At 41.6% G+C, this 71,893-nt stretch overlaps 6 protein-coding genes across 6 annotated transcripts in view; 5 read left to right on the top strand and 1 right to left on the bottom strand.

Annotated features, from left to right (window-relative positions):
• Positions 1–6,899, top strand: part of stim2b (stromal interaction molecule 2b) — a 37,400-nt gene extending 30,501 nt beyond the window's left edge. Inside the window, exons 7-12 of the mRNA XM_030779131.1 lie at positions 174–351; positions 2,173–2,334; positions 3,149–3,249; positions 3,611–3,849; positions 4,300–4,486; positions 6,389–6,899. Of these exons, the coding sequence (XP_030634991.1) occupies positions 174–351; positions 2,173–2,334; positions 3,149–3,249; positions 3,611–3,849; positions 4,300–4,486; positions 6,389–6,899 (1,378 nt within the window). The remainder of the gene's footprint in view (positions 1–173; positions 352–2,172; positions 2,335–3,148; positions 3,250–3,610; positions 3,850–4,299; positions 4,487–6,388) is intronic.
• An 8,606-nt stretch (positions 6,900–15,505) lies between these two features.
• On the top strand, positions 15,506–18,432 carry snrpf (small nuclear ribonucleoprotein polypeptide F). Its single transcript, XM_030780375.1, has 4 exons — positions 15,506–15,621; positions 15,989–16,114; positions 17,938–18,002; positions 18,136–18,432. Exons 1-4 carry the CDS (start codon positions 15,619–15,621, stop codon positions 18,200–18,202), a joined length of 261 nt encoding a protein of 86 aa, XP_030636235.1. The 5' UTR covers positions 15,506–15,618; the 3' UTR covers positions 18,203–18,432.
• Positions 18,433–18,968: 536 nt separating this feature from the next.
• amdhd1 (amidohydrolase domain containing 1) lies at positions 18,969–24,245 on the top strand. Its single transcript, XM_030779609.1, has 9 exons — positions 18,969–19,162; positions 19,357–19,463; positions 20,344–20,408; positions 20,893–21,170; positions 21,320–21,545; positions 21,974–22,098; positions 22,391–22,484; positions 22,794–22,954; positions 23,557–24,245. The coding sequence occupies exons 1-9, from the start codon at positions 19,014–19,016 to the stop codon at positions 23,660–23,662; spliced, it is 1,311 nt and encodes a 436-aa protein (XP_030635469.1). The 5' UTR covers positions 18,969–19,013; the 3' UTR covers positions 23,663–24,245.
• Positions 24,246–24,348: 103 nt separating this feature from the next.
• Positions 24,349–38,527, bottom strand: LOC115817106 (RPA-related protein RADX). The gene is given in 16 exon segments (XM_075353589.1): positions 24,349–24,520; positions 24,630–24,782; positions 24,915–25,220; positions 25,678–25,727; positions 25,990–26,052; positions 26,428–26,504; positions 26,691–26,812; positions 27,083–27,256; positions 27,377–27,484; positions 27,705–27,833; positions 27,990–28,081; positions 28,488–28,596; positions 28,876–29,047; positions 29,162–29,352; positions 29,606–30,175; positions 38,497–38,527. Coding segments are annotated over 16 exon segments (2,472 nt in total). The 3' UTR covers positions 24,349–24,395.
• A 20,106-nt stretch (positions 38,528–58,633) lies between these two features.
• Positions 58,634–66,364, top strand: cd68 (CD68 molecule). The gene is made up of 6 exons (XM_030779816.1): positions 58,634–58,907; positions 60,164–60,672; positions 61,131–61,250; positions 62,601–62,670; positions 63,601–63,771; positions 64,650–66,364. Exons 1-6 carry the CDS (start codon positions 58,862–58,864, stop codon positions 64,787–64,789), a joined length of 1,056 nt encoding a protein of 351 aa, XP_030635676.1. The 5' UTR covers positions 58,634–58,861; the 3' UTR covers positions 64,790–66,364.
• Positions 66,365–67,927: 1,563 nt separating this feature from the next.
• LOC115817284 (uncharacterized) overlaps positions 67,928–71,893 on the top strand; it is a 6,596-nt gene continuing 2,630 nt past the window's right edge. The window contains exons 1-3 of the mRNA XM_030780558.1: positions 67,928–68,253; positions 69,610–69,755; positions 70,865–70,960. Of these exons, the coding sequence (XP_030636418.1) occupies positions 68,247–68,253; positions 69,610–69,755; positions 70,865–70,960 (249 nt within the window). The 5' untranslated portion in view covers positions 67,928–68,246. The remainder of the gene's footprint in view (positions 68,254–69,609; positions 69,756–70,864; positions 70,961–71,893) is intronic.

The following is a 71,893-nucleotide window of genomic DNA, read 5'->3' as shown; positions in this document are numbered from 1 at the left end:
ATTAAAATTGTGATCAATAACTTACCAGTCCTTCAGTTACTACAACCGTACAGAGACATACCTGAGGTTAAAACTAGAACCCATAAACTAACAAACGAGAAACAGAGAGGCTAAAACAGTGAGAGGTGGGTTCTGAGTCGGTTCTGAGTGGGTTCCGTGTCTGGTTGTCTCAGACTGGAGAAAGCTCAGGAGGAGAACCGTACAGTTGCAGTGGAGAAACAGAACCTGGAGCAGAAGATGAGGGACGAGATCACCGGTGCAAAGAGGGAGGCGCATCGGCTGCGGGAGCTGCGGCAGGGAGCGGAATGTGAGCTGAGCAGACTCAAATACGCAGAGGAGGAGCTGGTGCAGGTAGGAGTCAAACTCCCTCTGACCTCTGACATCAAACAGTTGCCCCAGGGAAAGCCCCAGGGGCTCTACATTAAACATCTCACAAAACCCTCTCACACCTGCTCCTCTCCAAACACCTCACAAAACCCTCTCACACCTGCTCCTCTCCAAACACCTCACAAAACCCTCTCACACCTGCTCCTCTCCAAACATCTCACAAAACCCTCTCACACCTGCTCCTCTCCAAACACCTCACAAAACCCTCTCACACCTGCTCCTCTCCAAACACCTAGCAAAACCCTCTCACACCTGCTCCTCTCCAAACACCTCACAAAACCCTCTCACACCTGCTCCTCTCCAAACACCTCACAAAGCCCTCTCACACCTGCTCCTCTCCAAACACCTCACAAAACCCTCTCACACCTGCTCCTCTCCAAACATCTCACAAAGCCCTCTCACATCTGCTCCTCTCCAAACATCTCACAAAACCCTCTCACACCTGCTCCTCTCCAAACATCTCACAAAACCCTATCACGTCTGCTCCTCTCCAAACATCTCACAAAACCCTCTCACACCTGCTCCTCTCCAAACACCTCACAAAGCCCTCTCACACCTGCTCCTCTCCAAACACCTCACAAAACCCTCTCACGTCTGCTCCTCTCCAAACATCTCACAAAACCCTATCACGTCTGCTCCTCTCCAAACACCTCACAAAACCCTATCACACCTGCTCCTCTCCAAACATCTCACAAAACCCTATCACGTCTGCTCCTCTCCAAACATCTCACAAAACCCTCTCACACCTGCTCCTCTCCAAACATCTCACAAAACCTTCTCACACCTGCTCCTCTCCAAACACCTCACAAAACCCTCTCACACCTGCTCCTCTCCAAACATCTCACAAAACCCTATCACACCTGCTCCTCTCCAAACACCTCACAAAATCCTCTCACACCTGCTCCTCTCCAAACACCTCACAAAACCCTCTCACACCTGCTCCTCTCCAAACACCTCACAAAACCCTCTCAGATCTGCTGCTCTGCTGCTCTCCAAACAGGAAGTTTGGATGTTTTGAGACAATAAGGAATCCTAACATGAACATTAGAACAAAAACTGTGATTATCAATGTACGTTGTATAGTCTAGGTAGTGTAATATTTTCTCTATGTTATATGTCTCTATGTTAATACACACTGAAAATATCTGCCGTACAAAGTCTAGCTCTTTTACATTTTTATGCAAAGTAGCTCCACTTCATTTCATATCCCAGTCAGTGTAACACTGTGTATTGTCTAAATGCATTATAGTCCATGTCTTGTCCGTATGCAACACAGAAAAGTCCAGGGCAGTGTAATGGCTTTTACCCGGTCTGTCCTTAAATCCACATATAGCATATTCGTCTCTGTGTGTGAAATTCAACATTGTCCTGCAAACATGGGACAGAACACAGGCTTGGTGTATCTGTGTGGAACTGACCTAACACATCTGCACTTCTGTGTTAATGTACCTATTGTCTGAGTGTCTAGATATAGAAATGTCTAGACATAGATTTTTTCCCTGTGCCTCTAAACACAAATCCAGGGAATGTCTGTACAGGGGAATAGTCTAAATGGTATATTGACACTATGTGACTGGTTTAAATGTCTATAGGCTCAAATGTGTATCGTAGCAGCTCCTAGTTCATGTAGCGCTAGATTGTCTCATATAGGTCCATAAATCAGATGTTATAGCATGATATGCGTAAACATAGATGATGTAGATTTATAAGTTAGCCAATCAAGATTGAACTGACAGCAGTCCCGGGGTTTTTGAGTGTGTTAACGTCTCTGTTCTGGGTATGCAGGTGCGCATGGCGTTAAAGAGGGCAGAGAAGGAGTTACAGTCGGAGCGGTCCGTTCCGGAAACCTTGCAGATGTGGCTGCAGCTCACACACGAGGTTGAAGTGCAATATTACAACATCAAAAAACAGAGCGCTGAGTTACAGCTCACCGTCGCCAAGGAAGAGGTACGGCTGTTTGCGATGTCACTTCCTCCCTTTTCAGGCTGTGATGGCCTTTAAAAAAACAAACAGTAAAAAAAAAAAGATTTTCTGAGATTGCTTTTTATGATTTCTTGTTAATGCAAACATGACCGCTGAAAGATGATTCCAAACCACTCCGTTCTTTATGTGCTCTACATTTAAGCTAATAAATCAAATTAAATCCATTGAAAAACTGAATCATATTTTTAAAATGGCACTTTTGTGGATGTTCTTCACTATCTAGTTTATTTGTTAAATTAGAGGAAAGAAAAGTTGGTGAAGTTGGTAAGTTCTAATAGAGTGTCCTAAGAAAGGTTCAAAACCCTTTAGGTCAAGCAAATTTCTTTCCATAAAAAATAAACAGCATTTATCAAACCATGTTCATCAAACCATATTCCTCTAGAGAGATAATTACACACACACACACACTCACACACACACACACACACACACGCACACTTGTATGGGTCCCTAAAGACACAGGCAAATTACAATTTAATTGCATAATTTATTCTCTTTCTGTTATCTGTACCTGCTATGAGACATCCGGAAGTTTCTCAAAGCAATAAACAGTTATGCAAAAAGAGAGAGTCTAGGGCTGAAAATATTCCTCTAGAGAAATAATTACACACACACACACACACGCACGCACGCACGCGAGCACACACACACTCAGAGTCTAGGGCTGAATGTGTTTTTCTAGAGTGACCCTGTCTTATTGTCAGTTCATCAGAAAGAACATCGCTCATTCTCTAATGAACCTCACCAAGCCTATATCTCTTTGTGTATTTACCAACAGGCAGAAAAGATAAAAAAGAAGAGAAGTTCAGTGTTTGGAACCCTCCATGTGGCTCACAGTTCCTCTCTGGATGAGGTCGACCATAAGATCCTTGAGGCCAAGTGCGTAGATCCACACACACACACACACACACACATTTTCACATTGACTGTCTCTCTCACAGATCCAGGCCTGCTTTGGCCGAATGCAACAGGCCAGTGGCTGTCTGATGTCCCTTCATCTATGTACATGCATTATGCAAAACACAATCATGGTTATCAACCCCTTAATTAGAGAACTCTGTAGTCCTTTCATCCTGCGCTTTGTCTTCAATAGCCTGTCATCTCACACATCATGTATTTCTTCACAATTTGTCAAGCCTGTGTTTGTGCAATGTCTAGTTTATATTTCATGTACGTGTGTGCGTGATGCGTGTGTGTGTGTGTGTGTGTGTGTGTGTGTGTGTGCGTGTGCGTACACCAGGAAGGCCCTGTCAGAGGTCACGGCGTGCCTGCGAGAGAGGTTGCACCGTTGGCAGCAGATTGAGAAGCTGTGTGGTTTTCCGGTGGTCCAGAATTCCGGGCTGTCGACTCTGACGGCGTCCCTCTACTCTGACCACAGCTGGGTGGTTATGCCCAGGGTCTCAGTACCTCCTTATCCCATCGCCGGAGGGGTGGACGACCTGGACGAAGACACGCCCCCAATCATTCCCCAGTTTAACTGTGAGTCTGTGTCTGTGTGTGTGTGTGTGTGTGTGCGTGCGCGTGCGCGTATGTGTGCTGAGACAACAGCGTGTACCTCAGTCACTCTAAAACTCTCTGGGACTATGTTTATGTGTGTGGACATTGGTGTCTGTGTCCAGGGACTGGACTGTAGACCATTCTGTGATGTATAAGTCTATGGGACTTGACCATAGACCATTCTGTGATGTATAAGTCTATGGGACTTGACCATAGACCATCCCGTGGTGTGTATGTTCTCAGGGAGCTACTCGTAATCACTCCACCAACCACACACAGCTGAGCTCAGCCATATCTGCATTGTCTCCTTGTTATGTCTGAATTCACATGAGTTGTGGATGTGTGTGTGTGTGTGTGTGTGTGTGGGTATACACATACTCACCCCCAACTGTGTCTGTGTACACACACTCACCCTCTCTGTTTTGGCTGCAGCTCCACTCATGCGACCTCCTCTGACGCGGAACAGCAGCGTGTGTCGTTCCCGGCGGAGTCTCCTGAGCTGCCAGCAGTCCAGTCTGGTGTCCCCTGACCCTGACCTGCTCTCCATGGCCTCCGCCCCACTGCCCTACCGCACCGAGGGAGAGGACGAGCAGATCTTCTTCACCGTCGATAAGAAAGGGTACCCCATCGCTCTCCTCATTTCCCTGTCACAGTCACCTGATTATTTTGTTACATCTACACGTAACTCTGCATTTTAACGCACAGTTTAGTCAGAAATACTGAAATCATTCAGAATGGCTATTAAAATGATTTTTTCAAAATGATTTCTTTTAAAATCTACAGTTCTGCACAAGAGTTAGGACACCACAAGCCAAACGTATTTATTTATTTATTGTTATAACCACTGAGTATTATTCACTTAATAACAACAACAAACACAACAATGAAACAACAACAACAACAATGATAATAATGACAATGATAATAATAAATTTGGATGCTTTTCATGACATCCAAGCACATGCATATTGCTGTGGAGGGTGTGACACAGAAAATGATGAGAGGAAAAGTGACTTGAGCATAGAGAATGATGAGAGGAAAAGTGACTTGAGCATAGAGAGTGATGAGAGGAAAAGTGACTTGAGCATAGAGAATGATGAGAGAGGAAAAGTGACTTGAGCATAGAGAATGAGAGGAAAAGTGACTTGAGCATAGAGAATGATGAGAGAGGAAAAGTGACTTGAGCACAGAGAATGATGAGAGGAAAAGTGACTTGAGCATAGAGAATGATGAGAGGAAAAGTGACTTGAGCATAGAGAATGATGAGAGAGGAAAAGTGACTTGAGCATAGAGAGTGATGAGAGGAAAAGTGACTTGGGCACAGAGAATGAGAGGGAAAGTGACTTGAGCATAGAGAGTGATGAGAGGAAAAGTGACTTGAGCATAGAGAATGATGAGAGAGGAAAAGTGACTTGAGCATAGAGAATGATGAGAGAGGAAAAGTGACTTGAGCATAGAGAGTGATGAGAGGAAAAGTGACTTGGGCACAGAGAATGAGAGGGAAAGTGACTTGAGCATAGAGAATGATGAGAGGAAAAGTGACTTGAGCACAGAGAATGAGAGGAAAAGTGACTTGAGCATAGAGAATGATGAGAGGAAAAGTGACTTGAGCACAGAGAATGAGAGGAAAAGTGACTTGAGCATAGAGAGTGATGAGAGGAAAAGTGACTTGAGCAAAGAGAATGATGAGAGAGGAAATGACTTGAGCATAGAGAATGATGAGAGGAAAAGTGACTTGAGCACAGAGAATGATGAGAGAGGAAATGACTTGAGCATAGAGAGGTACAACAGAAATCTTGGCTGTAAAAATGCGTTTTGAACTCTGGATTTAAAGGAGTGTGTGGAAGGGAAGCTACAGGTCACTCTGCTAAGCTGACCTGACCTCTGCATGGGTCAGAGTTTAAAATTACATCCTGCAGCAAATTTGAATGCGTAATTGCTATTTGTTTATGTTTTTGTAAGATTCAAAATGATTTAGAAGTGTGAATGTGACACTTACATTTGGCCAGCGTCTCAGTTCTTAGTTACACGTCTGAGTATTTCTCTTCTTGCTGTTGGATTTTTTTTCCTGCTCTTGCTTAGAAAATTCCTTTCAAGTAAACTGTAGATCACTGGAATGTCTTACGCCTCTTCATGGTTTTTCAATAACATCTGAGCCTGTAACAGCCTTTTAAAACATTTCTTTCTTTCAAGACATTTCTTCACTGGCTCTGGGACATTAGCCTCTAGCTACTGGTATCCAAATAACTTTAGACTTTAGGTTTGGGTCAGCACAGATAACCTATATGGCTATTTTCAGCAAGATAATGCTGTTTTTCACTCCACATCATGGAACTGGTTTGTGATATTGTAAACTGTGTGTGTGTGTGTGTGTGTGTGTAAGTGAGTGAGTGTGTGTCTATGTCTGTGTCTGCCTGTGTTTGTGTGCATGTTGTGTGTGTGTGTGTTTGTGTGTGTGTGTGTGAGATTGGTTCATCTCACATATGTAATCTGTGGTGTGTGTTCTCACTCCTCCCCACAGGGATACACAGGACACCTGCTCAGACTCCGACTCCCTCAGCTCCTCCCAGAGCAGGAAGCAGTTCTCAAGCTCTTGTGCTACAGGTGCGGAGACCCCGCAGCGCAAGATCTCCCGCGAGGAGTTTCTCCTCCTTACCCAGGAGGCACAGCTTGTTACCATGGACACCTCCCCAACCGCTGCCCCTGAAGCATCTGCCAAACCTCAAAAGGGGTCACCCGACCTCACCCGTGCCATCCCAGAATCCCAGAGTTTGACCTTTCAGCCTAACCCTAAGGTCTACAATGGCGTCCTGGAGAAGTCCTACAGTCTGGGCCAGCTGCCCGCCAGCGGGCCAGTTCCCGAGCCACGCTACCCCTCCCTCAGCTCACTGGACACAGAGGGCAAGATGAGCAAGGAGGCCAAACTCCAAAGCACTTCCTCCCAGGACTCGTGCGATGGCAGTGAGAAAAAACGGATAAAAAACGGATCCAAGATAAAGAACTTGTTTAAGAAGAGCAAAAAGGAAAAATAAACCAAGACAGAAAGAAAGAAAGAAAGAAAGAGGGTGAAATAGGGCAGGGGAAAAGTCATTTGGCCTAAAAAAAAAAAAAAAAAAATCCCTTTTCTCTCTCCCTTTCTCTCTCCTTCTCTCTCTCTCTCTCTCTCCCTCCCTCTCTCTTTCTCCCTTTATATTTGTGAAATCTTTATTTATACAGAATGTAGCTCCAGCCAGGCGTTAGCCTTGGTTGGGACTCTATGAGGATGCCTTTTATTTTCGTTCACTGGATGGCGATGTTGGAAATGTCAGTATCCATGCACAGGTACTGAGGTTCCAGTGTTAAGTCTATACTCACCGGCACGGATACCTTGGCCTTTCCAACACAGCCATAACTTCACAACAGCCTTCAAAGGCCGTGAAAGGTCAAGGGTTATGTGTTGCCTTTTTTTTTTTTTTTTTGAAGGGCTTGACCGCTTCATTCACCGTCTTTATTTCGGTGATTTCTGGAACAGCTCGTTGTCTTCAACATTGTCAGATGTTTTTGATGATGTCATCTTCAATTTCATACCAAGACGAGGTGCAACATGGTATATGTCTTAACCTGGGGGAAAAAATAACTTTTCAATTTGGTGATTTTCAATTTTTTTATTTACTTTTTGTTTTCAGGAAAAGGAAACTGGTTTGACAAACTGTGATGTGAACATCTTAAGAGAGTTTTAAAAACAGGTATTTCCTGATCTGTTAAACAGGATACAGTGGTAGCTCTATTAATATACACAGTGCATATGAATGAGTGCAAGTCTTATGTCTACACGTTTTCTCTTGACCCGTTACCAAAGGTCAATTTGCAATCTTGACTTTGTTAGACCGTACCTTGACTAATAGGTTTAGTTTTTGTGATCAAACGATTGAATCCTTCAGGAAGACCAAAATATTTTAGTATTTGATTTAATATACTATTTCCGTTTTTCTAACATACAATGTGTGTGTTTGTTTAAAAAAAAAAAACAGTGACAGCAATCCAAGTGTTCTGGGAATACAGAATGTACCTCAAAAATATTTTTTCTTTCTTTCTTTTTAGCAGCTAGCTTTAATAGCCCGTGAAAAGTTGACCACGTTTCCTTTACTACGAGTGCAACATATAATTGTACCTCGTCTTGGTGTGAACAATCTGAGGCAGCAAACTTCATAAAGGACACTGTGTACTGAAAGTGTCGTCCTTTCGAGACGAGCCCCGTAACCAAAACGGCTCCCTGGTTTTCACAGGGTGTCGGTGGGACACAGGCGCTCAGTTTTAGGTCGCTTCCTGTTTACTGTTGCCACAGAGCTCTGTACTTGACTCATTTCCTTCTGAGAAAGAAAAGAAAAGAAAAAAACACATGGTTAACGCTTAAAATGAGGTAACCCTGTCATAAATCTCACATAATGCATTCGTGGGGGTGTTTAAACGTATAACATAATACATTATAGCGATTGTTAGGTGCAATATTTTCTTGTTTTGACATGACAGTACAACTGAATGCAACGAGAATGTAAAGGCGAAACCTCCACGTAATACGTCACAAACACAGGTCACGCTGGATTATGAAAATTTGGATGAATGCAGCTATGAAATGTTATGGTTTTAGGTTAGCATTAATTTGTCACAGCGTATGTTATGTTAGCTTTATGATGGGTTTCTTCTAACAAGTGCTACCACAAAAAGTCTGCTAAAGTTTGTTGCACTACCGCTTTCCTATTCAGGAAGGCAATGCCGCTTGCGGGGAAGAGAATAAATTAATAGATGTAGGAAATAGAGGGGAATATTTACGCAGATGCGTCAGAAAAGCAACGAATTGATATCGGAGCCAGAACAATTTGATGCATTTTAGAACGCTTCTTAGCATATTTATTCTCCGTAGTGTATACAATTTTTTTTTCTTTTACAGTGATGTTCTGTTAGATGTTTTTTTTTAAAAGGAAATTCTGATTTCTATCAGGCGGCAGAGGAGAGACGTTCTCTGATTTTTTTTAACAGAAGAAATGTATATGAATATGCAGATTTTAAACCTTTTACCCGTACCCCCCCTTTCCCCGGACTGAATGCCCTGTTTAAAGGGTTCAGCCAAACACTGTGATTTACAACACCCATCCAACCCCCGATCCATAAAAAAAATCATGCACAACTTCACACTATATTTACACCGTTGTGATGACATATTTGCAATGTTTTTAATTTGTGGGAACGTTGTGGTTTGTGAGATATGAGAGAGACAGTGCTGTCTCCGGTTCTGCGTGGCCTGCGTTCGGTGGCACACATACCAACTATAAATGAAAAACGAATATATATATATATTCGAACTAAACGGAATGCAGTGATTTGACAAGCAGAACTTTATGAATGTTGTGAGATGTTGTGGATTTTTTTGAACATCTGGTGTGTGAATATTTGTATACTGTAGAAAGAATTAATAATAAAAAAACGAGGCAAAGTTGTCTGTTGAATCCTTACTGCTATGTGGTTTCCCTTCAGAAAACAAAGCACTGTTCAGCTCCTCTACAGGCTCTGCTCAAGTACTCTTTCTCCTCTGTAGACTGTTTATTATCTGATTATACAACAGGTTTGAACAGATGAGAACTGTGCTTTTCCAGTCTATCAGTACTTTTACAGTTGTGATATAGAACTGTAGATAACGTAAGAAAACAAAATGAAAAACAAAATAATAAACAAATGCATAATTCAGTGCCATCTCCTTTTGGAGTTCCAAATGGATGTAAATCCTGTAAATGCCACAGTCCATACAGGCTGTTAGGGTGACATTGAGCGTGTTACAAATTCAAAGTGACAATATATAACACCTTATTTTATTCACTGAAATTATTTGAATCACCACTCACAACTGCACTACTCCATAAAACTGCTATACTTCTATGGGTCTGGGCAGAAAATTGTTCTTGTTTGTTTGTTTGTTTTGGTGGAGCATACCGTGTTTTATTTTAGTTTGTGATCATTGTGCATAACATACTCCAACCAGCTCCACATCATAACATACTCCAACCAGCTCCACATCATAACATACTCCAATCAGCTCCACATCATATCATACTCCAACCAGCTCCACATCATAACATACTCCAACCAGCCTCACATCATAACAAACTCCAACCAGCCTCACATCATAACATACTCCAACCAACTCCACATCATAACATACTCCAACCAGCTCCACATCATAACATACTCCAACCAGCTCCACACAGCATAACATACTCTAACCAGCTCCACAGCATAACGTACTCCAACCAGCTCCACATCATAACATACTCCAACCAGCTCCACATCATAACATACTCCAACCAGCTCCACATCATAACATACTCCAACCAGCTCCACATCATAACAAACTCCAACCAGCTCCACATCATAACAAACTCCAACCAGCTCCACATCATAACATACTCCAACCAGCTCCACATCATAACATACTCCAACCAGCTCCACATCATAACATACTCCAACCAGCTCCACATCATAACATACTCCAACCAGCTCCACATCATAACATACTCCAATCAGCTCCACATCATAACATACTCCAACCAGCTCCACATCATAACATACTCCAACCAGCTCCACATCATAACATACTCCAACCAGCCTCACATCATAACAAACTCCAACCAGCCTCACATCATAACATACTCCAACCAACTCCACATCATAACATACTCCAACCAGCCTCACATCATAACAAACTCCAACCAGCCTCACATCATAACATACTCTAACCAGCTCCACAGCATAACATACTCCAACCAGCTCCACATCATAACATACTCCAACCAGCTCCACATCATAACATACTCCAACCAGCTCCACATCATAACAAACTCCAACCAGCTCCACATCATAACATACTCCAACCAGCTCCACATCATAACATACTCCAACCAGCTCCACATCATAACATACTCCAGCCAGCTCCACATCATAACATACTCCAACCAGCTCCACATCATTACATACTCCAACCAGCTCCACATCATAACATACTCCAACCAGCTCCACATCATAACATACTCCAACCAGCTCCACATCATAACAAACTCCAACCAGCCTCACATCATAACATACTCCAACCAGCTCCACATCATAACATACTCCAACCAGCTCCACATCATAACAAACTCCAACCAGCCTCACATCATAACATACTCCAACCAGCTCCACATCATAACATACTCCAACCAGCTCCACATCATAACAAACTCCAACCAGCCTCACATCATAACATACTCCAACCAGCTCCACATCATTACATACTCCAACCAACTCCACATCATAACAAACTCCAACCAGCTCCACATCATAACATACTCCAACCAGCTCCACATCATAACAAACTCCAACCAGCCTCACATCATAACATACTCCAACCAGCTCCACATCATAACATACTCCAACCAGCTCCACATCATAACATACTCCAACCAGCCTCACATCATAACATACTCCAACCAGCTCCACATCATAACATACTCCAACCAGCACCACATCATTACATACTCCAACCAGCTCCACATCATAACATACTCCAACCAGCTCCACATCATAACATACTCCAACCAGCTCCACATCATAACATACTCCAACCAGCTCCACATCATAACATACTCCAACCAGCTCCACATCATAACAAACTCCAACCAGCCTCACATCATAACATACTCCAACCAGCTCCACATCATAACATACTCCAACCAGCTCCACATCATAACATACTCCAACCAGCTCCACATCATAACAAACTCCAACCAGCCTCACATCATAACATACTCCAACCAGCTCCACATCATAACATACTCCAACCAGCTCCACATCATAACATACTCCAACCAGCTCCACATCATAACATACTCCAACCAGCTCCACATCATAACATACTCCAACCAGCTCCACATCATAACAAACTCCAACCAGCCTCACATCATAACATACTCCAACCAGCTCCACATCATAACATACTCCAACCAGCTCCACATCATAACATACTCCAACCAGCCTCACATCATAACATACTCCAACCAGCTCCACATCATAACATACTCCAACCAGCACCACATCATTACATACTCCAACCAGCTCCACATCATAACATACTCCAACCAGCCTCACATCATAACATACTCCAACCAGCTCCACATCATAACATACTCCAACCAGCACCACATCATAACAAACTCCAACCAGCTCCACATCATAACATACTCCAACCAGCTCCACATCATAACATACTCCAACCAACTCCACATCATAACAAACTCCAACCAGCCTCACATCATAACATACTCCAACCAACTCCACATCATAACATACTCCAACCAGCTCCACATCATAACATACTCCAACCAGCTCCACATCATAACAAACTCCAACCAGCTCCACATCATAACATACTCCAACCAGCTCCACATCATAACATACTCCAACCAACTCCACATCATAACAAACTCCAACCAGCCTCACATCATAACATACTCCAACCAGCTCCACATCATAACATACTCCAACCAGCACCACATCATAACATACTCCAACCAGCTCCACATCATAACAAACTCCAACCAGCCTCACATCATAACATACTCCAACCAGCCTCACATCATAACATACTCCAACCAGCTCCACATCATAACAAACTCCAACCAGCTCCACATCATAACATACTCCAACCAGCTCCACATCATAACATACTCCAACCAGCACCACATCATAACATACTCCAACCAGCTCCACATCATAACAAACTCCAACCAGCTCCACATCATTAGAGATGAATAATCAGTGGTGACTCCTTAATCACCTCAGTGACTAGCAGGAATGTTGTGATATTTAAACGCCTGACACTCCATCACAGGTACACATCAGTGTTCTGAAGTCATTACACCGAATGACGCCTAAATAAACGCACCAGTGAAAGTGAGGGACACAGCCACCATGCTGAATTTTTCAAAGAACAGTGAATAACAAGGAAAGATCAGATCAAACACATAAATGTGATAATCGTAGATAAAGACAGGGTTTTACGAAAAAGAGACACAAGGACCCAACATACAACATAATACTCACACACTGAATCCCATAACTACACACAATGATGACACATTACCACTAAAGGGTTTAAGGGCTGAACACTGTGTGGGTCTCCTGCTTCGGATTTCCACCCACTCCAAAGCTCTGCATACATAACATCAGGGCTGGCCCAAGCCTTTATGGGGCCCTGAGCAGAATTTGATATGGGGGCCTACTGCTGCCAATACTATTGACTATTGTCAATGATTGATCATTCGCACACCTACTGTAAATCTAACACACCCATTATCAGTTTTGTCAGTTGAAGCTGTGTTGCTTACATCATACCAATGTCAGCCTGGCATGTTTATACCTTTCTGTGGTTTTTAATCTTAAAAGTTGGCAAACACACAAGATTGGGCTGGTGTTAACTTGCACTTTAATATTCAAAGTGATACAGTGGCATACTGAACATGGTGTACTGAAAAGTAATAAAATAAACCGGCAGACAATACATTTACTGTAAACAAGTTAACCACTTTAATTGTTTTTGGTTTAAAAAATTTACAACGTGCAAAAGCGCAGAACAACAATCAACTACAATTAAAATCAAATAATAAACAGTACCTCTCTCAGTAAAATTTCCCTCTTATATAAAAAATAAATGTGAATGTAATAAATGGACAATATTAAATAAATTAAATAAATACTTAAATAATGACATAAAATGAAGAGAGGAACCTGTAACAAGATAACAATAAGGGTTCAAGAATAAAATATAAAGGTGAATAATTATTTTTGAAAACTATGTACAGATGTGCAAAAGGTTCAGAAAAAAAGAGAAAAATTCCAAAATGAACTGCTTTAATTCAGACATTTACTCTTCTTACCTCTTACAAACTACCTCAATATTCCACTTTCTCCTTACAATCTGTGTGACACCAGCTATGACAGAGGCAGCGGGAATTGATTAAACCACTAGTAGTTGCTAGCCAGCCCATTAACAGAATATTGCATTTTTGTATAATTACCATTGACATAATATATCGCAAAAAAACATACACACATTTCAAGCTCTCTTGTGAGACATTTCAAGTGCTCTTGGGGGCTCTACGCAGGCACTTAGTTTGCTTATGTTGGGCCGGCATTGTATAACATTCCAAGGGCACAAAATCTTAGTTTGCTAGGAACACAGTATATAAGCCTCTGTGTGTGTGTGTGTGTGTGCATGTGTGTGTGCGCGCGCGTGCGTGTGTGTGTAGTAATAGTGGTAGATATTAGAGCCCGACCAATATAGGATCTTTCAGACTGACACCAATTTCGATATTTGATTATTTAAAAATCCGATAATGATATATCAGCCGATATACTTTTTTTTTTCCAGAAACACATAACATACAGATTTTCCCTAACATTTGGTATGTGTAGTTATCTAAGAGTCCTCACCAAGATAATATGACACAATGCAGTTTAAAAATAAACTTATTTTAAGTTGTACTTTGAACAAAGGTACAACAAAATATATTAAATTTTTGATAAGTAATGCAGTAAACTGATACAGTGAACTAGAGTAAACGCTGCTGTTGAATGCATCTAATACTACATGACTGTAGTCATGTCATTTCAAGGATTTGTGACTTTGGGATTTCACACTACACATTTGAAAAAAAAACTAGGTAACTTTGTGTGACTACCAAGCCATGTTAGATACTTGTTCAGCTCACGTTTATTTACATGTCCCTTCTGGCTTAATATTTCCAGGGCACCGAGTGTACCTACAGATGTGCGAGTCGCAGATATATTTACCATTGCCTCATTTAGGCAGAATAAGTTAAACGCTGCAGTTTAGTCAACAGCAGTTTGTCAACAGATTAGTCTACACCACTCAACTAATATAACATTAAACTTAATTTTGATGTTTAACTGACTGTACCGGCTTTCACGTTACTGCAGCAAAAACCAGGCATGGCTGACATGAATGTCATACCATGGCTGAGGGATCTTCCGTATCTTTTTTTAACTGTCATTTATCGGCCATTATAAAAGCCGATACCGATTTGTCTGCAATTAGCTCATATCAGCAAGCCGATTTATCGGTCGGGCTCCAGAAGATATTCAGATCATGCAGTTGTAGGTGTCAGTGCCAATGATGTCATTTGGTATTCCCTTGATATTTGGCGATGACCTGCAGCCTCTTCCATATGAGGGTGTTTTGTTTCCTCTGATTCTTCAATCCAATGGGAAAGGCCTCTAAAACAATTTACCTCACAACTTTATTAATCAAACACTTAAAATATCAATGTTTGGAAATAAGTTCCGTGCAGTGCAACTGTACACTTTATATTATTAGACAATTGTGTATGGTCATTTTCTCGCTCGTATGTAATGTTACGACCTCTTGGAACTAGAAAGGAAATTCTTAATGGACAAATTAGTTTTATAGCGCATCAGTTTTATAGCGCATCAAGTTTTATAGCGCATCAAGAGCGACTTCGAAATCCATTGTTCCTGCATGCCAGTACGGCTGGAGGCGCTATAAAACTTTTTAAACACCCTCTCGACGCTGAGTTGAAAGGTTAACCAAACCTCTTCCTTCTTTCGGCGGCAAAGCGTGCAAAGCTTCGAGTCTATGCTTTGTACAACAACTAGTTCTGAAGTGTAATTATTTTGAACGTGCGAAAAGCATATTTTCCTTGAAACATGGTAAGTTGGTCGAAAGCCTGTTAAGTTACATTTGAAACGCAACTGCCTGACGAAGTATGTTCGTTTATTTCATAGTGGTTAGCTCTTTCGGCTAACTTGCAGTACGTTGTCTGTTCGTTGTGTCTTACCAGCTGCGTTAGCCATACATGCTAGTACCAACCTAAACCAAACACCAAATCTTAGTCTTTCCGCTTTGATTTATTAGTCTCCCCTTTTTGACATGAGAACATCTGAAACATATGATTATGCATACGTAACAGCTAATGCCTCACTGGCTGTTTACCTGGCAAGGCACAGAGTTTGTATCATGTTCACATTGCCGTTCAAAGCGGAATGAATGACCGTACGCTCTGACTTTTGTTTTCAGAGTTTGCCCCTGAATCCAAAGCCCTTCCTGAACGGTTTAACGGGAAAACCAGTGATGGTGAAGCTGAAATGGGGTATGGAATACAAGGGCTATCTGGTATCAGTTGACGGATACATGAACATGCAGGTAATGATGCTATGTTTCTTAACGATTGCCTTCAACTACTTACATGAAAGCCCGCTCAGTGATCCCAGTAATCTCGTCCGTATTGGTCACCAGCTTCTCTCAGTCCAAATCCAGGAAGGATTTTGTGTAACTGCACAGTTCTAGGTCTGGTTTAAACCATACCTTGTACTTGTCGTCCATGCTAAATGTCCTTACGAAGTGGCGTGTTAGGTCATATTTGTATATGTGGATGTAAAAATACAGCTGAACAGTTTAAAGGGATCCATAACCGAAAGACTCCATCTTCCATATTGATGTGTTCTCACTCTCATGTCCGAGGGAAGGATATAAAAATGCCAGTGTGAGGTTGAATTACCGCACTCCGTCAGCATTTGATTAGGCTGTGCGTCGCACAGTGGATTACCTGAGAAAACAGACATTTCTGTGTTGAACCAAATGTAACATTTGCTAACAAACTCAAACAAGTAGTACATTCATTCAAAAGAGCGAGATGTGGGTCACTTATATACCCTTTGTGGCCGCTACCAGATTCCAAATCTTAGAATCTCAAAAGTCTGCAGTCATTGTCACTGGAGTGCATCGTATCCCATCAATGGGACTTACTTTTTTATGTCATTCAGTAAAAGTATGTACGAGTCTCTCCTAAGCTTGGTTGGTGGTTATCTCTTGAAGACAATGAGTTCTAATTTTGAGTAATAGTGTGTCTGTAAAGTAGAATCTTCCAGGAACGCCACAAATGCAGAGCCCATTTTGAGCTTGTATGAGTATGACTTCTCAGCAGGGCTGTGGAGTCAATACACAACACTTTCGACTCTGACTCCTGAATTAATGGTACCTCCTGCTCCTCTATTTGTAATTAGACTAATTATATTTCCTATATTGACTGAAAGCACACAACATAAAAGGCATTTCATCACTGCCAACATGAATCATCAGGCTACTTTTTAGCACCCTAACTTATTAAAGTTTGGGTTTAAAGGCTATAGCTACGCTGTTGTGGCTTTTTTAATTAATATTAATTTTATATTATTTATCAGAGTAGTTACAAACATTGAGTAATATTAAACATCAAACACATAAAATTAAAAAAAGAGGCTATATTTTTATATAAAGGTTAATAAGTAAAAGGATATTAAAGAAATAAACTATAAAAATGCTGTAAAGGAAAATCAGGAACATCCTATCATATAACAGGATACAGTAAGTAAAACAACTTTTATAATTTTATATGAAACAGGACTATTTGTTGACTTCGGCTGTCTAGCCTAGACCCAAATCGTAAGCCCAAAAGTCTGCAGGCTTGGCCTAGGCCCAAAAGTTGAACAGGATTTTGTGGGTCGACTTATCGGGCAAATAAAGGCCTAAACCTATAATCACACCTCTAATGTTTGTGGCTTGACGTATCTGCCGGCATATACGGTACATTTAGTTGGAATCAGTAAATTTTACCGACTCCGACTCTGCAGCACTGCCTCTCAGAGCCGCAAGAGTTCACTGAAGAACTCTAATCAAATAAGTGCTGGTGTTGTCAGATGACAGATTATAAGACATTCACTCACCAGTATCAACAGGCCAAGAATGTATTCTCATCCTAGCTCAGCTTTTGATAATTGTTGGATAGCATGTAATTTTCTGAATTTCATATAATTGTTCCATGTGCTGTCTCTTTGTGGGACTAATAGCATGTAATCTTAAGGTGGACATAACTGTCTTTGTTTAGAGGGTTAACCATGCCATAGTCATTATTATGCTCTTATCTGCCATTGGACTAAATCTTGATTAAGTCAGATCTAATGTGTGTGTCTGTCTCTCTCTCTCTCTAGCTGGCTAACACAGAGGAGTATGTGGATGGAGCGCTGGCAGGACACCTGGGGGAGGTACTAATCAGGTCAGTGAACATGGACTTAACTTCAGACCACACCCCCCAGAGACAGATGTTTAAAATCCACAATAAAATGTCTGTTTGTCTCTTGTCGTACATATTTAGTAAAATGTCATTTTTTTCTGTCTCTGTTCATCAGGTGTAATAATGTTCTCTACATCAGAGGAGTGGAAGAGGAAGAGGAAGATGGAGAGATGAGAGAATGATGAAGAGCGTCCGACCCCATCACCTCTCCCCCTTTTGAATGATTTAAACCCCCATCTGATTCCATCGGATTTTTTCCCCTCTCCTTTTTTTCTTTTGGTCAGAGTTTGTCACTATTTTATGTGAAGATTTTTTTTCTGTTGTAATATTGTTTAGTGCGAGACTATTTTTTACACATTAAGGTCTTTGTGATGGCACAAAAAGTAATAAACTTGTGCATATTGTACTTTTCCCTCTGTGTATATGTGTTCTTTATGTGGGCAGATTGCTGACCATGTTAAAAATGGAATTTGATTGACAGCCCATTGCATATGGTCTTTCTACTGTATATGAATTACAAAAGGTGTTATCACACATACTCTGACCTGAGAGCAGTACACTTGTTTGAAAAGAGAGTGGTTTAGAAAGGACCTGTTTAGAAAGGGAAGCAGTGTAATAGGAGGCAGTATTTTATATGACATAGTTTATAACTTCGTTTTAGACTATAATCCTTAACTCTCTCTTCAGACCTAATTAAAGCAGCTTTAAAAAATGAACACGTAAGGATAATGTTCTGATAGGACATTCGTGATAGTGTCCTGATTGTTTTTCGTGATAATGTTCTGTGATGAGGTTTTGAAAATGCAAAAGCACAGCTTGGATGGTAGGCGGTTCTGTGTCAGTGACCAGTGACTGACCTGGTCTCTGCAGCCGCCCACTCACTCAACCTTTGCCCAAGGCTTGTTTTTTTTTTTTTTAGCTTCTCTACATATTTACCTACCTGCCTTTTCATCCCAGACTACTGCTCCACAAAGCTGCTCTGCTTTGAATAAAATGTCAGGGAAAATGGCCAAGGACTTTAGGCTTTTCGTAAAGAATGCAAAACAAATCGTTTTGGTTTGTAAAAACGGGGAAAAGTTCCTGACCAAAGACGGGATGCAGAGTTTGGCCGTCATTGAGAACGGCAGTGTGGTGATCGGACAGTAAGTGATCTTACCGTCTCTTTATTCTCTAAATGTTCATCTCATTTCTTCTCTTTCTCACTTCAATCAGGACCTCGGCACAATTTGAAGTCTCCGAATCCTTTGACGTATTACATATTAACCAAAACACGTTACTTTGAAGAAACTGATCAAATGTTGCATTCAGATGTGTGTGTGTGTGTAAATACGTACAGTGATGGCCTCCTCAAAGCTGTCGGATCAGCAGACTCTATTGAGTCGCAGTTTAAAGGCGCGTCCTTTGAAAAGGTTCTGGATGCTTCCGGAATGTGTGTCCTGCCTGGCAAGTATCGCTCATCATATCACCAAAACACACATTATGCACAGGACTCTGGTCTTCACACTGAATTAGACCATCAGTACAGGCGTCAGATAATACTCAGGATTTTTTGAGATTTAAGGTGACTCACAGCATGTAGCAGAATCATTTATCTTTTTGGAGAGCATCTCCATAGCTGATGGAACAGACTGATGCTGAAAAGAACTTACCGTAACCAGGATATGTTGACCTCTTTAGGGAGGGCAGTTTACATGTCTAAAACTGGATTGACTGATTGACTTGATTGTCTGAAACATGCGTGTGCTCTGTGCTCATGAGGTTTTTTACCGAGTTCAGTACTGCTTCATCTCACTATACAAACACACTCTTTCATGAAAACATGAACACACTGCAGATCATTTTCAGATTTTACCTCTGCATGGAACATCGCCCATTTTTCATACAAACTACAATATGTGAAATATATCAGTCATCACCTGGGTTTCATGGTTAAGCTAAAGATCTACCAATGCAGTATATACATTTTTTTTACAGATGAAAAAAATATTAAATGTTAGTACAAACACTGAAACAGGTACTACATCATGTTAATTCCTAATGTAATCATATGTAACCATTTGCAAATCTTTAAAAAAAAACTAAAATGACACAATGACATAGTTTGGGTATCTATACTAAACAAACACAACTCATTCAACAACAAGTTGCTCTTCCAACTCATGTCATTGTGTTATTTTACCTTTTTTTCATAATGTGAAATGAAACAATACCCTATTAAAGATTTGGTAAGACTTTTTTTATACACTTTCCTTGCGATATTTGCAGTCAATGGCTTGAGTTTTCTTCATTGTTCTAAATTGAACTAAAATTTCATTTTCCTCAGGGCTGGTCGATGCTCACACACATCCCGTGTGGGCAGGCGACAGAGTTCACGAATTTGCCATGAAGGTAAAATACAACATCACCTTTATGTTGTATTTTTAACGTACAGCTGGGTTTACAGTCACTGTAAGCTTGTTCCTATCTGTTTGTGTAGGTACTTTTCCTGTTCTGGTACCATGATATACTCAACATTACCGTGCCCTGCTCAAACACCCCTAACTTAGCTAACCAGGGCCACAGCAAAGATGTGAATATCAGAGTGAGGTGTGAATAAAAATGACTGAAGTGTGGATTAAAGTCAGAACAGAAAACCTACACATATACTGCAGTTTCACAGACACAGAGAAGTTGCATACCTCTGTCCTATGTGTCCACATAAAAAGACAAAACCTTTGTCAAATTTGTGACTGGTGGTGTTTTATGTTAGTGCAGTATAGTCATTTGTATGTGTCCATGTGTGTGTATATGTGTACGTGTCCGTGCATGTGTGTACATGTACATGTATGTGTCCCTGTTTGTGTGTGTGTGTGTGTGTGTGTGTGTTGTGTAGCTGGCAGGGGCTTCATACATGGAAGTGCACGAGGCAGGTGGAGGAATCCACTTCACAGTGGGTCACACCCGCAGTGCCAGCCCAGAGAAGCTTCTGGAAGCTCTGCAGGGACGGCTGGGTCGCATGCTGAGAGCCGGCTCCACGCTGGTGGAGTGTAAGAGCGGCTATGGGCTGGAGCTGGAGACTGAGCTGAAAATGCTCTCTGTTATCCAGGCGGCCAGGGCAACCCAGCCTGTCACCATCTCCTCCACCTACTGCGGAGCCCACGCCGTCCCAAAGTACACACAACACACACGCAACCGTCACTCGCTCACACATACACGTAAATATACACACATGTAAACACACACGCATACACCCAGAGAGAAGTAGAGTTTCTGTCTTCATTTCTTTGTGTTTGTGTGTATGTGTGTGTGTGATGATACAGAGGCAAGACCATGGAGGAGGCAACTGAGGACATTTTGTCAGTGCAGTTGCCTGCATTGAGAGAGGAGGTTGCCAAGGGCAACTTACAGGTGGACAACATCGATGTGTTCTGTGAGAAAGGCGTGTTTGATGTGGACTCAACACGTCGCATCCTTAAGGCAGGAAAAGACATGGGACTCAACATCAATTTCCATGGAGACGAACTTCACCCCATGAACTCAGGACAGGTCTGTATATAACAAACAGACACACACACAAACAGATACACTTGTGCAAACAGATACCCCTACACACACATAAATACACACAAACAGAAACACATATGCAAACAGAAACCCCCACACACATATACACAAACAGAAATAAACGTGCAAACAGACACACATACACACGTGCAAACAGAAACCCCCACACACGCAAACACACACATGCAAAACCAAAACCCCCACACATACATACACACAAACAGAAACACACACACACTCCAATACCTTAAAATTCACTTAGGTGTGTATCCTTACTGCCAACCCACTCACTGCCACAACTGGTAAAGGCAGCTTAACAAAAGGAACCCACAGACGCCTTTTTGTCCTCTAACTGATTTTTTTCTCCTCCTCCTCCTCTCCTCTTTTTCATCCCTCCTGTCTGGTGATAGCTGGGAGCAGAGCTCGGTGCTTTAGCCATCAGTCACTTAGAGGAGGTGACAGATGAGGGGATCAGAGCCATGGCAACGGCCAAAACGGCAGCCGTCCTCCTGCCCACCACTGCCTACATTCTCAGGTGATTTCTCTCTCTTTGTTTTGTTGTTGTTGTTGCTGTAATTTAAGTCGGATTAAATTACCCCCTGCATTCTAGGGCATCTGGAATCAGACGCTCTGATTTTTTTTTTTAGCTGCTGTTGGGAAACTTTTTATGAAAATGCGACGCAGGAAATACAGGAGACCAGAAAGTTCCTTGCGCTGCACTGGCAGTCACATTTAAAGGTTAATGTACATTAAAAAACAATCAGACCCTTCTCATCCCCTGTGCATGTGTGTGTGTGTCTGTGTCTGTGTGTGTGTGTGTGTTTAAGGCTTCGCCCACCGCGAGCCAGAGACATGCTGGATGCCGGAGTCATTGTTGCGTTAGGCAGTGATTTCAACCCCAATGCATACTGCTGCTCAATGGTGAGTGTGACTCTCTGTGTTTTCTGTGTTGAATGACTTGTGGATTTAGGAGTTTGTGTGTGTGTGTGTGTGTGTGTGTGTATTCATGATGTTAAATTAGTGTGTCTGCGCACACGTTGAGACAATTTGTGTTTTATTGCATTGTAATGCACCTGGTGTGTGTGTGTGTGTGTGTGTGGTGGTATGTGTATATAACTTGTCTTTCTGTTCCAGTAATCCATGAGAATGCATTTAGTCTGTGTGACTTTGTGTGTAGGTAGCTGTGAGTGTGTGTGTGTGTGTGTGTGACACGTGTCTCTGTTTCATTAGCCCATGGTCATGCATTTGGCCTGTGTTATTATGCACATGTCCATGCCTGAGGCCCTGGCAGCCGTGACCATAAACGCAGCCTACTCCCTCAACCGCTCACACACACACGGTTCACTGGAGCCCGGCAAACAGGGAGATCTGCTCATCATAAACGCCCCACGGTAAGACTAATACACGCGCGCACACACACACCCCTACACACACATATGCACAGGTGGAGCACCAGAGCTGGGCAAACAGGAAGAGCTGCTGACACACACATACACCCACACATACATACACTCATGCACACACGTGTGCACAAACATGACACTCACAAATGACTCACCAGAGCCATGCAAATATGGAGACCTGCTTGTCATCAGTGCCCCACAGTGACACACACACTCATATCACTCCAGATACTAGGAATCAACACACACAGCTATTGTCTTCAGGATGTTTCCTTACAGAACAGAGCAGCCTGCAGTATGTGGTAGTAGTCTACTGTGTTACAGTTTAAAAACCTGTTTCCCCAAAGTGTCTGAAATCAACTTCTCATCTTTACACGTCATTATCACTGTAATAATCACTGTAGGGTAACGATGGACAGAGGTAACGAGGGGGAGTGTGTGTTGGTGCTGGTGTTGAGTGATGTATATGAAGTACAAATGTATATGAAGTACAAATGTACTTTGACAGTTCTCTCTTTATCTCTGTTTTCTTATGTTATGCTCTCTCTCTCTCTCTCTCTCTCTCTCCCTCTCTGTCTGTCTCCATCCAGCTGGGAGCATCTTATTTACCAGTTTGGGGGCCATCAGGAGCTGATCAGATTTGTCATCATCAAAGGCAGTGTCGTTTACGAGAATGAAAGCGTAATGGATTACTGAAGATTCCATACCTAGTTTTACGATGACATCACACATAATTGAACCCTAAACGCCTAAAAATGTGTTTAAAGGGTGTAGTCATACCTGGGCCATATTAGGACACTTTCATTTCCAAAAGTCATTACACATATATAACCCAGACAGACAGTTCATCTCACACAGATTACATAAATCATTCACAGCCCACTCCTCACAGGTGAGGTAGCGGAGAAGACCTGAGAGATGAGTTTAAAAAAATCAGCTGATCAGGAGTGAAATCTGAGGAAAACCATGAATGTTTAACATCACTGACATGTATGCCCATACTATCCTCTCTGTGTGTGTGTGTGTGTGTGTTTTTAGGCACAAGACTGAACTGAACTTCAGGGCATTAAATTGTGTGTGTGTGTGTCAGAGAGAGAGAGTGTCTGTTTCAAAAACCTGAAACTCAAAAGGTTGTTTAATGCTATAGCTGTATTAAATGAATACAGCTGACTGTCAGTCAGATAAATTACAAAATGGCACTTCTATTAAAAAGGCATAAAATGACATAAATATTCAATAATACTGAAATAGCAATAAAAACTTTTAAATCACACATAAATATTGTAACAAATATGATTTTTCATGTTTGAAATATAAATATGTTTTTTTTAAGTTTTACAATGCTTCTAATTAAGGGCAGTCATTTAAACTCATGACCCCATGAGAATGTGTGTATGTGTGTGTGTGTGTGTGTGTGTGAGGTTCGTGGTCAGCTCCGTAGAGGGTAGGCACGGCTGAGTATAAGCTCCACCCTGTCTCCGCCCAGAGCGCATGCTTCCAACACACATACCAGCCTCTGACTGGTCAACTGAGTTGCCATGGCAATCAAGTCAGCTTTAGAAGAGGAAATGACAGAAATAAGAGTGTGTTCATAATCTCCCACCACTCCCATCATCTTCAATGTCATCATCATCATCATCATCACCATCGCATCTAAATTTACCTGGACTTGGGGGTGGAGCCTCTGCTGAGAACCCACCATGTGATAGGATGGACTCCCAGGTGTTTGGGTGTGAGCTGGGAAGGGGTTTCCAGTGCTGGCTCCCAGGGGCAAAGGGGAGGAAGAGAACATCCAGTAACACTCCATCTGTCAGAGCTAAATGAATATAGATCCAAATAAATTCACACACACACACACACACTAACCTTGACAAAAACACTGATCTCACACACAGTACATATGTTCATCTGAACGTGTGTGTGTGTTTCCCCATGAACGGAGATGTACCTCTCAATGTGAGTGTGTAGTGGCCGCTATAGCAGGGGGCGGGGCTAAAGGACTCCAGTTCCTGCTGTGGGAGGAGCTTGTGGAAACTGTCTGTTTGCATTCCCACGGTAAGGGCCTGCACGTGTCTCCGGGCATAGCAGAAACTCCGCGGCACGGTTTCCATGGCAATACGGGGCAGGCCCAAATGGGAGGGGGCTGGGCTAGAAGGTGGGGTGAAAAAGCTCTCACCGTTGTCGTCATCATCATCCTCCTCATCTTCATCTTCACCTAGCAGGAACTCCATAGCTCCATCAAACAGAGAAAACTCTACACAAACAAACGATGAATAAAAAACATTACAAAACACAAACACACCCACACAGGACTGGAGATTATTATTTTGTTCACTCTGTGTGTGTGTGTGTGTATGTGTCTGTGTGTGTGAGAGAGCAAACACAGATCTATTCCTGCCAACTGTGTGACTGGTTGTGTTATCTTAGACAGAGCTGAAGGAGCTGAAACAGTGCAGGTGTCTGTGAGTGCGTGCGTGAGATCATTTTAAGATCTGAAACACATCTACAGTAAATTAAATGTGTGTTTCTGTTTCGGTGTGTAGAGCCTAGCTTAATCTCGCTGATTCATCTCTACAGTGAGTGTCTTTCTGCATCAGCGGTTTACCAGCAAAGTCACACTCAGATAATCATCAGGCTTCAGATACACACCAAATAACTGTGTGTGTGTGTGTGTGTGTGTGTGTGTGTGCACGTGTTTTAATTTGTCCCACCATTTTCTGCGTCTTCCTCTGATCTAGACTGCTGTAGAGGAGGAGCCAACCTAGACATGAAAAGAAAAAGAGAAAGACGAGAACGCTAAATTTATATTCACATCTCTCTCACTCTCTCTCTCTCTTTCTCTCCACACATACACACACACACACACACACACAGCCTTTACCTCTCTCACTCTTTCTCTCCACACACACACACTCACACACACACACACACACTCTCACACACTCACACACATACACACACAGCCTTTACCTCTTTCTCTCTCTTTCTCTCCACACACACACACACATACACACAGCCTTAACCTCTTTCTAGGGCTACTGCTGCTGAAGGTCAGTTTACGCTTTGCAGGTCTGGGAGATTCCAAACTGAAAATACAGCACAAACACACAAACAGCACAAACATTAATACAATACACTGTAATCAAACAGATGTATAACAACGCACACATTAGAACCAGTTTCAGTCTGCCTGTCTACACACACATAAAAACAACAAATCTGGATCTGCCACAACCAATCTGAGTCTGTCTGTCTACACACACAGACTCACTCTGGAGCACACACAGCAACGAATGTATCCAGCAACGGGAATTCAGGTTCACAATCAGATGCTTTGTGACTCACCCACCCACACATACACAATCACAGACACACACACACACACACACACTTGCACACACACATACAAAAACACACATACACGTGTGCACGCATGCTCACACACACGCAGACACACACACCTGTCTCTGTGGCGTGGGATTCGGGGGCTGAGCTGGGCAGACGTTGGGGTGCTGGAGCTTTGTCTCCTCCGGCCGTCCTGTCAGATTGAGACAGATTATTAGTGCTGGCATTCACAGGCATTCTTACCGTTATTCTTTACACGATGGCTACACTGCAGTGTGTGTGTGATTGCGTTTGTATGTGAGTATATGTGATTGCGTGTGTGTGTGTGTGTGTTTGTACGTGAGTACATGTGATTGCGTGTGTGAGTGTGTATGTATACCTCTCTGTTGTGGTAGCATGCTGAGATGACCATACACTGAATGGTGAATCGTTTGGTTTCTCTGTAATGCAGCTTTTCACACTGTACCCGCAGTTCCCCTCCACTTATTAGACCTGTGTCAACTACACATACACACACACACACACCATATACACACACATCATAAACACACGTGTATGGAAAAAAAAATACACACTTACACACATACACGAGACATGCAACTTAACACAAACAAAGATACATACACACAACTGCAGTATAACACACAGACTGTCCAAAATCACACACACGGTACACGTGCATAGTCTATGTCATGCAATAGTAATGTTGTCATTTTCAACACCACAAACTGTCAAACACTGTCCCAACACTCTCTCCAACTCCAATCTTACCTCGTGTGTTGTCTAGGAAACGCTGGAGGGAGGCGGGTAGAGGTGGGTAGGTGAAATATCCTCCAACCACAGCTCTGTTTAGCATGCTGTTCTCATCTGCCCGTTTCAGCCAATGGAGAAACTGCCTGATTGGTCTCAGCCCTCTATAGGGCATCACTGAGGGGGAGCCAGTACCTGCTCAAAGCCAGTCAATTAAAAAAAATAAGCAAAACAAATCAAAATAAGTTAAACAAAACACTCAAATGGGTGAAAAATGTGTGTGTGTGTGTGTGTGTGTGTGTGTATGTGTGCTACCTGTGCAGTAAACTTGTGTATGTGGGGTGTTGGTCAAATACTGGAAACTTGTAGCCGTGCCAACTGTGATCCTGATCAGCTGAAGTCTGGTGCAAACAAGCAACGTCACTGAGAGAGAGAGACAGACACAGTCAATCATTAACTATAGACCAAGCATTGATGGTACAACTTCATAATCCTGACATGCCAAAAAACAGGGATAGAGAGAGGGGGGGAGAGAGAGAGAGAGAGAGAGAGAGAGGGAGAGAGAGAAAAGGGGGGGGAGCAAGAGAGAGAGAGAGAGAGAGAGAGAGAGAGAGAGAGAGAGAGAGAGAGAGAGATCACATACTGGGTTGGATTCTGCTTTGAATGTCTGGCTGTGAGGTGGGGTATAACTTGATCATGATTGGTTGATCTGATGTCCCATCCTCCAATTGGAGCCAACGATACTCATTAAGTTCTGTCCTGTTCTGTCCATCTGCAAATAAATAAATATTTTTGCACATAATCCACATTTACACACTAATTTCATGCCTGATTCATGTCTGAGCGTGGGACAGTAGTATTCGCTTTACAACAACATCGATTAAACTCATAGCCCAGAGACCTAAGTATAAGCATATGCATATCTGACCTTTGTTCCTGACACGTTCCTGCCGGCCAACGAACATCACTGTGCCAATGACATCACAAATGTTACCATGGGGACAGCTGAGGAGTTTCTGCCTGCGAAGGTGAAATAGGAGTGTCTTTTTAGTGTCCGCCAACAGGGAAGATTCCCCAGGAACATGTTGCGTAAGAGCAGTGTTTCCCAGTTTTACTCCAAAAGGTCCTCAGTAGTGAGCATCTAGCTTGATTCAACACATCAGCTAGACGATTACACACTTGACTAATGTTATAAAAACCCAGAGCACTTTTTACACTTACCACATTCACTCTGTTCTTACCATATAACAGTGAATATGAAGTCTGTAAATGATGAAACAGCAAATGTATAGAGCAAGAAAATGAATTCAACCTTAAATGGGTAAAAAAAAAAAAGAGACCTGAACACACTTATGGAAAGAAAGACACACACTCATATACACACACACACACACACACACGCACGCACGCACGCACACACATATACCCGTTGAGGAAGGTGTGTGGAAGGTCTGGTAAGCTCCAGTCCGGAGACACACGATTCTTAGGGATGACGGTGATTTTGGCTGTAGGATTTCTAGAGTTCAGACTGATCTCTGGAGGGCAAAAACAGAGGGAGGGAGAGAGAGAGAGAAAGAGAGAGAGAAAGTACTCAGTCAAACTTCAACAGAATCACTGGAGTTGTATCTGAGGCAATATAACACCTATTTTTTAACGCTAAACAAACCAAGATCAGATATAAAATAGGAAACTTGAAACAAACTGTACCCATTGTAACTTTTTGTTGTCTTTAACTAGCCACTGACAGGGATAAAGTAAAGCCACTCTGACAACACACTTTTTTGTACTGTACTGGGAAATGTAGTTTTGTTTACCGATACAGGGTTCAGGTCCCTGGGCACTTTGGTTCATGTAGCTCTGCTTCACCCGGTAACGGTTCAGTCTCAGAACCTGACCGGGATGTAAACAGCGGTACCAGTCCAAACACAGAGAGTTCCACAGAACCACGCACACAGTCAATGAGCCATCTCCCACCAGCAACTCTGCCTGAGAGACAACATATAACAAACAAGAGCGACGTCTCAAGGTGCCCATAGAGGAGATTTGTTTATATATTAGACAGGCAAGGTATTTTACTTGTGGTAAAGCATGACCTCTGACCTTGTAAGGACATTCACAGATCTGGTCGGATTTGCCATAATATATCAGCCTGGATTTCTGAAGAACCCGGACACACAGGGCACCTCTGGGGCGCCGATGGCCAGCCAGGAAGCGTCGACGGAGCTCCCCCAGTAACACAGTGGGCTGATTATCTATAAAACCAATAACAATGCCAGAATATTCATCAGAAACTGCCACTTGCTTTTCAGCAATACTAATCTTAACAACAGGCACAGAGTTTCTGCAAAAAGATAGGACCATCTTCAGCCACTGTCAAGACTTGCTAAACAACAACAACCACAACAACAACAAGCCATTACAGACCACGGGACAAAAATAAATACAACATTCCTTTATAGGGATACATTGTAGCAGCCTGAGAGATAACTTTCTTCTTCGTGAAAGACAGACAAGAACCCGGTTTCTAACATGTGTGATATTTACCGTCCACGTCTTCGTCAGAATCCAGTTCCTCGTTGGACGCCGAGGGGGGTGTGTCCAGCCACATACTCCCTGTAAAGTCATGGTTATTCCACAACGGAACATAGGTGCTTCTCCGTGCACGCAGTGGAAGAAGACTCGGTTCGCCACCCATCCATGGTAGAGACCTGACGTTTACCCCTGACAGAGCACGTAACGTCGCATCACTACCAGGTTGTCTATCTACATCCAGACCACATACCTGGAAAGTTCGACTCTCCCCTGCGTTCTCATTTCCAGTCGAGAATACCACGTTTCGAACGAGGCTACCGCAATGAAGTACATTTTTGGAAATCAGTCTGTTTAAGCTAGGGTCCAAAGAAACACGTATTTTGCAGTCTCCGTCAGTAATGGTGGCATCAAACAGGCTATCTGACACCGTAACATTTTCTGGGAAATACATGCTAAAGTTCGAATCTTTCACATATCTGTCAAGACAGATTAAATACAACGGTCCTGCATACGAAGATCTGATGCCTACTGACCGAGACGAATCAGGACGCAGTTTATCTAGCGTTCGCTCGAGCGCACAGGCTAAGCGATTGTCTACCGCCTCAGCCATTTTGACAGGAACAAAAACACTGCAAAGCATGACGGGACGTCACTGCCAGCCAATCATTTTACATGTGTTAATGGCACGTGAAAATACGTCTGCCAAAACATGTCAGATGTATATAAAATATATTGGATGTGAATTTGTGTTGAACAGTTAAGAACAGAAACGCATTTATTCTTATATTTATGAATTCTAAAATCCCATATTAAATTTCCATCTAGAAAGCAGCTATTATGTGCTCACATTAGAGCCAACCAAAAGGCTTTCAAATACCTTAAGCTGTTACCGTTTAGTTGAAAAGAACTGTAGTATAAAACTCTCTCTCTCTCTCTCTCTCTCTCTCTCTCTCTCAGTCTTTCCCAGTATGCATATGGCCATCTTCAGAATTAAACAAAAGACATTTTGGGGAATTCTCTTTACCGACTAATTGCATGATTCTGTTTGAGGCTTGTGAGCAAGAGTCAGGCATCATGAGCAAGCCAACTACTCTGCCTGACTCACTGTCAGGTTTGGTAATACTCATCTACACTAGTAGAGGGCCGTTGCAATAAAATGAGCAGTCAAATAATTCCGCGATTTAAATATTAAATACCTGCTGAACTTATGTGCTGAACTTTTTTGTTTGTTGGGTTTGTTCGTTCGGTTAAACACGTCATCATTGATGTACTTCGGTCTAAAGAATTTTGTCTTCCTTAATTTCGTTGTTTTCAACACGTCGAGTAAAATAACACAAACAACATATCCCGCATTCCGGAGATAGCCTATTAGAGAAAGATGTTGTTTCACCTACCAATTTAGGACTAACGAACATCTCATATCTCAATCCATTTTTCACCCACAAACCTCAGTATAGTAATGCTGCAAAGATTTCATCGTTGTCTTCTGTTTTCTAGTAATCTAAAATTGTTTTGGTAACTTGCAGTCAATCGCAGTATTCAAATAAACGTAATGTTTCTAATTCAGCAAATCTACAAGAGACTTAATGGCTTATTTCTTTTGCATAGCAGACTGGAGCCGCGATTTGGTGTCACCTGTACCGAATACCAAACAGACTGCTTGTTCATGGCTTTTGAATTGTCTTGACGTTCCCATGGTAATAAATCTTGACAGAAATAAGGCCAAGAAAATATTGACTAGAGGGGCCTCTGAGAGGCACTAGTGCGTCATCCGCCCTTGTAATAACACCGGACTTCATTTATTCTGGTCTGCTGGTTGTTGCATTAAAGAGCACATTTCCTCTACGCCTATTGTTTACCCAAATGGAACGTGTTCAGTCCATCACTGTCACCCGTAAGGAGCGACTGCACACGACCACTGGATACGCTCCACTTGCCGTAACACTCGACCATAGAGGGCGCGTACAGGGCAAGTCAGTTTAGTCCGCGTGCAGTAAGTAAACCTGATCCGGTGTCTTTCTAAGGGCAGGAGCCTCTAGTGCAAGATTTTAAAAGTAAGGGATTTTTTTCATATGACCAGGGAGTTAGGTTGTTAGGTTGTGGCGGATGTTTCAGTGACTTCTTTTGATCCATTCAGCTCACAGAAGTAGATTTAGCGATTGAAAGATTTGTGATGAAATACTGAGACCGGGACATCAACCAAGCGACAATGTGGACATACTATAGGAACGGTATCGGCCCGAAGAAGAAGAAAAAGAAAGAGGTAAATTGTACCTAAACTGATTTTCAGCTCTGAACTTGTGGGTAGTAAGATTATTAGAAGTGACTTTCTGACGATTTCATGAGCATTCCAAGTCATTTTAACATTTTACGGGCAATATTTGCATTCGACAGTTTATACTGTACTTCTGTTGCTTGTAGTAACCATAACCACAACAAATGAGGAGAGCTCTACAGCAAACAATTTCATAAACATACAAATCCAATAAAGCTGTCATTTTACCTCTCCTCAAGGATAAGGAGTTTGTAAGGTTCCCGCCTATTCAGAATGAATTTGGACCAAAGACAGTTTCTCAGGTAAGCTAAGCATTTTTTCTTAAAAATACCATCATTCATATAACCGGATTGTGCTGTATTACATCCATTTAGTAAACCTAGTCAACTTCAAGTTTTGAATGCCCTCAAATCTTTCCAAGGTCCCGCACTAAGGAAACTTTGTATGATCTTGAAATATAAGCCCTGTAAATTATCACGTTCTCACAGCTCTGGAAAGCCAATCACTTAAGATCTCAGATTGGACACTTTGTTTTTCCCTCATTGAAAATACATGACCCCTGTTCAGGATCACAGAGGCACGAGACAGACTGCATCCGAGAGACTCCAAGAGCTGTTCTTCTCAAACTCTCTGACTGATCATGGTCATGTCGACAGGTGCATGAGGAAGAAGGTACTGACAGAGAGAAACTGAATTCAGAAATTCACATCACTACAGTGCATGGTCACGACTGTGGGCTTCATAAACGCTATATTACATGTCATATGAGCTGTGATAAGAGAATTAAAGTACACTAGTGCATGTGCATGTGCATATAGACTAATGAGAGTACTTAAGACTTGTGTTATACTGTTGTTCATAACACGTTTGGTAACATCTCAGTTATGCTTCGTACAACTGTTATATGTGAGTTATTATGCATTATGTAGCGTCTTTAAAGGTTTTAAGAATTCATAGATTCCGATAGTTTCTTTATAACGATCTGTGTTTATATATGATAGAGACCATCAAACCATCAGGTTGTGCCCCATTCCAAACTGAGTGTGGAAACAGAGTTGGAGATAACAGCACATCTTAAAGTAAGCATGGTCTCTGAATGAAAATGTTTATCATGAATCTATCAATTATGATTCTCCATTAACTATCACAAAACAGTAATGCAAAGAATATGTTATGCCAAGCATCTGTGTATGAATACACTAATATCTACTTATACATTAATGTGTGTGCTTGTTTGTGTTTCACTGGCCTTGCACAAAACCTTTTTTCTTTCTTTTTTAAATTCCAGTATAATTTGCAACAGCGTCATGTCAAAGGTTACGGCCAAACCACATCTCATGAAGGAAAAGGAGAAGAAGCATTGAATTTTCTAAAAACACAGACGTTGATGCTGAAGGTGAGGCTGACCTCAGGAAACACCAGAGTGAGTACAAACTTACACTGATAACAAGGTGCTGACATTTCTTTGCTTTTCTTACCTGCTGCTGGGTGAGATTTTAGGACAAAGCTTTGAGGGCTTTTTTCCATGGCGCTGGAAATGTAATGCATATGGCCGAATCTTCAAAGATGCTGGAGAGCTCGCCGGCGCTGGGAGAGGAGGAGAAGGAGGAGGAGGAGGAAGACGAGGAGAAGGAAAGGGAAGAGAGGGGGAAGGATTACGCTGATGTCAGTCAGGGGGAGTCATCACGCACAGACTCCAGTCCAGAACATCAGGAGTCCCTCTCGAAGGAGACTTTGGTAGGAGCTGAAGTCACAGAGAAGGAGAAGTGCCCTGTAGACCAGTTTGATGGAGCAGGTCATCGGGTACAGGCTAGCACCCTCCCAGAGGAGTCCTCTATCACCCCCTGCCATGCCAGAGAACGCAGATTCATGCTGTACCTGTGTGGTGGATACAGAGGTGATACTCAGTGCAGTGAAGATCTGTGTATTCATATATGTATACAGTAGACTAGCCTACCATTCCAAAGATTCACACAGCAAAGTAGCAGTGTGCTCAGCAAAAGAGGACCATACGTTGGTGGGTTTCTGTAGCAGGTGGATTTGAATTTAAGCCTGAAACTGATTCTGTTTTAAAACAACTCATTCAACTCATTCCCGCCAATTTTGATACTTACAAGACTGATGGTTTCTTATGTGACAACAAGCAATGCTTAGGCCTTACTTTGTGTGTGTGTGTGTGTGTGTGTTTGCAGACACTGTGATAGAGAGAAATGCACTGATGGAGAACGTGTATCCTCGGCTGTATTTCTACTGTAAGCAGCGAGGGTATGACTTAAGAATGGTGGACTTGCGCAGGGGTGTGGTAGACCCCGTTTCTAACCGTCATGACTCAGCAGAACTGCATGTGGAGACTCTGACCCAGTATCAGCAGGCAAACGGGCCAAACTTTTTTGTGAGTCGGACCAGCATTGACTCAACTGAGGTGTTCTGAAATAGGGCAACATTAGAACCACCAGCTGTGCCACTCTTCACATTTCATCTTAGAATTTAATTTTTCCTTTTTTGCAATTTTATGCAATTTCCTGCGGCTATTGCATAGATTTGTTCAGTGAATAAGATTTTATGCTACGTTTTTATGGCCTCTCTAATTGGCAGGTGTTTACGGGGCAGAAGCATGAGGAACTGACGTTGCCAGTCAGCATTCCCAAGGACGACTTTGAGGCCATTGTTTGGATAGTGGAGAGAGACAAGAAGAAATTGTCCAAGAGGAAACAAGAGGAAGATGGTGACGTCACAGACATTTCACAGTCCAGCATCTCCACCAGCACTGCCGGCAGTTTTGCTCTGGAGCCTGTTCAGAGCGAGCAGGAGCACATAGAAAGTTCCGGGCTTCTGAGCGAGAGCTCAGTCTCCCAGAACTCTCTGTCGGATGGAGAGGACACGGCCCAATTGGTCCGGTCCTGGACGGACTTTGACAGAGATCTTAAGCTTCTCCAGACATGGTATCGGCTGGACCAGAACAGGATCCCTGCTGTTTACCGCTTACTGCCCATCAGGTAAACACGGATGCACAATATAATCATTCTACACCACGTGTTTCTTTTGTCAGTTTTTATTTTCAGAGTTGATAAATGTGTTTAGAAAGGTTTAAAAAGTTCTCATAAATTGTTCTTTTCACCACATCACAGCCACAAAGGTGTAAACAAGGTGAATCCACATAGGAATGTCCTTTTGATAGGTGTGGCTCATTACAATATGCACTGTTATAATTTGTATAATTATAATTTCCTACCAACTACTGAGCCTGAAGCTTTTAAAACATTTCATCCCCCTTTTTTTAAATGGCGGTTTTCATGAAGCAAAATGAAGAGGTTTTATATTTTTAAATGTATTTCACAGATGTCTGATATTCTCAACACACCCAGTTTCAGTTTGGCTGTGAGCTAGCAACTTCAAAGAACTGAAAATATCATTGTACCAGGATGACTCAGAATATTTTGAAAATTTAAATTTTTTGACAGTTTGAATTTGAAGATGAAACATTCTAGAACACTCTTGTGTTCTAGAATGTCTGAATATCTTCCATGTTTGAATTCACCCATCTGCTGAAAAGCTTTATTGTATGTTTATTTTTGGCGACAAAGTGTCGCACATTCGTCAAATCTGACATGACTTACTCGACAGGTTTCAGACATGAGAAGTGATAACTGATTCTGAGCAGCGCTCACAGCCACATGCAAGATGCATTTTGTTTTCGGTTCCGATGGCCTCTGCGTTGTTATGACTGTTGATAGCCAATTTGCACTTTCAAATGTAGTCCCATTTCTACCTTTGTCAGTTTGTTTATAAGTTTGTAACTGGTGTTGGGCTGTAGAGATTAAGCACAAAGACATTGTAAAAAATGCCTGTATCGAGGAATTTAAATATCTGATTATTATTCATGATTTACGTCTAACTTTGCAATAATGACTGATGTGATGTCGTTTAACTGTAAGCACACACCATCCTGACATCCTGAGTCGGGATCCCCAGCGCAGGAAGGTGGCCAGGAAAGTGTGGCGTGCTTCCTGCGTCCGCCTGTGGGGGGTGCTACAGCGGAGCGGTCCGGAGGCCATCGGAGAGGAGGCCACTGCCAAGCTTCTGAAGACAGGTGTGGTTATGTGGTGGTGTGCATATATGAATTTCATCAAAGTGTTGTTTTTCATTGTCTCCCTCCATTTCCTCCCCAACTTGGAGTGTGCTGCTATCTGTTGTCTCTCACAAGTTTCCAGTTTTTTCCCCATCCAGTTTTTCCAATCTCAGTAGTTCACCAGAATTTTGATGCATATGTGAATGCATCAAAGGACCCCATATCTCTTACATGAAAACAAATAAATTGTAGGTAAAGGGTTTAAGAGATACAGCCAGAGAGAAGCAATGGCTGATGCCATCCATCAATACAGGATGTGTTTACTGGCCGATGCGGGGGTTGTGCCACGATGGAGAATTCCAAACCGGGAGAAAAGGGGTTGTAAAATGGAACAAGTATCTAAAGAAAGGATCCAAAATAATTTTTTTAACCAACAAAAAACCTTCCCTCTGACTGGTGTGTGTGTGTGGGGGGGGGGGGGTGTGTGTGTGGGGGGGGGGGGGGTGGCTTTGTGTGTTTCAGTGCTGGATTGGGAGGTAGAACAGGGTTTGGGAGCCAAACACCCTCCAGAGGAGTTCAGTCACTGCTATAAAAGGATCATCACAGACCTGCAGTTTAACCTGAGGAATGAGTACGCTCCACAATTCATCGACCTTCACAAGAGTCAACTAGAGGTCAACCAAACTCTACACTCTGCCCATCAAAGATTCATACAAAACATACACAGACAGGTGAGAGAAACAGACAGATTTAAACTCTGTCCTGTTCCTTTTTTTTTTTTTTTTTAAAGTCACCGCCTTTTGCTTGTCTCTTCTTTATTTATTTATTTTAATGTAATCCAAACAGTTATGGCTCAGTTATGTATTTTATAACTATAGTACTTGCTGTTAAACTAAACATATAGGTGATGGTTACATATCTGATGAGGGTATGAATATTTTGGTCATTTTGTTGTTGCATGTTGTTCTGCAGCTGAGACATACGAATATCTATGAAACAAACATCGGCTGGGGGAGGAGAGGCCTGAGCCCAAAACACAACCGATCTCATCAGTTTTACACGGACCGCCTCTGCTCTCACTTCCTCCGCACAGTCACCTCCTCTCTCCGCAGGTGGGAGCACAAAAGAGTGAACGCTTTCTTTTGCTTTCTTTTTTTTCCAGTATCACAATTTCACATCTGTTCACAGTCAGAGGCCTGACTAAGAAAAACCTGCTGTGTTCCAGAGTTATGCAGGTGGATTCACCTAAATCTTCCTTTGACGTGACGGCGAATGAAATTTCCAGAAACAGAATGAAAGAGGAGATTATGCGTCATATTAGACATGGACAAAAACTGTGAGTTGCCAGTGTTGTTTTATACGCTTCAGTCCAATCCAATAATCCATTTACTGTCACATTCTTTATCCCTGTTGTTTCTGGTTATTGTTCCCTATTGTTGTTACATGTGTTAATCTGGCCCTGTTCCTCACTGTTATTCCCTCGTTATTCCTGGCTGTCCTGTGTCCGTTTCCCCTTCTTTTCCTGTTCCATGGTCCATTGCTGTCATCTGCCTCACCTTTGCCCCATTCTGTCCCTTTCCGAAATCCAAATTCTTATCCGTTTTCAATGCCTATTCTATCCTAAATTCTTTTTCCTGGGTAAGTCCCTATGTGTTGCCTGTGCAGTTTTTCACATCTGCTCTGTTCCTCTTTGTTCTGTCCTAGTTCTGTTCCATTCCTCACACATGTTTCCCAGTCATGTGTCATGCCTCACACTCCATCATTCTTCTCTATTTCCCATCCCTGTGTGTGCTCCTTTTTATATCCTGTTCTCTTCCCCTAAAAGCTCAGGAACAGAACAGCAGGCGTTCATTAATGTCATTTCATTCCATTCGACTCCTGTCCTCCATATTGTTCTAATCTTCATCCCTGTGCAACTCTCAATCTCTTATCCATCCGGATATATTTCCAATCTGACCAGACCCCGAGTTTTCATTCATTGTGTGTCTCAGTGCTTAACCAAGCATGTTTACCGTCCTCTTCCCCCTGCAGAGAGCAGGGCTGTGTTTTCAGGCAGGGCTTTATGTCGGCAGTGAAGGAGGCAGTGGAGGCTCCTTCCCAGAGGCCTGTGATGTTACTCGGAGAGCCTGGCTCAGGCAAGAGCACCACTCTGGCCAGAGTGGCTCGTCTCCTGCCCTCCTGGATAGCAGGGTGAGAAATAAAATAAATAAGTCAATCAATCGATAAATAAAACTTAACAGCAGTGAGCTTGAAGGATTTCATCAGTGACGATGTGAAAGTCACAAAACATGGCATCAAATGTCAACATCAAATGGCCCTCAGTAGCATTGTAATAGCTATGCTAGACCTTGGTTGTTTTGTTGTTATTTGTTGTTTGTTGTTGAGTGATGTATGACCGTTGCATTGCTCTTAGGGATGTGAAGGTGCTGGTGTTCTTCGTAGGGCTGACGGGGGAGAGCAGAAACGTGCGTCTGCTGCTCAAAGCTTTGTGCATGCAGTTAGCGGAGATTTACAGCGACAGCACCATGGTATCAGAGGTCTGTTATTACGACTGAGTGCTTTACGTAGAGAGGCCAGTGATGGCTAACATTAACCAGGGTATGTTCACATTTTGCATGTGGCGTGTAAGTCATAAGCAGTCACAAACTTGTTCTAGAAACAGATTGGGTAAGAAGGTATCTTCAGATGTCACTGCGTTGTGTCTGAACTGACTGCTTTACTCTGTACCCTGCAGAAAGGAAAAGCAACTGGAAAGCTGTAGTGTTAAGAGATGTTATGTCATTTTCTGTTTCATAGTGTGGGTTACGCGGTTCCTCTCTAACAAGTATGACTTCATCCCTCCTCACAGTCTCTGCCTGAGCTGCATAATGAGCTCCATTCCCTTCTGGACCTGGTCAGTGCGGAGCGGCCCGTGGCTCTGGTGCTGGACGGATTGGACGAGCTGTCAGAGGAACAGTCAGCTGACCTGTCCTGGCTCTACAGACCTCTACCCCCACACGTTCACACCATCCTGTCCACCAACACTCATTCTACCACTGCTCAGGTTTTACAGGTATGGACAGAGGGAAAGAGAGGGAAGGAGATGCAGAAAGAGTTGATATGTAGCTATGATTCATATGTAACCATTACTCATGTTCTCCAATGAATTATTTGGAATATAATGTATTATGGTGAAATTGAACTAAATTGCTCTGAATTCAGTCAAACTAAACTGATTTGAAGTGAAGTGACTTGATTTGAATAAAATCAAATTGAACAGAACTGAAGGACAGAGAGACTGGAATGTGTGAAGCAGAAAGAGAGAGACACTGGAAAAGAGATCTTTAACTGTGCACAGGGTAAAGCTCTGATGGAACCAGAGCGTGGAGTCTGGTTAGTTAAAACGTTCTTTATGGATCATAAATTATACATATAGAGTAAGTCCTTTCTCTCTCTCTTGTTTCCTCCTCTCCATCTTTCTTTCTCTCTGGTTTCAGAAAAGGGCCCAGCCCTCAGTGCTGTCTCTCCCGTCACTGAGTGAAGAGGACATCACATCAGCTCTGCACTCCAAACTGGAAGCTGATAGACGCAGGCTGCAGGAGAGTCAGTGGAAGGTGCTTTACCAGGCATGCCTGTCCTGCCCTTCTCCACTCTACCTGGATGCAGCCTATGTGGAAACCAGGCTATGGAGTTCCTTCTCTCCCCAGGAGAGTCTCACCCTGCCTGGGGAGCTGAGCTCACTCTACCTGGCGGTGCTCTCCCGGCTGGAGCGGGAATATGGAGAGAACGTGGTGAGACGTGTGGCATCACTCATGTCCCTCTCTCGTAACGGTATTACCGAAGATGAGCTCCTGGAGCTGATGGCACGCAACAGACGCGTTGTCAAGGAAACCACACTGTTGTACCCTCAACCCTACCCTGATTCCTCCTCCGACTGCCGTCCCAGCATTCCTTGCGTGCTGTGGGCGCGGCTAAGGCGGGACCTGGGGAATCACCTGACGGAGGCTGAGACCGACGGGACGTGGGTGTACAGATGGACGCACTCCGAGTTCAGGAGGGTAGCTGTACAGCGTTACCTGAAGACAGCAGATTCAAAGATGGCTGTCCACGCTGACTATGTGGATTATTTCCGTGGTGATGCTGATGTTAGCCGGAAGCGTGTGTTCCAGCCACTGGCCTGGACTTTAGAGGAGAGTGGAAAGACCAGTTATGTGTTTAATCTGAGGAAACTTCATGGACTGCCCTATCACCTCATTCACTCAGGCCAAATCATTCCACTGATGAGTGAGTGCCTTTTCAACTATGAGTTTCTACTACATAAAACCCGGGGCTTGTCTGTCCTACACGTGGAAGAGGACCTAAAGGCAGCTGTCATTCCGGATAAGTAAGATCAACAAATGTGTATTTGTGTGTGCGTATTTAAATGTAATCACTCACACTAAATATTTTGGGATGTTCAGCTTATGTATAAGTCTCTCTGACTGTGTGTGTGTGTGTGTGTGTGTGTGTGTATTCCACAGGGAGCTCTTAGATGTGACGGTGTTAAGTCAAACTCTGGAGCTAAGTCGCTCCGTTCTGCTGCAGGACCCATGTCAGCTAGCGTCTCAGCTCCTAGGTCGCCTTTACCAGGTCGTGTCAGAGGACAAACCTGTAGCTCCAGGTTTGTCACACAGTCCGCATATGATCCATAACATAATAATGTCAACAATTAAAAAAAAAAAAAAACAGTAAAATGTAAATAACAACAACATTCGAACAGCTACACTATGCATTTAGCCTTTGCCAGTTTAAATGTTACGCTAGTCCTGATAAAGTACTTATTGGTAAGAGAAAAGAACTCTTTCTGCGAGCAGGGACACAAAATCTGTTCAGTCTGTTATAGAAGAAGAGCTGCTGACTGACTAATATGCTGATGTAATGAATGCTTATATTTAAGGTACGAAAACATCAGCATATGTCAGATTACTGAAAATCCTACGTGCTTCCTGTCTTTTAACCTGTCTGTGCGGTAGTTCTGCTAATAGCTGTTCTCTTTATTTCACTCATAAATATACACATTTTCTCTCTCCCTCTGTCTTCCTATCGTATTACCTAAGTTCTTCCTTTCATCTCCCCTTTTTTCCCCTGTATTTTACAGGTGATCCATGCAGATACACTCATCTCCATGCCCTGTTAGCTCAGTGCCAACGTTCCTCTTTGCCAGTCCTTCTTCCCTCCTTCACCTGTCTGCTGCCCCCAGGTGGGCTTACCTACACGCCGCTGGCAGGTAAAAGATTGGAGGATGCTGTTTTTAAAGCATAGCTCACTCATGACAATGTGCTAAAGCAGCCTTGAAAGCACATTGCTTTGGTTTTGACATAAACAAAAAAGTGGTTAAAATCTTCAGATAAACTTACACAAAAGGGAACTTGCATTCTGAAACATTCGGTGAGCATAACCGAAGCAGCCGTCATTTTGAGAGATTTTCAGCATTAACCGAACAATGGAATAGTTCTGTATTGTGTATGTTTGAGTTAAACAAAAAGAAGTCTGCACAGATGATACAGATGTCTTCAAATGAGGCAGACACAGCTACAAGCTAAGCACATCTGCAGAACTGCGGTACAGACAGTCGGTCCGTGTACTAATTTTAAATTTTAGGTTTCGGTACCAGTCTACCTAAAATGGAGTTATCATGTGATGAATGTTGTTTTAGCTGATGTCAGAGATACTCCACCTGTGGCAAAATAGCCAGCCTCAATTTAAGGCCCTACCTAACTGACTGCTGCAGTTCTTACTATGAAATTGTAACACTACTTTAATGTTTAGAATTGATTTAGATCAGTGAACATAACTCTGTTACAATTCTAAAGATAGCTTTTCAGTTGAGAACCTAATGATCCAAGAATTGCCAAACTTTGACCACTTTCATCAACTCAGCTTGAAAACCTCAGCCAGAAACTATGAACTTTTCTCAGTTCATATCAATTAGCAGATATGCCTCCAGTGTCTGGGATTTTCACTCTGACTTCAAGACCCATCAGCATTTTTGACAATCATGCATGATTACTCTTACTCAAACCTCAAAATGCTTTTGCTTACAAAACTGCTCTGAACAAAAACATATCGATAGAAGCTTGGATCTTGATTATGACATAGATTCTGAACTAAAGAGACATTTGTGTCAGGGAAACACCTCTGAAACATTATTGTGGCTTGATTGACAGGTCACATGACAGCAGTGAGGGCTCTGGCAGAAGGGCAGAAAAGGCTGCTAGCTGCCTCTTGTTCAGAGGATGGAACTCTTAAGCTGTGGAACCTAGAGGAAGGGAGAGTTGTGAGGACTTTGCCCAGCCCAGGAGGCACTTATATGGGCAAGGCTGTAGACTCGCTCACCCTGTGTCTGGAGGACAGTGTGGCTGTGCTCAGGATGGGCCAGAGCCTGTTGGTAAGGGAGATTAGCAGCGGGAAAGTGCTTTACTTTGAGAGCGAGTCCGTGGACACCCCTGTGGTTACCGTGACGTCCGACGGACAGCTGCTAGTGGTCTTTTATGATGGGAGTCACCTGGTGAAAGTAAGGCCTGGTCTATGGTATCTCAAACCAATATCTACCCAACACACATTTTTGGAAAAGACTAAAATTGACACATTTTTTACTTCTCGGGTTAACATTTCAGTTACTAACAACCATTGATCTTTGAGGAGGGAAAAGCATTTTTATGAAGTCAATTAATTATATGACATAGGAGCATCGATAATTGTTCGTGGATTCTGTTAATATGTCCATAATTTGTCCTTCAAATCCATTTACAGTGTAGAATAGACGTGCAAGTTTGATCTCTGATTTAGTGTCACCCCATCACCAGTGGAGGTATTTGATCATATCATCCTAACTTCTCCTTTTTGTTGTCTTTGTCCCTGACTCCTCTTCGCTCTCAGGTATTCGAGCTTTCAGACTCATGCACTCTGTTACATTCCGTGAGCGTGTCGCTAGAGGCCAAACCAATTCACAAGGACCGATCCGTCCTGGTGTCACGAAACTCCACCAAAGATTACGTGCTCTTTGCTTACAGGCTAGTGTTTTCATCAGTTATGAATTTACTTTTTTTTTTTTCATAAATTTCCTCTCGGGGGACAAATGCTCCACATAGGCTACCTGCGTGATGTTTTAGTAAGACGCACATTTGGACAGCATGGATTTTTATGAGAGATACCTGCTTGCTCCATCTGAAGATCAGCCATCCTGTTGTTGTATCAAATTTACAGCAAAATGCATAAATTATGTAGTCGTGTGTAAGGACAGACAATAAATATGGTCATGGAGAATACATCATTACAATTCATTAAGGCCTAACGTAGCTGTTTGGGGAAGAATGTTTTGCTCTTAAATAATATCATATATCCAACTGCCAGTCATGTGTGAAGTGAGACCAATGGAGTTGCTAGGCTGGTCCAGATTGACAGCGTTGTGTTTAATTATTGAACAGTTTGTCTTCTTGTGTAACAGTTGTTATCCAGGACATGAGACGTTGTTTGTCTTGTCAAACAGACAGCTAGCATTCACACCGTCCCTGTCTGTAGCACCATGGCAAAACGAAGAAAAGCAAAAAAAAAAAAAAGAGAGAGATTTATCTTTATCTGATTTCATTTGCATGATTAAATGGAGGGATTAGACCTTCTCTTAATGTAATTAGAGTGGAAACAACACCTTACGGATCAACCTAGAGACTATCTCACAAACCACAAACGAGGTCAGTGGGTACTCTCTGTAATACAAGACTGGGTAATTATGAGATGGTGACCGATTCGGGGAAATGGCCAGTAATGTTGTTATACAGAAACCAGTACACGAGTGACAGTGGGACACAGAGGTGGTGTTCACGGGTTTGTATCCGTCTAATGAAAATGAGATAGGCCCAATCTCTCAGTCGACAGCAATCTTTGAATGTTTTTAAGTTCTTGGGTCAAAGATCAAATATAAATAAAAGGAATATTCCTATACACTAGTAAAGATTATATAGACTTCGGTGGAGCAAATGTATCCCTGTAGTAATAAGCAAGCAGCAAGTTTCTGTATTTTTGTAATGTATGTGATATATGATACTATATGAATATGAACATCTATAATATTAGATATGAGAACCTGAGCATATGTGTCTTTGTACAGGAATGTGGATTATTGGATTGTTAAGACTGACTTAAAAATGACAAATACTAATTTAAACTGTAATTAATTTTGGGCACTGTATTTTTGTTTCTGTGGTATAAATGACAACATGAAAGTTGTCAGATAGAAGCAGTGCACAGTAGGAATACTTAATGAATTATTTAAATATTAAAAAGTGGTAATCCTGAAAATATTGCATTCCCGTTACTGAAATCAGTGGAAGTGTTAAGTTATTGTTGAAGGTGATTTTGTGTAAATGTGACTTTATCTCCATGAAGTAAAGAGAGAGGGAGGAAGGTGAGTGCTTCAGACTGTATAAAACCTGTTTACAGCCCGCGGGCCTCTTTAACCCAGGCGTGGATGGAAATGCCCAGTGCTTTTACACACATCTCTGGTTCGACTCTGTGGCAACAGAGCCGGCGCAGTGGCTGATTTGAATAGACTTTAGTGAGGGGAAGGGTGGGTAATAAATGAATGAGTGTGGTTTTTATGAGCTCTGTGTCAATGTCATTCTATGTTCACCTCTCTCGCCCTCTCATTCTTCAAGCTGTTCTTTCCCTCTCCTTTCCAACCACATTTATAATTTAATCTGTCTTCACCTCCCTTCATTCCCTCCATCCCCCTGCATTCTCCTCTTCTGCCTCTCTCTCTCTATCTGCCCCTGCCCCCTCTATCTGTTCCCCTCTCTCTCTCTCTCTTTCTCTCCTTCTCTCTCTCTCTCTATCTGTTCCCCTCTCTCTGTCTCTCTCTCTCTCTCTATCTGTTCCCCTCTCTCTGTCTCTCTGTCTCTCTCTCTCTCTATCTGTTCCCCTCTCTCTGTCTGTGTCTCTCTCTCTCTCTCTCTCTCTCTCTCTGTCTCTCTCTCTATCTGTTCCCCTCTGTCTGTCTCTCTCTCTCTCTCCTTCTCTCTCTCTCTCTATCTCTCTATCTGCCCCCACCCCCTCTATCTGTTCCTCTCTCTCTCTCTCTCTCTCTCTCTCTCTCTCTCTCTGTCTCTCTCTCTATCTGTTCCCCTCTCTCTGTCTCTCTCTCTCTCTCCTTCTCTCTCTCTCTCTATCTCTCTATCTGCCCCCACCCCCTCTATCTGTTCCCCTCTCTCTGTCTCTCTCTCTCTCTCTCTGTCTCTCTCTCTCTATCTGTTCCCCTCGCTCTGTCTCTCTCTCTCTCTCTCTCTCTCTCTCTCTCTCTCTATCTGTTCCCCTCTCTCTCTCTCTCCTTCTCTCTCTCTCCTTCTCTCTCTCTCTCTATCTGTTCCCCTCTCTCTGTCTCTCGCTCTCTCTCTCCTTCTCTCTCTCTATCTGTTCCCCTCTCTCTGTTTCTCTATCAGGAGTGGACTAGAGGCGGCAGTGCTCAGTGCTAAAGAGGGAAAAGTCGTGTCCACTCTGAGAGCCCAGCACCCTGTTGCCTCCATACAGGCAGTGGAGATGTCAGCCGAATACCTGCTGCTCTTCTGCAGGTGACTGTAAACACACACTCACCTCTGAGCCCCCAGCTTTCTCTTACAGCAAAGATTTCCCTGCTTCTGTTTTGCACTAAACAATAAGCTTTGAAGCACACGCGTGTTATTTGGAGACCTAAAGGTCTGTGAAGTCTGGAGACGTGTCCAAACGGAGTAGTCTGTGACATATAGTGATTAAAATGAATCTCTCTATCTCTCTATCTCTATCTTTCTTTCTCTGTCTAGCTGTTTGATATATCTAGCATCCATCCTTCCATCCATCCTTCTGCCCACTGTCTAATTAAACCAGTTGAGCAGAATAGTGTGTGTTCTGTCTGCTGTGTATTCCAGGTATCCCTATAAGAAACACAGTGAGATTGTGCACATAGAGCTGTTCAGTGTGGCCTCCTTCTGCTACCTGCGCTCTATCCTGGGCTGCAGTCAGGACTACATCTCCCAGGTTTCCATCACCAAGAGTGGGACCCATGTGGTGGCCTTCTGCCCCTCCCCCTACAGAGTTACCACGGAGATTATCACCTGGAACCTGGAAACAGAGGACCATAAACACGTTGCACGTTTTCCTGGCCTCCTCACTGACGGTCAGTCTAAACAATCGTTTCAAAGGGTCTCTCTGCTGAATTTTGAAACCTGCAGTCGTGCATACATGCAGTGTAGCAGATTAACCTAGATCATTTTAAAGAGCCTTTGCTGCCTTTGCATCCTTTATTCATTCCCTGTGGTGTGACTTTGAGTAACTGAAACAATTTGTGGAATGCTACATGGCCGTGGAATGCTACATGGCCATCAAAGCCACAGATAAACAAAATATAATCCATGACACTTGAAATGAGGTAAACCAAAAAAATGTTTGCACACATTTTTTTTACACACCGAAATGATTGGAGATGCCCTCTCAGCCAAATTCAGATGAAACTATCTTAAAAATGCAGCTCCACTCCTCAGAGCCGCCTGCACCATTGGACAGATGCCAGCGCTCCAGCATTAAACACACACTGGAACAGTCAGATTTACGGATAAGGAAATTAGCTTTACTTCAAAACGATAAAACATATTGAATTCACCTCTCATTTATTTTTCTCTCCTTTTTTGTTCCCTTTGTCTTTTCTGCTAATCGCTCTAACTCTCTCTCTCTCTTTCACTTTGCTTCCATTGCTCCATCATCCATATGTCATCTTCACATTTCTCCTTTTTCTCTCGTTTTCTGCGGCCGCTCAAAATTCCGCTCGTTGTCCTGTGGATGCTGCGTCGCTGTGGAAGGTGTGTGTGGTGACCTGCAGTACTGCCTGGGGATTCGTCCAGGGGAACAGTACCTTCACGTTTGGAACCTGTCCTCCAGAATCAACGACCAGACTCTCACTTACAACGTTCACAAAACGCGCAGCGATGGAACGGCCGAGATCAGACCAGTTGGAAATCCCCCCAGGTCTGTGCAAACACAGGCGTGTGTTCTGGTCGTTTCTGGAAACTTTCTTGGTCTTGGATTTTTCAAGGGTCAGCCAGGCTTCCTCTGCCTCCATACAGTTTACTCTAGTGAGGTGAAATTGACTAATCCATAGAGTTACCCGGTATGATAATGGACATTAATGTAGAGACTTACCCTGTATGATAATAGACATTAATGTAGAGACTTACCCTGTATGATAATGGACATTAATGTAGAGACTTACCCTGTATGATAATGGACATTAATGTAGAGACTTACCCTGTATAATAATAGACATTAATGTAGAGACTTACCCTGTATGATAATGGACATTAATGTAGAGACTTACCCTGTATGATAATGGACATTAATGTAGAGACTTACCCTGTATGATAATGGACATTAATGTAGAGACTTACCCTGTATGACAGTTATTGTCTAGTGTAGGTATGTGGAGGGAATTCAAACCTAACTGTACTCCAGATGGGAACTGAGAGTAGTAACTCTGTTTGGTCTCACACACAGTGAGCTCTGCACCAGGGCTTCTTGGCTGTGTTATGCTGTATGTTGTGCTGTAGGTATGTGGTGTGTGGGAGTGTGCGTCAGGGGACAGTGCGGGTGTGGAACATTGCCCGGGGGAGGTGTCGGGGGAGGCCAGTGAGGGTGGAGCACGGGCTGTTCTCTGGGTCAGACATAGCGTTGGCACAGGACCTACGACTGTACATACTGACTGACCGCAGCAATGCCACCTTCACCCAAACCCCCATGCCAGTTTACCAGGTACACGCACATACACATACACACACACACACACATACCAGGGTTACCATTAGCTGGTAATTACCGTTTTCTGCGTGGTAAAATTTATAAAAAAAACAAGAAATTAAAAACTTGCCGTTCAAAATGTCCATTAATAATGCTCATACGAAACGCAGCTATAACAAAGGCTATCCCTAAAAAGGACATTTGTGTTTTGACAGCGAAACAGCCTATAAACAGCCTACGGTACTTTTTTCCCCCAAAAGGGTGCGCTCTTTTATTGCGTGATATTTGCTACTACGTGCACACGCACACACACACACATACGTAGAATGTAAACCAGTCAGGCTCAAGGCACATATACAGGCATGCACACTGAAAACCAGTCAGGTACACACACACACACACACACACGCACACTCGCTCCTTTAATCCGCTTGAGTCATTGTACATTACACTGAAGCGTACGGTAAATGAGCTGGATTAGGTGAACATTCACGTTGAGCTCAGAGTGTGTGTGGGGGATTAAAGGACATCCAATACAAACGTTTGACCTCTTCAATACCGCACTCACCTCATTTAAGTCACTGTCTGCCATCGGCACAAAAGAAGCACCTAAGTCAACAGATAAAGTGGTGTTAATAGGACACAGGCGTTAGTCCTCACCCTCCCGGATGGGCACAAAGGCCATGCCATGGTAGAACTAAACCGGTTAAAGCAAAAAAAAAACTTAGGTCAGAGACTGGTCATTTTAGTCAGAAAATATTAGATGAGAATGTAATATGATGATGTTTTATATTATAATTTTTTTTCCTAGGGTGTAGCTTCATAAGTAGATATTTTTCTCATTGTGTAGGATTTTAATTTTGCCATTTTGATATACAATCATGTTTATAGCAGTTTTTACCGGACTCTTAATAACTTATCCTCCTTATTGTGGGGGTGCTGCTTAATGCTGACAGTCCACACTGAATTTTCTCAGACAAGATTTGTGTGTGGTCTCTTGCTCACTGCTGTGTGTGTCTCTCTGTGTGTGTGTGTGTGTGTGTGTTTGTGTATGTGTCTGTGTGTGTCTGCATGTGTGTGTCTGTGTATGTGTCTGTGTGTGTCTGCATGTGTGTGTCTGTGTGTGTCTTCGTGTGTGTGTCTGCGTGTGTGTGTACGTGTGTGTCTTGCTCAGTGTAAATGTGTTAGAGTATGCCTGAGGCTTGTTGTGGGTGTAATGCGGTCATTACTTTCTGTCTGTAGACTTTACTCGTCTATGATCTGATTAAGAGGAGCTACATTAAGAAACAGACAGGACTCTTCATCATCCCTTGCCCTCCGCACGACTACAAACTTCTGAAAGGGGAACTGCTGTTGGGCCTTTCAGAGACACGGTGAGCCTTTATTCACTGCCCTCAGCAGGACTATAGGCTCCTGATAGGGGAACTGCTGTTGGACCTTTTAGAGACTCCGCAAGTCTTCTTCACTGTCCGCAGCAAGATTGTCACCTCCTGAGGGGAGAACAATGTTATTTTGTCAAAAGACATGTACCTTGGCCATAGATAGCAAATTTAAAGTGTGCTCTTGTTTTGTATGAAACACGGGGATTTGCTAGGCGAACAGAAAAAGCCACAAAGCAACAAAAGGGCCAACCTACTGTTGTTGGTTTATGGTCAGAGATGGTAGGGTATTCTTATAGAACTAGGCTATTATTTCTATAGCCTTAGCATTAGCACCGTGGGTTTGCTGTAGTTGTTTGTTTCACAGCACAGGGCCTCACTGACTGTGAGGGATGTCATCTTCATGGCCTGAGCGTTAGGTTAGGACGGTCACAGTGCCCTGTTTTAATCACTGCTCTCTGAATTAACCAGGGTGTCACTCAAAAGATCAGTTCACCAGGGGGTCACGCAGGTAAACTTTGTGCTCCAGTATCGGTTTGTGGTTTTGACTTGACTTACATGGTTAAGGTTAGAGCACCCTGCACTGACCGACCTTAGTCTGGGACACAGGCGTTTCTGTGTAATGAGCTGCTTACACACACACACACACACACACACACACACACACACATACAAACACATGCACACAGAGACACACAAGCATAGAGGCATGCATGCGTGCATTAGTGAAAATCAATGAGTTTAAATGTAATTTGAAGTTTTAATTTTAATCTATTGTGTTTGTTTGATTTGTAGGGATCATCTAATCGTGTGGGATCTGGAGTCAGGCTACATTAAGGGGCGGATCAAACCCACCCACAGGGAGTCTCTTCTCTCCAGCACGATGGGCCGAGAAAACCAGTCCCAAACCCTGCCTGCTACAAAGACCACAGGTCCCAACAGATCAGCACTTAGCGATTTATTGGTTTATTTATTTTTCCAATGCCCGCCTTTTCAGTTTTATCTGCCATTCAGGTCATAGTTCAGTATCACTGATAATGTTTATGATTCGTGGCTGTTACTAAATTACTGGTTCATTATTTGTCATGAAAAACGAGTATCTCATTGCTGTCAGTAATTCTTTCATATGAAGACTGACTAATTCACTTGGACGAACCCTTTCATGTCCTTCCACATCCTTCTTTCATGTCAGCCCTTTCAGTGCCAATGAGTGACAACAGCAAATCATAAAATATAGTCATAAAAGCGTGAGCTTTTGTTTTATTGCGAATTACAGGGGCCATAAAGTTACTGAGTTTGTTTAACACAGAGGAGAAAATCAGGTCATAATGAAGACAAATGTTTTTCTTCCTGGTTGCTGATTAACCTTTAACATTTAAAAAATGTCAAACCCGCATGTAGACGTTTCTGAAGTTTTTCTTGTGTGTGTGGGACTTTTGGTTTCTGAAAGTTTTTCTCGCTGGTTTCAAAGACAGACAGACTTCGATAGTTCAGTCTAGGGAGCAGTCAAACAGAAATGGTAGAATTCAGTGTCTCAACATTAGGCCTTTTTTTTCCACAGGTCTGCCTGCTCTGTCTGTGTTCCTTTCTATTACTCCGGGTTAGCTCAGGACTAGATGAAGATTGTAAAGAAAATTGCGCATTGGCCTCTCTGCCTTTTGTGGTGTCTATTTCTTGTGCTAAGACCTCATAACATAGCCTCTGTTTGTCTCTGTCTCTCATTTCTAACTGTGCATCCGTCTTCACGTTTTCAACCCTGTGCCTTTCAGCCACATTGTTAACTATGTGTTCTTGTTAACCATGTTTTTATTCATGTCTCCCTCTCTCTCTATGTTCCTCTCTGGTATTTTTTAACTCTGTGCGTGGGTACAGATCTGGTGATGCCATGGGACCGGCGTACGGAAAGCCACACAGCCAAGAGGAGGAGACTGGAGCAGGAGGAGCAGAGGGAGAGAGAGGAACAGAGACAGCTCGAAAAGGAGAAATACAACTCCATTGATCAGCACCTCCTCAGCGGCAACCAACAGGCAAGGGTCATGGCTGGACCTGTAAAACCCAGCTTTTCAGACTCCGCCCAGCGTAGAGCCCACTCAGGCCAGACCCCTGTGTCAGACTGACTAACCCACACATCCTGAGCGAGGAGTAACTGAACTGTGCTTCAGGAGAGGCCACTGCCCTATTTTTGTATGACTTTTAGTTTCTTAGTAGCACGACCGTAACATGACTGAAAATAATATCCATCTGCCTTAGTGAAATGATTTCAACAACAGGAGCTTTTGGTCTTGACTTAGTATGAAAAATTCCAAAAGAAAAAATAACAATTAGTATAACTTGGCTAAAAATATCAAATGTGTTGAATGAAATACTGTACTAAAGGTAATGACGTCCAAAAGGAAGTAAACAGGCCCTTACATGTAGCACTTTTCCTCGCAGCTAATTCAGTTCTCGAGTGTCTGCCACTCAGTGTTGAATTCTGTAAGTTAGAGCTTGTAGTATGTTGTACGAAAGCTTGGTCAACGCTTAAGGAGACTTGACACAACTCAAACCGATAACAGGTGATCAGATCTGGTCTCAGACCTCTAAGAGTCCTGGATTAGGTCTTTGATATTTTGGGGTTGAGGCCTCTAACCTGTAGCATGGGTGCGAAGGCTACCACAGGCTGTTTGTGTAAAAACACGCTCAGTGAGAAATGTGGGAACTAGTCATGCATCTTTGATCTAATCTCAACTCTTGCCACCCCATCTTTCATTATCACTGTATTGTTTTATCTTCAGAGACATTTGAGTCATAGATTCAAAGATTTTGAGTCTTAAACAGTTCGTACGTGGTGATAAATATCTCAGTTTATCATTGTAAGCTGTAAAAATTTTATCTATTTCTCCCTCTCTCTCTCTCTCTGTTAGGTGGTAGTGTGTTCCTACTTTGCACACCACCTGAACGTGTTTAGCTTGGTCTCCCAGGAGCACCTGCATACGTTAGAGGACCGCTCGTCTCTGCTGGGTCTCCGTACGGCTGCCATCACACACACCGGCAGTCATCTGGCCCTGGCCAACTACAGCCAAGCTCAGCGCATGTCTTACCTCACTCTCTGGGACCTGGACAAAGGCAAGGTACACCGCTACTGGCCTGGCTGTCAAAGTGCACTAAACCCCAGGTCGTTCTGTTGAGTTGCTACTGAAAAGGAACCGACACGAGATTTTTTTAACAGAATGGTGTTATACAATAGTTGTAATTGTGTACTCTCCAGGCAAACCAAGGTGCAGTAAGTTTTGAAAACCACAACTGTACTGTTGAGAATTTTCCAGCACTTTCTTGTTTGTCCCTCTATCTTTTGTTTTTTGTTTTTTTTTGGTCATTCTCAACAGAAAAAGATGCAGACTTTTGGAGGAATTTATTTGTGATATTTTGCAGTTACTTATTACAAGTTTGGAATGGATGTGCATGTTTTCTAGACTCTTGTTTTTTCCACTGAAAAGTAGGTCCAAGCAGTGAAAACATGTTCAGCGTTAGTTAGAGCGTTAGAGGAGATTGGACTTTCAGTTTAACTTTCAGTTTGTAGCCTGCCCCTAAAAAAAAGTCAGATCAGGATACAAGTTCAGCTAAAAAAAAAGTCAGGTCAGGATGTGAGCTCAGCTTCCTTATTCTGTTCAGAGTCTTCAATGCATGACTAAGTACTTTTCTATCAGCTAGAGTCTCTACATTTTTGTGGTGGGGGAAACCATCCAGAGTTATAGAAATTAGTGCAGTAACCAGACATGCATTTGTAGTTATGTGTAGTGTGTTGCTGTTTTTTTCACAGTTTTACATGTGTTTGCATATGAGTTTTTGGTAATAGGAATTTTTGGAAAATCCTGTGGTAGCTTCCTTATAGAAGAATGTATAGCTACTCTTAGAAGTGTCATGGACCATATGGTTTTAGTTATGTGATTTTTCATGTGCTTATTGTTGTCAAAGGTACAGAGGAGACTGAGAAATGAGCCTGGGATATGTTGTGTGACCATTCGAGACGATGCCACTAAAATTGCGTTCGGCATCGCTGGAATTAACAAGTATGTTCTTACAACAGTACCACTGACTCAACAACAAACGTATTCAACAAGTCATGAGACAGTCATGCAGCATACAAGACTCTGTATGTTAAGACACGTGTTTTAAGGTACAGGACATGAATTATGAGAAGCTTACACACACACACACACACACACATATGTTTTTCTTGTCTATTGGGGACTGACCGTTAACACTCATGCTTTTCATTTTACGAAGAGCAATAATGTCTTTTATACATTAGCGCCCCAAACTCTTGAGGACTGGCCACTGGTACACTCACATGCACAGACACACACACACACACACACACACACGCACACAATCAGAAGCTTATGTTGCAAACCCTACAGTGTGTGTCAAGACAAGTGTATGTAGCTGCATCTTGTGTGAAAATTTTGAAAGTGTACATGCATAGCAGACTTGCATCGTAGTCCCTGATTTAAAACACCCCTCTGAGCAAGTCTGCATTCTGTATTTTAATGACTGCTAGGCTCAAGGTATGGGAGCCCTTCAGGAGAAAGCATAGGACCATTTCTGGCTACAGAGGCCTGCAGCTGGGCGTGGCCAGTCAGCTTCACATGACTGAGGACGGAGCTAAAGCCATTCTGCTGGCAGGTAGAGTTTGTTATGGAGAGCATGTTCGTACGTGCCAGCATTTCTCTTAATCTTGCTTATCTTGTTTTTGATCAAAGATCCTGTAAGTCCGAGTAAGATTCAGTTGAGGCTGGATACTCTCTGGTCACATGCCATGATCCATGTATAAGTTACGACGTCCTATAGACATGTATGATTTTGCAAAGTGGCAGATGCATGAGCTTATTATGTTTAGCCGTGTTTTAAGGCATGTTCAGATCCTAAAACCCTGAAATACATGTTAACGTCTGTAAGCGAATTCAATCCAAATTCTATTAGGTGCCTTCAATAAATTCACTGTCCGTTTAACAGACAACCAAGCAGACACCTGGTACTTTCCTCTCAGTCTTCCTGCCTCCCTGTACCATATGAGTGTTTTTGGGGTTTTTTTGACCAGGCCTTGACGTTTAAAAGGGCGTTTCTGTTGTAGGGGAGTTGAGTGTCTGGGACCTGACAGCTGGGACAGTGTTGTCTGTCTTCACCCCCGACGCGAGGATTCAGTGTCTCTCTGTCCTGCCCGAAGACGGCACGCTGCTTCTTGGCTTTAGCGACGCTCCGACCCTAATCACAATGAAACTCACTAGCCAAGGGGCTTCCACACACACCAAGCCCCCTCAAGGCCAAGACCTGTTTGGGGAGTCCAGCAGCAGTGAAGATGAGGAGGATTTGATTGAAGAAACTAAGGAGAATTAACATTTTTTGAAGGAGAACAGGAAAAAAACCAGAGAGTTTTGATGCTGAGGTCAGCTTCCTGGGCATTTACGTGTTTGTCCATATATTGCACATTTTCATGACTTTCACATAAGTTTCTGATTATTGCATTTTGGGAGTAGTATGCTTTTCTATTTTTTAAATAACATGTACATTAACCCTCAGGTTGTAAGCGAGAGCTCTTGTATCTCTCATCCTCTCAACTGATAAATCTCTCAGCATCTCTCTCTTTCTCTCTCTCTCTCTTGCTCTCTCTCTCTCTCTCCCTTCTTCTTCTTCTCTCTCTCGTATCTTTCTTTGAGTCCTCCTGTTATAAATCAGCACATGAAGTGTTAAATATGTTACGTTGTTTTATGAAAATAAGATGACACAGCAAAACTATGAACTGAAATGAACAGTGCAGCTTTTTGTAAGGGGAACTTGAGCTTGAAACCTACTTCAGTGTCCATAAATTCATCATAAGACTGTTATGCAAACACACGTTCACTCTGTTCGTTAGTTAGCTGTTGGCATAGTAACTGTTTATCTACATCTGTGATTATAACGTCAAACTTTGCACAACGGGTTGATTGTTTATAATATCTGGAAGAATGCTATTAAAAAAAGACACCTATGAACTGAGAAATCATTAATTAAGGAACTCTCTTTGGTTTACTGTATACCGTTGTCACTGCAATGAGCCTTACTGTAAATAAAATATGGCTGGCAAGTAAGCAGAAACTTTTGCAGAATGGGATTTTTTCTTCTGTAATCAGATGAATTTAGTATTGTTTGTTTCGTAATTTTGACGATGTGGATATTTCCACAGAGAAATTTTTTTAAAAATCCAAATGCCAAACCTGAAACTTCAAGATAGGGAACCTATGACAAACTGTGGGACCAAAAAAAAAAAAAAAAACCTCCCTCTGGTGCCAAACAAGGAAGAACCACTGAGAGGGAATATCCCTGGTTTTGATCAGTCGTTGTTTACTAAACAAGAATGAAGACTGGTACAGGATGAAATTGTATTTTGACCTGAAAGTTGAGCCTTTTGTCTGTTTTAGAGACTTCACAGATAAACAGATGTGGCTGGAGGAACTGCAGAGTAGTTCTGTGTCAGAAAAATGACAACATATCATTAACAATAACAAATAAATAAAAGTTCATTAAGAAACAGAAGTTAATACTAGTGGGGATATTAAAAAAATAGGAGGCCAAAACCACAACAGGCATATAGGTTTGAATTATGATTCAAAAGACAGAGGATGGTCTTGGTCAAAGACCAAAATGGAGCTTAGTCAGCAGTTGCAATGACAACTGTGTGGCAATGTGACTAATAACAAAACCATGGAGTGCAAAGCAACCTAAGTAGAGTGTAATAGTCTTTGAGCTGACAGAGTGGAACAAATATGGTTTTAACTGCATGTTACAAAGTGTGAAAACATTTTAACATTGGACACGTCAGTTAGTCACTGCCTCAAATTCCTGTTCTGAATTAGATGATTCAAACCAATGAAGTTCAAGTTCAAGTTTATTTGTATTGTGCTTTTTACAGTCAAAAATTGTCTCAAAGCAGCTTTACAGAGATCAGTGCCTAACCCCCAGTGAGCAAGCCTAAGGCAACAGTGGCAAGGAAAAACTCCCTAATGAAGTAAATAGGAGGAAGAAACCTAGGGAGGAACCAAGACTCAACAGGGGGAGCCCATCATCCTCTGGCTGGCACATACAATACATTTACAGTGTAGGGGTCCAGGGTAAACAGATTCAATGGTCTACACAATTATTTACAGTATATGATTTGTTCACAGTATAAAAGAGTCAATATACAAGGTTCTAGAAGTTCTGGGTGATATCAGAATGATTAGCTTTGCTATAGTTAAAACTGAGGTTTTGGCATGGCTATAAAGGAAAGGTTGTCCTTGGTTCACGGTCAGGTTGAGTAGCATCACAGGGCAGCTGCTGGCTCAGAACAGGGCCTGCAGGAGGTCTGGGCAGGAGGGACAGAAGTATATAAGCCTCATGCCGGGAGCAGATGCCTGGGACTGGAACCTTGCAGACCTCAGAATAGATTCCCCAGTGTTGGGGCAGAGAAGTGAAGATGAAAGAAGAGAGGGAGGAGAGAGCTATGCAAACTGAGGCACACGGTAGAGTTTTTGAGATGTTTTAAAATGATTCTGATTCTGATTCAAGTGCAGCACTAGTGCTCCAGGAACTCTAATTAACGCAGCATTAAAACAAACAAACAAAAAAAAAACAAAAGAGAGGGGAGAGGCAGCAGGCTGCATAGCCATTTGGGGTCCTTGAGACATCAACAACTCTCCATTCCATTGTCAACAAACTTGAGCGATCGCATCTGAATTAGAGAGGAGACAGCATCGACATCTCAGATCACCAAAAACACTCCATGACCATGAGTGTGTCAGGATCCCAGACATTAGCTGAAAGACTGTTCCATAGCTTAGGAGTCACGTAGGGGAGGCACCTGCCACCGACTGTAGATTTTGTCATTCTCGGAAAGGAAAGAGGGCTTGCATTTTGTGATGTAAGAGGGTGGAGCAGGCTGTAAATGGCTAAGTGGTCACTCTGGTACAAGGAGGCTGGACCGTTAAGAGCCTTAGTATGTTCACACCTCCTTACATACTTGTAAGAACCCTAGCCGCAGCATTCTGATCCATCTGAAGCTTGTTTATATACATGGCAGGGCATCTAGCTAATAGTGCATTACAGCAATCTAAGCTAGATGTTATGAATGTATGAATTAACTTCTTGGCTTCACAGTTAAGAAACTGGAAATATCCTTGCTCAATTAATATGCATTCATTCAAACATATAAAAGACACATTTCACTAACTTACTATTCATAGTTTATCTAAATCACGTCAAAAACTCTTAAAGGTTTTTCTTTTCACCCAAATGCTCATTTACTAAAATGATGTAAAACTCAAACACTCGAAACTATATTAATTTAACCCGCCATTGACATGTTATCTGTGTCTTCAGTAAATTTCCAAACCAGTTTCTCACTAGTACAGTATCCTCTATGAGTACTGATGAGCAGTTTAATTTACACTTCACACTCAATTGCTCCCACAGGAAGTGGGCCGAAGTTCCAAAGATGACTACTGGTTACTATATAGTCGTTTTGCTTGGATTGGCCACAAAAGCACATTGATACAGTAAATTTCACATTTGCAGTTCTATCCCTAACTGACCTGTGAGATCACTGCTGAAAAAGCCCGAGAGTGTTTCGCTAACATCTTACGTATGCGACAGTCATACTACAGATGAATAACCTCCACTTCCTCAACGGGATATCACAGGACTGCTAGGGTATTTGCCTCATCAGCAAGAAAAAAACCCCACGATCAACATGACTTTTATTTCACGAGAAAAGAAAAAAAAACCTACTTTTTTTTCTAAAGTAAATCAGTCATTGTCCCCGTGACAGTCTGTCATGCTTGCCAGTGTGTGATAACCACGAAGTGTTAGCGGTTGTTAGGACACTGACCATTGCCAAAACTCCACAGATTTGTATCTTTGTATCTTGTAGCTCCCATTCGGATGGTAGACATCATAACTGCCGTTGAACCACATCTTCAGCCACATCTTAATCACACTTCTGAGTGACTGTTAAGCGTATAGGCTACTTTAGGGGATGGGTGGGTAATAGTTTATTTCCTCTTTCTTGTCACATGAATGGCTTGTATAGAAAGCTGTTCAAACAGTTTCCAAAACTGCTCGTTAGCGATATGTAACATTTTAAACGTTACATTAATGATGTTTAAAGCTCACTGTTTAAGCAAGCTCTGCATTGTCAAATTAAAACGACGATAGTTTTTAAACTGTACCTACAAAAGTAAACTTTCAAGATTCACGTTGCCTATATAATGATAGTGTCACGGGACATTTAACGTGTATTTTAGGCATCGACGGTTTAAACTTTAGTTCTTCCTTAAAATATCATCGCTGATAACAAAATTCTCCTTTCTTTTCTTGGAACAGGATAAGCGCCCCCCAACAACACTTTCGTTTGTAGTGAAACAAGACCATTAAGCACCGTCGTATCATTGCGGTAACATGAGTTGAACCTTATTTGTTGTTCAAAGTTTCCGTTGACTTTCCTTTCAAAGGTCCTTCAATTATTAGCGCGACGGTCGGATTTCCACATCCTATAACCAGGCCAGCTGAAGTTTTGCATGCTTGCAACATCATTTATCGAGGGATGGCCGATTTGTGATTCAACTTCCCTAACCAACATAATTTAGTTTCGTTTCTGGTGCTTCATGAGGGGACGCAGCTGCGTTCAGGTCACCATTTGCAAGTCACCTGCCATCCGTGTTCACGACGACACATCACTCACATAGGATTAACAGGGCTTCAACAAGGACGGAACAGTCAAAATGAGAAGTGGATTTATACTGGTAGTTGTAGCCGTCCTGGCAACGGGTAAGTTTTTTCGAACTAATTTGGCATTTAGACATAGCTGTGGAAAAACATGTAAGGCCTAGCAGTTTTGCAAAGGAGTGGCAGTTTCCTAAATTTTAGCATACTTTTAGGCATTTTTTCCTTCCAAGCCACAGAGAGTCGTATATACGACATTTTGTGTTGAAACTTTGCGCATTGTTCCAGAAATTTGTAGTGTCGATTCCTGAACAAAAATGATCAATGTCAGTGGATGTTGTATGATGTTAAAGTTTCGGTTTGCGAGGAGAAGGTCGGGCAGTGTGCCAGTGCCGTACAACTGTAGGCTTTCTGCAAAAAAAAAAAAAAAAGACAGCGGTGTTTCCCTCGGAGAAGTGAAAAGAAACTGTATAGCCTTGTTTAAATCTGACTCTGTGAACTATCCCCTCCATTCTTCCCTGTCAATTACAGTTATTTACATAACGTGGTTTAGCGTTTGCGGGAGCAAAATCTAATGTTTCGCTGTTGTTTGCCGACTTCAAATAATACCGAGTGCGTAAAAATTTAGGAATATTTGCCATGTTAAACCAACTTCTCTTTTCCACTCTCTTAACTGCAATCCCCTCGTGACACTCGAGGTGCGGATCTACTAGGATGACAGGGTGTTTTGCACTTCCTTAAATTATGAGCGCTTGCTCAAATGCATTCGCTGCTTTGTCGAACCATTGAGCGATCAATATAGAGAAGAATCGAATACCTAACTTGTTCAGCTGTCTGAAATTATTATTATTATTATTATTGTTGTTGTTGTTGTTGTTGTTGTTAATAGGAGAACTTTTGAAAAGTTGCTGAAAACCAACTGACTGCAGAATTGCATTGGTTAAAGCGTGTCTTTCATGTTTGGAATCAAATTTCCCTTTCTCGATCCACAGGCAAAACTGCTCTCTATTGTTTTGTTTTGTTTTTTTGGTTTGTTTGTTTGTTTTTCACATTCTCTCTCTCTCTCTCTCTCGCTCCCTCTCTCTCTCTCTCTCTCTCTCTCATAATGAGTAAGAGTGTGTGTGAGAATGTGTGTGTGCGCGCGCGCTAGCTTTGCATCAGCATCCCACCAGGGCTTGGGTTGGTGTTCACCAAATGAAAGATCCTGTTGTTTCGTTAAAAGAAGAGCAGGAAACAAGACGTGTTTTAACGTCTCGTAACTAACCGATATATAGCCTATTACAGTGAACGACAATCTTAAATTTGTCCACATTGTCTGCCTTTCTACCTGTTTTAAATTATCACCAACTCTCTTTCCTTAGCACTCACATCAGCTGAAAGTATTGACAATGATAATGGAAAGCCACCCGCAAGTTTGGCCCCACCTTCTCCATTTTCCAATTCATCAACCACAGCAAAACCTACGCCAACCACAGCAAAAACTACGACAACTACGGCAAAAACAACAACCACGGCAAAATCTACAACCACGGCAAAAACTACGACAACTACGGCAAAAACAACAACCACGGCAAAATCTACAACCACGGAAAAACCTACGACAACTACGGCAAAAAGCACGACAACTACGGCAAAAAGTACTACAACGACAGCAAACAGTACGACAACCACGGCAAACAGTACGACAACCACGGCAAAAAGTACGACAACGACAACAGCAAAAACAACAACCACGGCAAAAACTACAACTACAGGGGCCCCAACTCCTGCCCCTAAGGACTTGAGAGGAAATTACACTGTCCATGATCAAAAAAACCACCTTTGTGTCATGGTTTACGCAGCCCTTAAGATTCGGGTTAACAACTCCCAGGTGATTATTTTCATTTTACCAGAAAAGATTATCTTAAATTTGGTTTGATTAAAATAAATGCCCTTGCTTTGATTTGCCAGTGTTAAACAAAAGGAGTTTTTGCAATTACACAGCACAAGCAACTTGGAGAGAGAGAGAGAGAGAGGGAGAGAAAGAGAAAGATGTTTTTAATTTTACAGTTTCAATAACTACAAGGATTTTTTTACCACTTGCAAACAAGTGCTTAAAGAGAAAAAAAGCAATAACTTCATCACAATCGGTGGCCAAGTACCAAGAAGTCTCGCATCATGCAGTCACTTTAGACTTATCAACATCACATTATAAACAGCGGAAGAGCTTTTGGAAATATTTTGTTTTCGGTGTTAAAGTGTCTTTCTAAAAACATATTCTCTCTCTGAAGCATCTTTTAAAATCTCTGCACTCCTTTATAACCATGACAAATTGTTTTGTCGTTGTAGGGTAATGGTGAATTTGTCATTCAGCCCAATAAAACAAAATCTGCTGGTGAATGCATGGAACCCAAGGCCTCCCTAAACGTTACATTCGCGGAAGGATACATCCTGATGAAGTTCACCAGGGTAAGGAGCTGTGCTAGGGGAAAAAACAGTCTGACGCGTCCTGGATTCATGCAACCGTGTGTTAAAAGCTGCAGGAATTGAGGTCGTGTTGATATTATCAAACTTAACTGCACATGATAAATCGTATGGAGTGAAAGAAACGGAATGCATTTGTCTTAGAAATGTGTTATACTCAGAACGTCCCAGTGCTTGTCTCTCGTTTAATGTATACAAAAATACACATGTACATTTTATTCCTAATTAATGTTATGGGTGTAACCAATGAAAGCTCAGTAGTCTTGTTTGTTAATGATGTAACTCCAAACAAATGAAAGGAACATTGTCCTACTTTGTTGTTAGCAAGGATTACGTTTTTGTTTTTTTTTTAAACTGTTCTGACTTGTTCTTGACTTTCTGGTTGTACCAACATGTGGCTTAAATCACTTCCTGATCACGAGTTCTCCACTTCCTCTACCTCAGCAGAGTCAGGTTCATCGCATGACCCTCAATACAGAAGTCCTGTTTTTGTTTTGTTTTTTTTGTATTTTGTTTCTTGTTTTGTTTTTTGTCATTCCCTCCGTTCTTCTTCAAACATATACACGTGGCGACTGAAACAAACAATAGACAAAATAATACAAAAGTAGCAAGAGTTTTAGATTTAAGTCCAGTAGGTATCAACTGAGGCTTTTACTATGCAAACCAGTTAACTGCTGGCCCGATTGAGTTTTTTCATGTTGTGAAAAGGACAGTGAAATGCATAGCCACAGAGCACAGGAAAAAAACCCAACCAAACAAACAAACAAACAAACTGAAAAAGAAACCAAAAGTTTAGCGCAAATCTTTGCTTAGTTTAAAACCAACAGCTCCAGACATGTAGGGTTGTGGTGAGGCTTGCTAGAGTTGTAAAAAGGAACTTTTGAAACGAGTGAGGCAGTCGTTTATTTGAATGCTATAATTTCAGGTTCTTACTTTATTTATATCTCCCTAGTAACAATATAGATTCTAACAGACATATAATTAGACATATTTGAAACAAAATATTGTGATTATAGTTTTATAATCCTCTTCAAGGTTTTTATTAGGTGTGTAATTTCTACAGTTGTTGTGAAATGTTTGTTTAGCAGGAAAGTGAAATCTAACTGAATGAGTTGCTACAGATGAGGTTTGTGACGTTGTTCAGGGTTGTGAGCTTTCTTAAACTTCTTTTTTTTTTTTTTTGGTGTGAATCAGATTTCCTGTAATGCAACGCCTCCTCTTAGCAGCTATGTGAATGTTTCTCCTCATACATTTCTCTCTCTCTCTCTCTCTCTCTCTCTCTCTTGCTCTCTCTCTCTCGCTCTCTCTCTCCTGCTCTCTCCTTTTTTTTTTCAGAGTGATAAAACAAAGATTGTGTATCTGAACGCTTTGGACATTAGCGTTACTGCCAATTTCAAGAAAGGAGGTACTACCACACAACCTGATGTTTTCACATCATAATCAGAATGCTTAAAAACCATTCTCTTTTACACAACCACATCTCGTATCATAACGTTTCATCTGTTATGTGGGACTTTGGACTTCCCTTTTAACTCTGACCCATGTGGTTTTTAGTACCCTCTGATATACAGGCTTCATAAACAAACATTTGATCTGGCGAGTTCAGCAGTAAGTGCTGTTCGAGTAACCCAGTTGTGCGTGTTGTTTAGTTTTATGATGATGCTTTGACCTTCGATCAGCAGCAAGAGACGCTGTGTAAATAAAACAGTAATGCAGACAGACTGGTTGAGCAAAACATAGTCCGGTAAAGTCAATTCAGTTGATCTTACTGTTGTTATGAGAAACATATGTATGCTTGTTTTTTTTTTTAACAAGGCCAGAATAATGTTGAAAGGACAGACAGTTGATGCGATCCAGATTATCCAGTTTTGTTACGTTCACAGTACTCCGATTCATCAGTGCAGGAAGAGGTCTCTGTTTGAAAAGAGTGATTTTCCATGAACTCGCTGCACATGGTTCTGAGAATGTGAACACCCCCCCCCCCCCCCCCAGAAAACAATACCTCTCTACCTCTCATACCGTCTCAAAGAGAAGAGAAAACAAACAAACCAACAAAAATTCACATGTGATTGACAGTTAGAGTTTCTGTATTCTCGTCTCAGTAAGAAATATTATGTTCAACAGTCGTATGGTCCCATGGTCCCATATGGTGTTTCATCTGTTTGCTTAGGGACACTTCAACAGCATATTAAAATATTCATATATACATAACTAATAAGGTACATGAGGTATTTATATACACATAAGTAGTAAGTACATAAATGTAAATCATAATGCAACTGCTGATACAAACGAAATGTGGAGAGGAACCATCATGCCGTTTTTGCTATTGCAGAACAGACCGTGAAAAGCAAAAATGACTCAGTGACACTGTTCAACACCACGGTGGGTCACTCCTATTCCTGCAAGGACGAGTCTGTCTTCATGGGTGATGGGGTCTATGTGGAGTTCTCCCAGAGCCAGCTACAGGCCTTTAACTTTACCAGAGGATACGAGTTTGGCAAGGGTAAGTGCATGTTTGCATACTCATTTCCATCTTACAGCGCCAACATAACAACCGCCAGCATTTCTGCTCTCTATAGAATTTAAGAGTAGGGCTGAATTTCCTTTTTTTAAATTTTATTTTATTTTTGGTTTGGATTTTTCTCTGTTTTTACTTTGCTGTTTGTAATAATAACCATACCAGTGATAACTTAATGTGTAAGTGTTTCATGAGTTTATTTTGTTCTTTGCAGGTGTGTATCTTTATGCTGTGTTCCCATATTGCTTGATATAACAAATGGGTTATTACTCTTGCTGTAACTGTGTCAGTGGAGTATTACTTGTTTTATTAGACAGCAGTTACATCATTAGTACTGACAGTCATTCTGATAGAACTGGTATATACAGACAAACCGAGAGCTCATGTAGAAGGGACTTCTTGTATTTAAAACAGGACTTTTATTTGGTTATTAAATTGGTTTTAAATTGGCTTTTATTTGGTTATTAAATCATAACCATTTACTCATAAAGACAAATGTATGGGATTGGAGGACAGCTTTGCCCGCATTGGTCAAACACACTGTTGTCCAAAACACACACACACACACACACATTCTCTCTGTTTTTGGTTTAAACACCACACAGTATCAACTCCCATGACCTTAAACACTCTGAACTTAACTGCTATATTCACATGCTTTCAGAACTCTACATATGACTCACTCAGGTTGCTTGGCACCGCGTCATTGGTCTAATTCTTCTGTGCTGTAGAGAGCAGTTAATCCACTCATCTAGTGCCATCTTGTGACCAATTAGTGCTTGGCACCTAGTATTACAGCTACACACACACACGACAAGGAATTAATCCATACTCTGTTTTTTGTCTTTCTCCTCACGCTGCAGCCGACCTGTGCAAAGCAGACCAGCCAAACTACACTGTGGCCATTGCAGTGGGTGTGGTTCTTCTCATTCTCATCTTCATCGTGGTTGTCGCGTACCTGATCAGTAGGAGAAGAAGATCGGATGGATATCAGTCTCTCTGAAGCCCCCCTACCAAAGAGAATGTCCATCTGTACCTTAGTAAAAATAATTGTTATTGGAGGATAAAGAATGTTGTTTTGAAAGGCATGGTGGGTACTAAAGGCTTTACACAAAGGCTGCTGCCTTCCTGTGTCAATTCAGTTTCAGTTCAGTCAAAACAAGGAACGAGAAAGCGAGAAATCACTTCAGTTGTTTTTGAATTCCGCCCACTGTTCACATTAAGGTTTTTCCAGTGCAAGAGCTGATGTCAGTCTCCGCTGCTTTTCTAAACTGACTGAGCTGAAAATGAATTGACCCCCCCAAGAAAACATTTAACTCTGAAAACTTCCCTTTTCATTTCAGAACTAGCTTCTCTTACTGTAACCAATCCAGTTTGTATAGCGACTAACAAGCATTTTTACAAAGATACTATTTTTACAGAGCACCATCAAAGCAAAATACACATTTAGATTTAGAAACTAATTGGCTATTCACTCGAATCACACCAAGGTGAAACTGACTGCGTAACGCAATATTAATTATCTACTTTTGATGCTGTTGGGGCCACCAGCTGTTGAGGACTTAGTCTAAATGCTTTCTCTCTCTCTCTCTCTCTCTCTCTCTCTCTCTTTTTTTGTTATTGCAGAGTAGTGCCTTAAAAAAACATTATTCCACCCAAAAGTACATTTAGTTTAGATATCTACAGGAACATTTGTTTTGGTTGTGAATATCCCATTTGAAAAAGCACTTTAACCTCTGGTTGAAAAGTTTAATAAACAATCTTAAAAGGGAAAATATAATTTGTTTACAGGGAATATTGAGGGTTATCATTTCCTTGTGGTTGAAAAAAAAACCCTTTTAGATTAAAGAGATTTTATTTTATTATACTTATGGACATTAAGTGATTATAAGAGTAATTATAAGAGGGAAAATATACACTGAAATGTGATTAAAGGGAATGTAATAAAGGTTGTGGGTTTTTTTTTTTTTTTTTGGTAAATGTGGAAACTGATGACTAATATGTGGCATGATCATCTAGAGCCAAATAATGTCTATGAATAAGGGAAAGAAAGCCATTGTTAGAACAGAGTACAGACCATCACTCTCCATAGAGTTGTGTTGTAGGCTATATTTACTGTTTTTTTCCAAAATCTGTTTATTTAAACATGTTATTGTAATACATGTGTAAGATCAGGGGGAAAGGGCAGTAGCGCAGTGCTCAGCTGTAAGCTTGATAAATCATAACTGTCACGTATTTCGCCATTTTTTTTTTGTATTTTCCAAAGTAACTGTTCTTAGGAGTTAATATGTCACTTAACAACCCACATACTGAATCTTACCCAAATTTACTCTCTGTGTAATGACGTCATAACCTGCAAACTGAATCATGAATATGAGGTGTCCCACTCCGCACTGACAGAATGCTTCTAGAAATTTCTCCCTTGCTTGTTTGCTCTTGAATATTTGTATTTGCCAAATTTTAAAACAAGTGGGAAAATATGCTGACTGACTGTTAGATTTTTAGGCCTACTTCTGTGTTTGATCATTCTTACTGTGTGTTTTTGTATACATTATGTTGATTGAATAAAAAATATAATGTTCCATTTGGAATATCAGTCTATTTTAGTGGGCAGCTGTGGTCTAGAGGTTAGAGGACTGGGCTTGTGACCGAAGGGTCGCTGGTTTGGTTTCCAGGACCAACAACCAAAGTTGTGAGCCCTTGGACAAGGCACTTAACTTGGGTCACGAGCATGAGCTTCAAGTCCCATAATTAGCATAATCAATGAGTCTTTTACGTTTTTCTGATGAAGTGGTCTACTTGTGAACAGTGAACTGATTAACTGACTTGTGTACTGGAACCTTGTAACCAGTCTCTCGAGTTAGTAACCCCCGACTAACTAGAATCACTGCTCTTTTGCATTGTCCAACATGGTCAGCATAGTCAATGAGTCGTTCGGGTCTGAACGAGCCATTTTCACTGAGAATTTGTCAACAGTACATAGACTCAGAGATTACTACGGTCCAGGTCACCATTGACAATGACGACACTGAGCCGTTTTAATGTGCCGGACAGTGGGAGGGGCTTGGGGTGTCCTGTCAGCCCAGCCAGAGGTTAGTTGCTGTCATGAATGTATTGCTGATGCAGTTTTGTGATAGGCTTCTTCATGGATGGATGATAATGATTAGGAGAGTTAGTAGCTGACCAGCTCGCATTTTGGGGACGTAATACAAACAAATCTTTTTGAGTCCTGATTCAGTATGCTCTGTACAGCTCAAAGGTTCTCTCAGAAAGATTCGTTCGTTCACGTACTGTACATCACTGATTCACACACTCATTCACATTCACATTTACGCGCTTTCTACAACAAAACCACGGATGATACAGAAAGCGCTCTCAAACTCTACAAAGCGATTTAACGCCAATTTAGTGCAGCCTGTAATTTGAGATACTTGGTGGCGCTGACAAATTTCTTTACAAAATATTACGCCATTCATATACCGTTATGTAGCATAAATGTCACGATTTACACATAATTTATTTGCACATAATGTACACAGACCACATTACGAGTTCCTTTGTTTGCCAGATGGAATATGGCAACTTCGTAACATCTGAACTAACACAGTCTGCCAGCGCTTCACCATATTTCACGAACAAAGTGGTTTAGACTATTTCTGTAATTCAGCATTATTGGACATCATACTGGTTTACTGGGTTATGCATTGCATAATAGTCAACAATTAATGTTTTGCATTATTATAGACGGTAATCTGTATTTTCAGCAATTTAGTGATATTCAGATAACGAAATGAAACTGTAAAGTACTTTGCGAAAACCCGACACATTCGGTCATTAATTCGTGCAGATATCCCACACAAGAATGTCTGATTACGCAATGCTTGGGTGCACTGCGTTTTAGTTACAAAGAGGGCAAGTCCCTTTCCTTTCTCCAAATTTGTGCACAGTTACGGTTATTGGGCAAAAAATCGCACTGTCTGTCCCTATGCTAAACAATACACGAGAAGCAGGCCTATCTGTGAATATGACTGAAAATCTATAGAGACCCACACAGAGACATAAAATATGACGTTTTATGCATCCTGTTTTCCTGTCTTTTTCTTTTTTTTCTTGAGGCGTGGGACTTCAGAACCACGATCTATGGAGAAGTGGGCGGTGAAAAGTGTTCTATAAACATCTGGCCGTAGAACGTCGACGTGTAGGCCTAATACACGAATATATGCAAATACATATGTCCAGGAGGGGTATTGTTTGGAATCAGGGACAGTAACAATACAGAACAGTTGAATTTGGAAGCAAAGGTTTCAAAAGTTTAGAGTTGAAAATTGCTCGCTGTGCACAGATACACGAATAGGCTACAGAAAAAAGAGGGCGTCTTCTGTCCTGAAAACGAGGTTCTTGTGAATGTTTGGACTTCCAGCAGTATACAGAAAATCGCTAAGCCTCTCTGATACGCGAGGATGTCAGGTAAAACTTCATCACTTGATTACGATTGTTAATTCTCTTTTTCACTTCCTACCAAAATCGGTAAACTCGGTAGCCTGCTTGATTTGAGTCTATATGGACTGATAACGTCTACATGAAGGACCGTTTAGGGCTCGTTTCAAATGATACACGAATGTTTCAGTAATAAGTCAAACACTTGCGCATTTAAGGTTGATTCTTTAGCTATGGTCATTTCTGTGTCCTGGAAGAAATAAGAAAAACAAAACAAAAATTCTACATTTTTATTTTTGTCACACTTACTTCACACTAAGAGGAACTTATAAAAAATAAACAATAGCTTAGTCATTAATTTTATTGTATAATAAGAGGCCTTTTATGCGTGTTTTTTTACTATAGCCTATTGCCCTTGTCCCTAAGCCGGACTTTGGACCTTGAACCCTGCTTCATGTTGAATTTAATATTGAAACAATACAAATTAGACATTAATGCTTATTTTAATTAAATATATTACTTATTGTAATATTTATTCACATTTTCTTGTATTTTTCCATAAAAAGAACCCCTGTCCTTTGGGTTCACTGTCATTTCCACCACACTGTACAAAATAGAATTCTGGGATCATGTAGGGTTTGTAGGCTGTACTTGGTAACAGTAACAACAGCCACTCAACAGGGGAGCACATGGCTGGAGAAAGAGTGACCTCCATAGGGTGTAGTAAAAAGAGGAAATATCAAGGTAAATATGAATTACATTGAGAGTATGTTTATTGGGTGTCATGTCCAAACAGCTCATATTTCATATGAATATAAAAACAACTGGACCAATTTCATCTGATATTGTGTATTTTGTGTATATTTAATGCTAACTCTAAAACTGACATTAGCAGATTAACATATCAGGCAATTTTGAAAGAAATATGACAAATTGTCATTTCCACAACAGTCATTTCCACCACTGTGTTCATTGTGATTCTTGATGTTTGAATGAGATTTCAAAAATATATATATTATTTAACATTAACAATAATTTAACCATATTATTTTATAAAAAAAGTTAGGTTTTCTAAAATTCTTCAGGCCAAAATGGACCATAGTTGAAGAGTTACCCATACACATGAAAGTGATTTTGCAAACATCATTCTTTATAAAGTTAAGTACTCTTTAACTCCAGTTTAGGAGTATGGTACAAACCATGGTTCTGTTCTTGAAGACAGAAGAACTATAGACATGGTAAATTATGTGCAGCCCCCCCCCCCCCCCCCCTCTTTGTCTGTGTGTGTGTGTGTGTGTGTGTGTGTGTGTGTGTATGTGCATATATGTATATATAATTTACTTATTTATGTTTTTTGTCAGTGATGAGATGTTGTTTTTCTGCTAGACCCAATCGAATCTGGGACCAGTGACGTAGTTCCACCAGCTGATGGTCCCCAGAACCCAAGTTCGGGGACACCGCTTGTGGAAGTGACGTTTCAGAAAACCGAGCATAAACACAAGTATCTGGAAGCGGAGCCTAAAATCCTAGGGGTGGGTTCTAAGTGAGATTTAATTTGAAGATTAACATGAAGGAACCTGGTTCACTGTTCATCATAGCCTTTCTATGATCACGTGGTACTAACAGGTGTGCTGATTAGCAGTGCGGTTAAGTCAAAGAAAGTGTGCATGTGTAGTAAGCCTTTATGCTGTCAAATGCTTTGAGATCTCGCTTTAACACCACCCATTCCCTTTAATATCATCACACATCATTTGTCTTTCCAATCGTTTTTTTGTTTGTTTGTTTGTTTGTTTGTTTTTAAAAGAAGCTATTATATGCATTCAAATTATTGTTGATAACCAGTGGAAAGAATACAGTATAGAAAGACTAAGAGTGCAAAAAAGGAATAGAGATACGAACGAATAAACAGATTGATGAATAGTAAATAACTTTGGAAATGAAAAAAAAAACTTCATGGGTCTGTAGGTCTTGAGCTATTTATTTACTTCAGGTATTGATGTTCTGCCATTTTCAAAAGAAAAAGCCACACTGGGGTTGGAATTTAGTTTCCTAAAAGAAAAGCAGAAGCCCATTCTTACTAAGTGACTGTTAATCCTAGAAACCAGGCATATAGCATCGTGACTGACAGCTTGCTTATCCATTACACCGACGTGACAGTGACAGTAACTGATTGATAGTTATCATGCTTTAAGTCCCGCCCACTTTTGTTTTTGCTTTCACATAAAAGAAGAGAAATGAACGTGAATAAATATTAAAATAAATATTAATAATGTATTAGCACTATGTGAACAAAAGAACATATGCACAGCTAAATAACCAATTAAACATAAAAACACATGTACAATAAAAAAATACATCTCTACAAACATACCCTCGAACACTTAGTTTATTCCATAAGCAGCCCCCCCCCCCCCCATTCAATTTCTTAACTATTTAATTACTACATTCATATATCACACTTGAGTCTTCCGTATCACACAGCAAACAACCATAAGATTATGAGTCACAGTACTCATAGTTTGGGTGTTGATAGTATTGATTCAGGACTGTTTTCAGTTTGTAATGACTAAAAAGTCATGTGTCAAATATCTACTGAAGTGTAAAGGCAATGCTGACTCTTTTTGTCTCCCCTCCTCTTCAGATTACTCAGATTATGCTGAGTGTCTTTCAGATTCTCTCGACATCCTCATCCTATTCCTGGCTCTTAAACGTTGCAAGCCCTTTGTTGTCCATACCTGTGAGTTCTCTTCAAAACACACACACAGTAAATCTTTACAATATTGTGGGAAAATACACACACACACACACACACACACACGCACACACGCTAAAACTTAGTTGCACCAACAGGAAATAGATAAGTTCAAATAAGAATGCAAGTGGAATGAATTTCATGTTTTTTTATTTCAAAACCAAACCTTTTATAGAAATGCATTTAGAAACAAGCAAACAAAAAGAGATTCATATGAATAGATTCATATGGAATTCAGATTCAGTGCGAACGTGCAGAATTTGAATGGCTGTACACAGCTCCAGCATTCCTGAAGTCACCCCAGACTGGGACCCCAGGCTTTACAGTTGACTAAGTCAACAGTTTCTCTACAGTGACTAAATAATTTTATTTCACCTACTGCTTTGTAAAGTGACACATTTAGTTACAGACCACGGTGCAGTAACCATGGCCTTAAAATACATCCACATATGATTAAGGTGTCACTTCCCCATTTTGAAGATACACAGAGATAAGCTCTGTATAAAACACATTACCATCATGTTCTGTGTGAAATTACTCTACGCAGTCTTTATTTCTATAATTTTATACAATTATAATATATAATTTTAAATATATATATACTCTTCTAAAATATGTATAAAAATTGGATTGGTTCTGAAACATACTGGTGTGAGAGCAGACTGATTTTCCGTAACTTAAATCTTATAATTGCACGCTTTGTTTAGTTCATGAATAGCTAATGTCATAGTTTTCACACAGCATTTGAATTCAGTTTTGGGAGCCACTGCCCATATTCACACCAACAAAAGTCTTTGTTGCTAACGAGGCAGCTGAATTCAGCATGTAGGTGCAAAGCTAGAATTAAAAAATGTTGGTATCTGGTTCCCCTCGGATATGAGAGATGCTGCTGCTATATTAGACAGTTAAGCATCAAAA

Source organism: Chanos chanos, chromosome 7, assembly GCF_902362185.1.
Source record: "Chanos chanos chromosome 7, fChaCha1.1, whole genome shotgun sequence".
Lineage (NCBI taxonomy): Eukaryota > Metazoa > Chordata > Actinopteri > Gonorynchiformes > Chanidae > Chanos > Chanos chanos.
The sequence above is the reverse complement of the archived record's forward strand: the minus strand, read 5'-3'. Positions and strand labels throughout refer to the sequence as shown.

Coding starts and splice junctions, on each gene's coding strand:
- amdhd1 (XM_030779609.1), top strand. CDS start 19,014: ATGTCAGGGAAAATGGCCAAGGACTTTAGGCTTTTCGTAAAGAATGCA. Junction 22,099..22,390: donor ACCACTGCCTACATTCTCAG/GTGATTTCTCTC, acceptor TGTGTGTTTAAG/GCTTCGCCCACCGCGAGCCA. Junction 22,485..22,793: donor ATGCATACTGCTGCTCAATG/GTGAGTGTGACT, acceptor CTGTTTCATTAG/CCCATGGTCATGCATTTGGC.
- cd68 (XM_030779816.1), top strand. CDS start 58,862: ATGAGAAGTGGATTTATACTGGTAGTTGTAGCCGTCCTGGCAACGG. Junction 58,908..60,163: donor TGTAGCCGTCCTGGCAACGG/GTAAGTTTTTTC, acceptor CTCTTTCCTTAG/CACTCACATCAGCTGAAAGT. Junction 60,673..61,130: donor TTCGGGTTAACAACTCCCAG/GTGATTATTTTC, acceptor TTGTCGTTGTAG/GGTAATGGTGAATTTGTCAT.
- snrpf (XM_030780375.1), top strand. Junction 16,115..17,937: donor ACGGATACATGAACATGCAG/GTAATGATGCTA, acceptor CTCTCTCTCTAG/CTGGCTAACACAGAGGAGTA. Junction 18,003..18,135: donor CTGGGGGAGGTACTAATCAG/GTCAGTGAACAT, acceptor TCTGTTCATCAG/GTGTAATAATGTTCTCTACA.